General features: G+C 17.0%; 9 protein-coding genes and 2 non-coding genes across 11 annotated transcripts in view, besides 95 other annotated features; 4 read left to right on the top strand and 7 right to left on the bottom strand. All coding sequences in view use genetic code 6, as the record gives it.

Annotated features, from left to right (window-relative positions):
• Positions 1-991: 991 nt before the first annotated feature.
• Positions 992-1033: a microsatellite.
• Positions 1001-1036: a microsatellite.
• A 244-nt stretch (positions 1037-1280) lies between these two features.
• Positions 1281-1356: a microsatellite.
• A 1489-nt stretch (positions 1357-2845) lies between these two features.
• Positions 2846-3331: a microsatellite.
• Positions 2849-3327: a microsatellite.
• Positions 2855-4227, bottom strand: IMG5_159920 (hypothetical protein; the record flags this gene model as incomplete). The annotated part of the gene is made up of 3 exons (XM_004030452.1): positions 4166-4227; positions 3774-4061; positions 2855-3285 (listed from the first exon to the last, which is right to left on the bottom strand). Coding segments are annotated over exons 1-3 (774 nt in total), but the record flags the coding sequence as incomplete, so codon positions are not given.
• Positions 4070-4136: a microsatellite.
• Positions 4102-4143: a microsatellite.
• Positions 4228-5159: 932 nt separating the features above from the next.
• Positions 5160-5201: a microsatellite.
• Positions 5202-5780: 579 nt separating this feature from the next.
• Positions 5781-5850: a microsatellite.
• Positions 5819-5861: a microsatellite.
• Positions 5861-5894: a microsatellite.
• Positions 5867-5950: a microsatellite.
• Positions 5951-6532: 582 nt separating this feature from the next.
• Positions 6533-6584: a microsatellite.
• A 1349-nt stretch (positions 6585-7933) lies between these two features.
• Positions 7934-7991: a microsatellite.
• Positions 7934-7992: a microsatellite.
• Positions 7993-9242: 1250 nt separating this feature from the next.
• Positions 9243-9278: a microsatellite.
• A 33-nt stretch (positions 9279-9311) lies between these two features.
• Positions 9312-10499, bottom strand: IMG5_159910 (rhomboid family protein, putative; the record flags this gene model as incomplete). Its single annotated transcript, XM_004030451.1, has 4 exons — positions 9312-9797; positions 9848-10085; positions 10136-10326; positions 10373-10499. The coding sequence occupies 4 exons, from the start codon at positions 10497-10499 to the stop codon at positions 9436-9438; spliced, it is 918 nt and encodes a 305-aa protein (XP_004030499.1). The 3' UTR covers positions 9312-9435.
• Positions 10500-12588: 2089 nt separating this feature from the next.
• Positions 12589-12629: a microsatellite.
• Positions 12630-12860: 231 nt separating this feature from the next.
• Positions 12861-12936: a microsatellite.
• A 1329-nt stretch (positions 12937-14265) lies between these two features.
• Positions 14266-14310: a microsatellite.
• Positions 14267-14308: a microsatellite.
• Positions 14270-14310: a microsatellite.
• A 121-nt stretch (positions 14311-14431) lies between these two features.
• Positions 14432-14504: a microsatellite.
• Positions 14463-14504: a microsatellite.
• Positions 14505-14995: 491 nt separating this feature from the next.
• Positions 14996-15044: a microsatellite.
• A 278-nt stretch (positions 15045-15322) lies between these two features.
• Positions 15323-15354: a microsatellite.
• An 821-nt stretch (positions 15355-16175) lies between these two features.
• Positions 16176-16231: a microsatellite.
• A 5-nt stretch (positions 16232-16236) lies between these two features.
• Positions 16237-16269: a microsatellite.
• A 167-nt stretch (positions 16270-16436) lies between these two features.
• Positions 16437-16535: a microsatellite.
• Positions 16449-16638: a microsatellite.
• Positions 16455-16629: a microsatellite.
• Positions 16457-16591: a microsatellite.
• Positions 16457-16670: a microsatellite.
• Positions 16473-16587: a microsatellite.
• Positions 16578-16670: a microsatellite.
• Positions 16586-16683: a microsatellite.
• A 274-nt stretch (positions 16684-16957) lies between these two features.
• Positions 16958-17057: a microsatellite.
• A 1686-nt stretch (positions 17058-18743) lies between these two features.
• Positions 18744-18787: a microsatellite.
• Positions 18762-18826: a microsatellite.
• A 253-nt stretch (positions 18827-19079) lies between these two features.
• Positions 19080-19126: a microsatellite.
• Positions 19127-19887: 761 nt separating this feature from the next.
• Positions 19888-19979: a microsatellite.
• Positions 19898-19967: a microsatellite.
• Positions 19937-19989: a microsatellite.
• A 1471-nt stretch (positions 19990-21460) lies between these two features.
• IMG5_159900 (hypothetical protein) lies at positions 21461-24469 on the top strand (the record flags this gene model as incomplete). Its single annotated transcript, XM_004030450.1, has 8 exons — positions 21461-21564; positions 21620-21726; positions 21821-23343; positions 23382-23529; positions 23582-23680; positions 23776-23985; positions 24045-24152; positions 24203-24469. The coding sequence occupies exons 1-8, from the start codon at positions 21504-21506 to the stop codon at positions 24467-24469; spliced, it is 2523 nt and encodes an 840-aa protein (XP_004030498.1). The 5' UTR covers positions 21461-21503.
• Positions 21730-21812: a microsatellite.
• Positions 21730-21819: a microsatellite.
• Positions 21738-21785: a microsatellite.
• Positions 21761-21816: a microsatellite.
• Positions 23714-23773: a microsatellite.
• Positions 24200-24424: a microsatellite.
• A 2-nt stretch (positions 24470-24471) lies between the features above and the next one.
• Positions 24472-24619: a microsatellite.
• Positions 24498-24626: a microsatellite.
• Positions 24606-24635: a microsatellite.
• Positions 24636-24637: 2 nt separating this feature from the next.
• On the bottom strand, positions 24638-30324 carry IMG5_159890 (RNA polymerase domain 2 family protein; the record flags this gene model as incomplete). The annotated part of the gene is made up of 13 exons (XM_004030449.1): positions 24638-24773; positions 24928-25078; positions 25127-25240; positions 25283-26013; positions 26068-26158; positions 26315-26816; positions 27246-28173; positions 28229-29178; positions 29224-29426; positions 29478-29598; positions 29650-29859; positions 29919-30179; positions 30232-30324. 13 exons carry the CDS (start codon positions 30322-30324, stop codon positions 24638-24640), a joined length of 4491 nt encoding a protein of 1496 aa, XP_004030497.1.
• A 973-nt stretch (positions 30325-31297) lies between these two features.
• Positions 31298-31331: a microsatellite.
• Positions 31332-34739: 3408 nt separating this feature from the next.
• Positions 34740-34771: a microsatellite.
• Positions 34772-36844: 2073 nt separating this feature from the next.
• Positions 36845-36882: a microsatellite.
• A 245-nt stretch (positions 36883-37127) lies between these two features.
• Positions 37128-37166: a microsatellite.
• A 780-nt stretch (positions 37167-37946) lies between these two features.
• Positions 37947-38365: a microsatellite.
• On the bottom strand, positions 37969-38041 carry IMG5_159880. Its single transcript has one exon. It is a non-coding gene; the product is annotated as a tRNA-Thr (tRNA).
• Positions 38091-38142: a microsatellite.
• Positions 38105-38150: a microsatellite.
• On the bottom strand, positions 38189-38261 carry IMG5_159870. Its single transcript has one exon. It is a non-coding gene; the product is annotated as a tRNA-Thr (tRNA).
• Positions 38323-38373: a microsatellite.
• Positions 38343-38379: a microsatellite.
• IMG5_159860 (ubiquitin-conjugating enzyme e2-17 kda, putative) lies at positions 38373-38828 on the top strand (the record flags this gene model as incomplete). Its single annotated transcript, XM_004030448.1, has 1 exon — positions 38373-38828. The coding sequence occupies one exon, from the start codon at positions 38373-38375 to the stop codon at positions 38826-38828; it is 456 nt and encodes a 151-aa protein (XP_004030496.1).
• Positions 38829-38926: 98 nt separating this feature from the next.
• Positions 38927-38989: a microsatellite.
• Positions 38941-38993: a microsatellite.
• Positions 38955-38996: a microsatellite.
• Positions 38997-40772: 1776 nt separating this feature from the next.
• On the bottom strand, positions 40773-41313 carry IMG5_159850 (hypothetical protein; the record flags this gene model as incomplete). Its single annotated transcript, XM_004030447.1, has 1 exon — positions 40773-41313. A coding segment is annotated over one exon (541 nt), but the record flags the coding sequence as incomplete, so codon positions are not given.
• Positions 41314-42492: 1179 nt separating this feature from the next.
• Positions 42493-42537: a microsatellite.
• Positions 42538-42805: 268 nt separating this feature from the next.
• Positions 42806-42849: a microsatellite.
• A 520-nt stretch (positions 42850-43369) lies between these two features.
• Positions 43370-43414: a microsatellite.
• Positions 43372-43415: a microsatellite.
• A 3424-nt stretch (positions 43416-46839) lies between these two features.
• Positions 46840-46892: a microsatellite.
• Positions 46893-47804: 912 nt separating this feature from the next.
• Positions 47805-47856: a microsatellite.
• A 3663-nt stretch (positions 47857-51519) lies between these two features.
• Positions 51520-52632, bottom strand: IMG5_159840 (hypothetical protein). The gene has a single exon (XM_004030446.1). The coding sequence runs from the start codon at positions 52098-52100 to the stop codon at positions 51624-51626; it is 477 nt and encodes a 158-aa protein (XP_004030494.1). The 5' UTR covers positions 52101-52632; the 3' UTR covers positions 51520-51623.
• Positions 52633-57640: 5008 nt separating this feature from the next.
• Positions 57641-57677: a microsatellite.
• A 1245-nt stretch (positions 57678-58922) lies between these two features.
• Positions 58923-60036, top strand: IMG5_159830 (hypothetical protein; the record flags this gene model as incomplete). Its single annotated transcript, XM_004030445.1, has 2 exons — positions 58923-59508; positions 59552-60036. 2 exons carry the CDS (start codon positions 58923-58925, stop codon positions 60034-60036), a joined length of 1071 nt encoding a protein of 356 aa, XP_004030493.1.
• Positions 60037-63869: 3833 nt separating this feature from the next.
• Positions 63870-63930: a microsatellite.
• A 127-nt stretch (positions 63931-64057) lies between these two features.
• Positions 64058-64124: a microsatellite.
• A 102-nt stretch (positions 64125-64226) lies between these two features.
• Positions 64227-64304: a microsatellite.
• Positions 64229-64298: a microsatellite.
• Positions 64305-64649: 345 nt separating the features above from the next.
• Positions 64650-64694: a microsatellite.
• Positions 64650-64696: a microsatellite.
• A 46-nt stretch (positions 64697-64742) lies between these two features.
• Positions 64743-64816: a microsatellite.
• Positions 64757-64805: a microsatellite.
• Positions 64776-64834: a microsatellite.
• An 86-nt stretch (positions 64835-64920) lies between these two features.
• Positions 64921-64996: a microsatellite.
• Positions 64997-65312: 316 nt separating this feature from the next.
• Positions 65313-65372: a microsatellite.
• Positions 65319-65372: a microsatellite.
• A 2100-nt stretch (positions 65373-67472) lies between these two features.
• Positions 67473-67574: a microsatellite.
• Positions 67575-67726: 152 nt separating this feature from the next.
• Positions 67727-67796: a microsatellite.
• Positions 67782-67870: a microsatellite.
• Positions 67871-68147: 277 nt separating this feature from the next.
• Positions 68148-68210: a microsatellite.
• A 985-nt stretch (positions 68211-69195) lies between these two features.
• Positions 69196-69246: a microsatellite.
• A 256-nt stretch (positions 69247-69502) lies between these two features.
• Positions 69503-69576: a microsatellite.
• Positions 69547-69584: a microsatellite.
• A 133-nt stretch (positions 69585-69717) lies between these two features.
• Positions 69718-69758: a microsatellite.
• Positions 69759-69943: 185 nt separating this feature from the next.
• Positions 69944-69973: a microsatellite.
• Positions 69974-69976: 3 nt separating this feature from the next.
• Positions 69977-70045: a microsatellite.
• A 216-nt stretch (positions 70046-70261) lies between these two features.
• Positions 70262-70340: a microsatellite.
• Positions 70279-70313: a microsatellite.
• Positions 70341-70820: 480 nt separating the features above from the next.
• The window catches only part of IMG5_159820 (induced during granule regeneration 1 precursor, putative), a gene marked incomplete at both ends in the record, with an annotated part of 1987 nt that continues 718 nt past the window's right edge, over positions 70821-72089 (top strand). Inside the window, one exon of the mRNA XM_004030444.1 lies at positions 70821-72089. This exon is cut by the window's right edge and continues 718 nt beyond it. Coding sequence (XP_004030492.1) covers positions 70821-72089 — 1269 coding nt within the window.
• Positions 71595-72089: part of a microsatellite that runs on past the window's edge.

The raw sequence follows: 72089 nt of genomic DNA, 5'->3' as shown, positions 1-72089 counted from the left end.
AAAATAGAAACTTTTAATTCAATTGTATATTTTGTGAAATCAAAATTATAAGAAACTGATATAATTTCAAATAAACTCTCTTTAACTATTTTCTTGATTTTATAATAATTTCAAAAAATAATTAGAACAAAATAATATATTATACTCATTATATTAGTTATTAAATAAAAAAATTATTAATTATACTATATTTTAGAATTCAATTTTAAACCAATAGCTGTTGATAATATATATTTCTATGTAAATTTGTTGTTTAAATCCATTTGAAATTAAATAAACAATATAAATCAACATGTAAATGCTTTTAATTTTTTTTTTAAATCATTACTATCATAATTTTGGGATTAAATAAATATCATTATAAAAGGAGAAATAAATAAATCATAAATATATATTTATTGATATGTTTAAAATTTATTAAAATTTTATTTTATTTTTACTCTAATAATTATAAAATATGCAATTGCAGAATACGTGTAAAAACTATAAGCAATTTATTCATATAATTATTTATTTATTTTTAAATGCAAATAATTAGATTATTTTGTTGTATTTATATTTATAAAAATATGAATTAAAAATTTTTAAGCTATATAATCTATATGCAAATGGCAAATGACTAAAATTTATAAAAAGAAATAGAAATTGAGAAAAAGATATATTTTTTTAAAAATAAAATATTTTTAATTGAATATTAAAAATATAATTTTATAAAAATATTAAAAGTTAATTAATTTAAATATTAATAAAAAATATAAAAAAAAAAAATATGGAACAAGAAAAGCAAATTCCTATATATAGAATAGCAGTTTTGGGTTTATAAGAATCAGGAAAAACTTAAATAATTAATTAATTTGTAAATAATTGTTTCTCTACTATCTATGATCCGACTATAAATGATATAAGGCCTTATAGAAAGTTAATTAATTTAAGTTCTTCAGAAGATTGTCCATAATATTGTTACTTAATAATAGAAGATATGTAATTTATCTATATAAAAATATATATAAATATATATATATATATATATATATATTTTTATTTATAAAAAAAATTAATAATATAGTTTTCCAATAGATTATTATAAAATATATTAAATTACAGATTAAAATAAAGAAAATGAATGGAAAAAAATATACACAAGCATAATAGATAATTATGAATAAAAAACAAAAGAAATAAATTTACATAAAATTTATGTTTAAAAATAAATTTATGGATATATTTTTGTATTTGATGTAAATATTCGAACAATAGCAAGTTAATTAAGATAAGTAATTTATATATAAATATATATATATATATATATATATATATATATATATATAAATTTTTAAATATACATATTTATATATAATTCAATTTTTTTAAAGTTAGAAGAATTAATTAAATATATAAATGATTAAGAATCTAAAGGTATAAATGGAGATTTTTAGACAAAGAAAGTTTTAGTTTGTAATAAAATAGGTATGTCTTTTTTTAATTTAAAATAATAAATAATTAAGATCTTATAAACATTGATTAATTAAATGAAATAAATAGCCTTTAAATTGTTAAAAATAATAAGAATATGGCTTTTATGAAAACTTCAGCTAAAAATAATGAAAATATTAATAACTTATTTTTAGATATATGTAAAAAAATTAAAGATGATTAAAAAATAAATGTAGTAGAAGAAGATTGGACTAAGTAATTAGAAGAAGAAAACAAAAATAATGATGAAAAAGGAAAAGATAGCAAAGCTTCTAAAAAATAATTTGGATAAATAGTAGATTCTGATGAAGTATTTAAAATATTAAATATTAAATAATGTTATAATATTATTTATTTTAAAGGAAGATAATAAAGATTAAGTTTAAGTAGTAGATGAATATGTAAATGAATTACCTGAATATAAAGGACAAAGTAATGAAACAAATGAATGTAATATTTATTGATTTATAAACAGATAAAATAAAAATATGTAATATTAAATTTTATATATATTTATAAATATTTAATTTAAATTTTTTTGATTTAATAGACAAATTATATATATATTAAATAAATAAAGCGAAAAAAAATAATTATATATTATTATTTTTATATATTAACATAATATATATAATATATTATATTTTTTTGGAAAAAAAATTATATATATAGAATAAGTGTTAAGAGGATAATATATCTATTTAAAAATTAACTTTGAATATCAATAAGTTTAATCTTTGAAATTTAAATCTATTGTTTAAAATATTAATTAGAAAAACATATACTTTTTATTTTTTTACTATTCATTTCAGAACATATTTCTTTAAAAATATCATCTTCATTTTTAATATCATAAAGTGTTTATAATAATGTTTTTTTTAATTATCATTTAAAAAATTAAGTTAGTATATTTATTCATTATTAAAATTTTTAATATTATTATCATTATATCCATTTTAATATAAAATATTTAAAATTTCTAAATTTTATTTTTATAAAAATAAGTTATTCTAAACAAGTTAATAGTTTTATTAAAAAGAATTATCTAAAAGTTATTATTAATTATAGTTAAAATTAACAAAATTTTATTATAATTATATACAATTATTATTTAAATTAAAATTATTAAAATAAAAATTGAGATTATTTTTTTGTGAAAATTACTATTATTCCCTGATATATTTTTAACTATTTAGTTTATTTTGAAAAGAAGGATTGAAATTACTAACATTCAGATAATTATTAAGAGCTTTTATTAAAAAAAATTATAAAAAAAATAAAAATATTACATTAATCTTATTATATATAATTAGTCAACTATAAATTTTAAGGATTTAAATCGAATTAATTTTATTAATCATAAAGTAAAATATATTATTACTATTACTATTACTATTACTATTACTATTACAATTACTATTACTATTACTATTACTATTACTATTACTATTACTATTACTATTACTATTACTATTACTATTACTATTACTATTACTATTACTATTACTATTACTATTACTATTACTATTACTATTACTATTACTATTACTATTACTATTACTATTACTATTACTATTACTATTACTATTACTATTACTATTACTATTACTATTACTATTACTATTACTATTACTATTACTATTACTATTACTATTACTATTACTATTACTATTACTATTACTATTACTATTACTATTACTATTACTATTACTATTACTATTACTATTACTATTACTATTACTATTACTATTACTATTACTATTACTATTACTATTACTATTACTATTACTATTACTATTACTATTACTATTACTATTATTATTATTATTATTATTATTATTATTATTATTATTATTATATTTATTTCATATATTAATATTTTATTTAATAGATTGTCTTTTAATTTTCTATATATTATTCATTTTCATCATTTTATTTATAATTTTATATATATTATACATTTTTTAATTGTTCATTTTATGTTACTTCTATGTATTTAGGTTTTTTATCATATTTTATATTATTTATTATTTAAATTTCTTAATTTATTAAAGGATTTTTTTTTACTTTTAAATTCATCATTTTTATTTCTGTTTCATTAAAAAAAACATCAATAGGAGCACCTAGTTATTATTCGATGCTATATCTTTTTTTTTTATAAATTTATAATTTAAATTTTTTACTTTTTTAAATTATTCTATATCATTATAGTTATATTAAGTTCTTTCATTAAATTTTAAGCATTTATTATTCTTAATTAATTATTTAAAAACAAAAAAAAATTAAAATTTTATTAATACCTTTTATCTTTTACTGAATGATATAAATGACATTCTTTATTTTCTTTTTATACACAGCAACTAGAGATTTAACATTATTTAGTTTTATAAATTTAAGGATGATAATCATATTCCTTCCATCCATGGCAAAATCTGCAGTTTTATTAATTTTCGCACTATCCATCTATATACTAAGTAATATTTTCTTTAATCCAAGTTTTACATTATTCCGGTTCTAAATTTATTTTTTTAGGATCTCTTCTAAAATCTTATACATTATGCATATAAGGACAAGAACATCTTTCATGCCTTTTATTAAATAAAAAATATAAAAATATAATAAATAAAGAAAATAAAACAAAAAATTTAAAAATAATAAAAATAAATTTAACTATATAAAGAAAATAAAATACGATATAGTATTTGGACACCAAATAGTTTTATAAAAAAACATATAGAAAATATCATTTTTTTCCATATTTTCAAGTAAATGGATCACGATATCATCTTCTGAATGTGCAAATGAGCAAAAAGGACCATATCCACATTTTTAATTATTATTATAGTAACTTTTACAGAACTTAGTCTTATATCTGAGAGGATGATATAATTATTCAACTTTATTATGTGATTAAGGACAGTTATTTTTATACTAACATTTGTCTTTTTTTACACATTAATTGAAAGAATATTAATATTATTAAGGGCATCTTCTTTTATCACCTTCTGTGTGATAAAAAGGACATTTTTTTTATCGTGAGCCTCTTTTTTTGAACAGGCGTATATTTTAAAGTCAGAAATAAAAACTGTTTGGGGAGAATTCAAGTTGTTACATTATTCTCCAGGCTAGCAATTTTATTAATTGTAATAAACTTGAGAATTTTAATTCATATCTTGTAGGTATTTTTGCAGTATATGCATTTGTTGTTAGTAAAAATAAGTTTGAAAATTATTCTAAGGATTTTGTTTAGAAGGTATTTAGATAGGTTTTTAGAGTTTTATATCATATTCATCTTAATTTTAGTAGTTTTAATCAAATTGTTAATAGGAGGGAAAAAATTAAGATTTATGTAATAGAGATGCATAGTGTTGTTAAAATAATTAATTATTTAATTGCTGTTATTTATATTATTAAAGTTGTTGTTTTACTGTATTTATATTATTCATGATTTGTATTATTTTTATATATATTATTAGAAGTTATGAAAAATAAAAGCTTTCTAGATTTCTTATTGTTTCCTTTAAATTTTTATGAAAATATAACTTTTTTATATAAATATTTATCTTTTTTATTTAAATTTCCTTCTAGAGTTTAATGAATTTTTAGGACTTTTTTTTTTTTTTTTGAATATTATTTTTTCTAATTAATTAATATATAATCAAAGAAATATTTTTATTTTTAATGAAATTATATTTAATAATTTTATTTATATTTTATTATATTTTATTCATAAAAAAATTAATTACTTTTGGTTTTTTTTTTTTTTTTTTCCTTATATATTTGTTGAGTACATTTTGGAATTTTAAATTTTGAATTTTGTAGTTACATTTATTTATATTTGATAATAGATAATTTATTCTTTATTTAAACAAAAAAAAAAAGAAAAAAAGAAAAATAATATAAATAAAATTTATAATTTAAATTTCTGTTAAAAAAAAAAAAACTTGCTTGATTTAAAACAAAAATCTTATAAAATATGCGTTAAGATCATAATAATGTAAACAAAATATTCTTTAAAAAAATAAAATAAATAATAATATGAAATTTATTTATCTTAATTTTATTAAAAATCAATTGTTATATAAATATCAAACACTGTCTATAAAAATTTATGAATTTTTATTAATATAATTTATTATCGGTGTATATAAAATAAATAAATATTTTTTCATATAATAGTTTTATAAGCATTTAATAATTTAACTTAAATTATTTACTTCAAGAATATAAAAAATATTAAGATTAAATTTTATTATTATAAATTAAAATTAATTATAAAATACTCTAAAAAAATAATAAAGGAAAACATAAAAAACAAATATAAATAAATATATATAAAAATTATAAAATAAAATATTAAAATATAAATATAAAAATACAAATGTAAATATGTATATATATATATATATATATATATATATTTAAATTTTTATATTTTTAAATATTTGTATATTTAAATATGATATATTTAAAATTTCTTTTTTTTTTTAATAATTATTTCTAATTTGTATAATAATATTTTTTTAACAGAATTTAGAATATTTTTTATATAAATTAAATACATAGAAAATAATTAAACTGTACAATAATTCGATGTTTGCAATTAAATATTGTACAAAAATAAAAATTTTAATCATATTTATTTTATAAAATATTTAACTTTTTTAGATTTGATTATTTGTAATAATAATCAAATAATAAATTTTATAAATTTATAAAAAACATATAATTATTACTTTATATACAATTCCTTAAATTAACTTGACTTTAAACTTTATTTATTTATTTTATAAATTAAAAATAATATAATATAATTGTTTAATTAATAGCTTAAACAAATTAATTAATATATAAAATTTCTTTGTAAATTTACTAATTTCAGACTTTAAAATTTGAATTTATTTTTCTATACTAAAATCGTCTAAACAATTTTTTTTAAAAAATTAAATATATAAATAAATTTTTATATTAATTTTTTTTTATAAATTATAATAATTTTCAAAAATTATCGTTAAAATATTTTTACATATAACTTTAATATTATTAGAGTTTAAATTCAATTATTTTATTTTTCATTTGAATTATTTTATTTTTCATTTTATTAATTTATTAATTAACTTTATTTTTATTTTAAAAAACTAAATTCTTATTAAAATTATAAAATATGATTTTTCAAATTTTTTATTTATTCTTCAGTAATAGAATATTTGTTATTTATATTTTTATAATACATCTAAAGTTTTATATGAATATGTTATTTAATCATCTTTGTAACAAAAAAAAAAAGCATACGGATTTTTAGTGGCTAATAATTATAAAGAATAAACTATTTTAAGAAAAGGATAAAATTAATTAAAAATATTTTTTAGACAGAAATAATTAGTTTGCTATGAAAATCTGTTTTTGGACTAATGGATATTATTATAAAATGAAATAGTTGCAGGAAATGACTTTTTCAAATAGGATAAAATTCCAGTTTTGTAAAATAATTGAAGTAGTTGTTGATTGAAAACGAAAAAATTACTTCAAAATTATATTCTGGGATACATATTATTCTACAACTAAAAATGCATCTAAAAAACTTAAATTTAAATATTTTTAAGTAATTAAATATAATAAAACCTTCAATAGAATATTCATAAAAAATAAAAATAAAATTAAAACTATAATTATAATTATATAAATAAATAATAGTATGAATATTTTTTTATTTTAATTGTTGATGAATCCTTATTTGGCTAAATTGATTGATTTATTCTTTAAGTTGTTAAATTTAATTATTTTTATCCTAAATTTATTTTTAGAATTTTAGAAAATATTTTTTTTTTTCCTATTTAATTTCCTTAACTAAATTTTTAAAGAACTATTTTTTTAATTAATAATATCTTTTTTTTTGACTTTCAACTTTATTTATTTATTAAGTTTAAAATTAAAATTAAAATTAAAGTTAAATATAATTTTTAATTTGGAAAAAAGTTAATAATTCATTTTTTTTCTTGTATTTTTTTCAATATGTACTTATTCTTAATTTCAATGTTTTTTTTTTAATTAATCTATAGTCATATTTATTTATTTTTAACTCTTGCTTTAAATAAAAAGATTTTCTTATTAATTTATAAATTTTTCTTTAAATATTCATTTTAGAATTAAATTATGTTTTCTTTTTGACTTGATAATCCTTCTTTTATATTTATAATTATAAAATATAATAATAATATTTTTTATTCAAATAATAAATATTTAGTGCTTTGTCTATAATTCATTATATAGTTTATTATTTTTAAGCTTTATTTTATTTATTATGATATAGAAATCGAAGTCAAGAATTAAAATTTTACATTTTATATTATAATTTTTAAGTTTGTTATTTACTTATATATATATATATAAAAGATATTTAAATTCAAATAGTTATTAATAATAATTTATTTTAATTCGAGTTTTTTTATTTAGAATTTAATAAAAAAAAAATATAAATAATTAAATAAAAAAAATAAAGAAATAACATAAAATAAATATTATTTCTAAAATACTAATATAAAATAAATAGTATGCATATTAAAAATAAATAAAATAATATTTTAAAATAAATAAACTAAAAATTTACAATTTCCAAAATTATATAAATAAAAATATCATTTTTTTTCTGAATTAATTTCCTAATTTTCTATTAAATGCACACAAATCTTAGGTTTTCCAAAAGCGTGCATATATTCATATCCCATATGCCAATCATATCCAAGTGCATATGCCATAAATTATCCATTTTAATTAATTTAGCAAGCTGAAACAGGTTATTTATTATACAAAAAACCTTTTATTTTTTATTTAGTATGGCAATCCCAAAAATAAGTATTTCCATCAGACCCACTTGTAGTTAAAAAGTTTTCATTTCGAACATTAAAGCATACTTAGTTTACAGGATATAATACTTAGTTTATATTATTTCCTTATTTATCTTCTGTTTTATGGCATTTAAATGTCATAATACTTTCTACTTTTATACCTCCTCCAGTTCTTATTATTTTTCCTAAATGAACTCTTCCATCAATTGAACCTAAAGCATATTTAATATTATTAGGCTGTATTTTTATACAATTTAATTATGATCCAATTCCCAAAGGAGATTAAATATAAACTATTGAATTTTGAATGTTCTAATACTGATTTTATAAATTTAAAAAAGCTAAATCTTCACCATATAAACCTAATGCAAGGATAGGAAATTATAAAGAAGATACATAAATTTTAGCTTTAACTTAAATTTTATACACTTATTAATTAGGTTCTTACCAAAAAGCTACTGTAGAATCCAAAGAACATGTTATGATTTAATTATTTAAATTTGTTTCTTAATAAACACTTACAATTCCTTATTAATGCATTCCTTTTTTATTTGTATTATATTATATATATTTTTTTTTTTAAAAAATTACCTATTTATGTTTACTATCCATTTTATAAATTAAATGCTCGGACAGAAAAATCTCCACAAGCAGCATATATTACTGTGCTATCATTTTTCCAATAAATAAATGTTATTGGGTTATTATATTATAAACACATTATTTATGTAAAAAAACCGCGATTATTCTACATTTTTACTTAATATATATGGATCTTGCCATCCCATGTTGAGCAAGCGAAAATTTAAGGGTCTGAAGGAGAAAATTATATACAATTTACTGTATCTTATGGATAATTTTGTGGATTATCTATTTATATGTCATGTAAAGAAGAATCTTGGTTTTAATTTTATATATTTTACATTTTTTTTGTTAAGTTTTTTTTTTAGTTTTTTTTTTTTCTTAAAAGATAAATAATTAGAAATTAAATAAGTATATATTTATTTTTTTAAAAACTTAATATGTATATAATTTATTTATATGCTATTATTTGCAATAATATATTTATATTTTTAATAAATATATTCATTTTATTTAATTATTTTTTTGCTCTTTTTCATAATTTAACTACTGTATAAAAAAGAATTAACATTAACCCTAGAAAGAATGCAAGTAATCCTCCACTAATAAATTTAGCTTTCATTTCATAATCAGTTTATTAAAAAGGTTTAGGGATACAAATACCAGCTAATAATCCGGTAATGAATCCTCCCAAATGTCCAAAATTATCAACACCACTTTTAGTAGAAAACCCGGAAGATAATAGGAAAACCCAAATAATAATAATAGTAGTAATACAAACGAACATACATCTAAGTTAGCCTGTAAACTCAAGTGATTTCCAATTCAAAACCATATAAGAAACAAATAAGGCAAGCATTCCCATTAAAGAAGTAGATGCTCCTGCAGAAATAATAACTAATTTTTATTATATATTTTTAAAAAATAATTTATTTTTAGAATATTACTCACACTAGAGAACATATCAGTAAATAAATTTCCTCCTATACCGCTTAATATGTATATAATAATTACATATAATGTGCCATATGTATATTCCATAACAGAGACTAAAATAAAAGCAGAAACAGAATTAAAAAGGATATGAATGAAGTTTAAATGTAAAAACATTGCGGTAAAAAGTCTCCATAATTAATATTTTTATTGGATTTTTTAAGCATTATTTGCACCAAATTCATCAAGGACCTTTTAATATTTTGTTATTTTTATTAAAATATTATTTATTTTTGTTTTACATCTATCCTTATTTCTAATAATTATCCTTATTTATTTATACCTTAAGTACACATTGATACAAATATTAAAACATTTAATAAAATTATAAAAATTGTAAATGAAAATAATTTAAGTGAAGGACATAAATTTAACTTAAGCATTTAAGGAAATGTTTCTTTTCTAGGATCTCCTTGATATCTATTTCCGGAAGCTTTTTTAAAAAAAAAATAAAAAAAAAATTATAAATAAATATGCACTTATAAAGGGAACTCTCATTTATTATAAACGCCCCATGTTTAATTAAGATTCCTAATTTCCCATTTAGTAATAATTTCCTCCTTAACCATTATTTTAATAATCACCTATTCTATGTACATTAGCCATTTTTTATAATTTTATATATATATATATATATTTAAAAACTAATTATTAATTAAATGTATTATAAAAGAAAAATATATTATTATATAATTTTTTATTTTAATTTTTTCTTTTTCTTAAATTATATATTATAATAATAAAAATCAATATGTAAAATATATATGTTTTTTTATGCTTATAATTTTTCATTATCTATCTGTTCTTAATGTTATTGGTTAACTTATAGTATTTTAACTATTATTTTAAAAAAAGTCATTTTAAAAATATTTTTGAAAATCAATTCCAGGTTAAAAATTAGAAAAAGTGCTACTATTACTTTCTATAAAAAAAATAAAAAATAAAAATTTAAAATTAAATAAAAAAACATTGTATTGATTCTTAAAATCCATTTTTTTTATTTGATTCTGAATATGTATCGATATAATTTTATCTATTAATAAAAGTTTCATATTACTAAGATTATAATTAAAATTATTATTGATATTAAAATCCTGTATTATCAGCCAATTATCTTTATCCACAAGCCATTTTTTAAATTCTTTATGAAGAGTTGTTTTCAGGAGAAATAGTATTAAAATGTTTTTTTTTCTAACTATCCATTTTAAAAGGCGAAAATTCGCTCATTATAGACCTGCTAGTAGAATTCAAAGGATTAAGATGTGACTAAAATTAATTTTAACAATAAAAATTATCATAAATATTATAATTATTTTTATCTTAATTTGTTATTGAATGTGCTAATTATGAAGCATATTATTATTATATAGGTTTAAAATTTTAAAAGGAATCGCTATTATTATATATATTTTGGTTATCATTTTTGGAATAATTATTATATTTTTATTATGATGAATTATTTGAAAAATAATTGTTTTTTTCACCTGTATAATTAATTTATCTAGGGCGATCTTCAAATTAAGCCGAATCTTCATTTATATAAATTTAATTTGTTTTTTTTTTTAACATTTTTGCTTCTATTAATTAATCTTTAATTTTACTTTGGACATTTTTGAGATTCTATTATTCTTCAAATGTCGACTTTTTATCAAAAATATCACCTCTTTATAATTTTCGAGGGTCATAGTATTTCTTTTTTTGGTTTAGGGGAGTTTTTTATGTTCTTTTGGAACTTTCTTAAGTGATTATTTTTATATTTTCATTATTAAAATTGGGTTATCTATGTTTTTTTTCTGGATTATTTCTCTTTGAATTTAACTCTGTAGAGTTAAATTTAGGCGATATTTGTCCACTTAATACTTATTAACTATTGCTTTTGTTAAATGCTTATTAATTATGTTTTTTTAATTTATTTTATTTTAGTTGTTAAGATTATTATTCTTATTATTGATGATATTACTCGTCTTATTCTTATTCTTAGATTAAGTTTTAGTATATTTTCTATTATTAATTTGGACATTAGTAACTACTTTATTGATAATAAGAACTATTATTATTGATATTTTAATAAGAATTGTTTGCTTATTAGTATTAATTTGTATATGTTTAAATGTGTTATTAATTTTATTATATTTATTATGAGTTTTAATTTGACAGAATGCTTTAAGGATTTTGTTAAATTTGGTGAATAGCTTTTTATTAGAATTATTGATTTGTTGTTTGAATATTTTAATAATTTTTATTATTCTCATTTGTGTCTTATTTCATTAAGTTTTTTCTATTTTATTTTTTAATTTTTATTTTACTTTTCTTTTTTTTTACACTTATTGTCCGTCCAAATGATGAATTTTAGGTTTGAATTTAATTGGTTAATGTACATTATTTGGAGGCTGTTGTTATGTTATTTTTAACGTTAATTAATTTCTTCTATTGTTTTCGAGATTATTTAATGAACAACTTCTTATTGTTCTACTTGCTTTAGTTTTATTTTAATTTAATATAATTTAATTTTTTTACATTTAGGTTATTATAAATATTTTAAAGGCTATTATTGTAAATCTTTTGGAGATAATTAAATATTCTTTTCAAGTTTTTCATTTAATTTATTTATTTATTTTTTTAAACTAAATATTTAATCTTTTAATTATTATTAATCATCATTTAAATAATATGTTTCTATTTTATCTTTTTTTTATTATTATTATTAATTATTTTTATTTTATTAATTTATTTTTACTTGATTGTGTTTTTATGTCTTGTAATATATTTGATGATGTCTTATATTTATTTTAAACATAATCAGCTCCTATTATTAGAACTTATTAAATTAGTTAATCAGATATATTTTCTTAATTTAAAACATATGTAAAGAAATTATATAAATATTTATTTAAAATTATTTATTGCATTTTTATTTAAATATTTTTTTTTTTTTAAATATATTAAATAATGTTTTTTTTTTTTTAAATATATATATATATATATATATATATATATATATATATATATATATATATATATACATATAAATATATATATATATTAATTTTATTTCTTTTGGAAATTAAATTTATAATTTTTTATTATAGTATTTATCAAATTAATAAATAATAAAATATATTAAGAAATATATAATTTGATAAAATTTAGTAAATTTATATTTATCAATAATTTTAAATAAAATTATTATTAAAATAAGTAATATATATAAATATTTTTATATTAATACTAAAAATATAAATTATAAAATCAAAATAATTTTATTTATTATTCATTTATAAATTAATTATTATTTTAATTTTTCTTTATATTTTTTATTTTATTTAATAATTGATCAATATTATATGTTTCTTATTTATATCTTTATTTATTAGATCCCAATGTTTAATTTGATTATGAACTGTTATTTAATCTTACAGAATTTAAAACTAAATTAAATTTGTATTTTTAATTACTATTATTAAGTTTAGAAAAATTATTATTATTATTTATTTAATTGTTTTTTTTAATTAAGTATTTTTTTCTTATTATTTATTTTTCAAATTACGAAGCTCTTAAAAATATTAAAAAAAAATTAATAAATAAAATTGTAATAACTAAAATATATAATCATATTAAAAAAATAAAACCTAATGAAGTAAACAGTGCTTTAGAATTAATTTCAAAAGCAAAAAGTTATTTTTTACAATTTTATTTTTTTTACTAAAATTAAAGTTGATCAAATAAATATTATTTTTTTTATGGAGAAGTACTTTCTCTATTATTTTATACACTTTTTTTTATAGGAGAAATAAATTTTTAGTCTTCTAAAAACAGAGATTTTATCGAATATTTATTGCCCTTTTCTTTTTGTGAATATTTATTATAATATCTAACAAATTCTTTAAAGTTTTTCTGTTTACGAAGTTATTTAATAAGTCCAGCATATTTACTTGCTTCCCTAAAGTGTTGTTGTTTGTTACATTCATTGATATCGATTTATTTATTTTATTAAAGTATATCAAGCAATTATTAGCATTCATATTCATCTCTAAAAGGCAAATATTTGCCAACCCTGAATTATTTTGGTTAAATTTATTGCTCTTTATCTTCCAAAACATCATCAAAAACTTCCTTAAACTCCTCAAAAGTGACGTTTTTTTTCTCAGAACTAAATTTTTTGAATATTTCGGACAAATAGTTTTCATCGTCTATGTCAAAATTAGTTTTTAATTCATTTATTAAATCAGATTCGATTATATATCCTTTATTAGTCTTGTCCATTTGTTTAAAAGTTGCCTCTACTGTGTTATAATGGTTCATTATTTCACGAATTAATTAAGAAAACATTACTTTTTCTTCTTCTTCTTCTTATTATTATTATTAAGTATTCATTTTTTATTTTATTTTTTTAATTTTTTTATTTATTTTATTTATTAATGGATAATAAATTTATTAGTTTATTTTAATTTTAATTAACATTTATTATTTATGTATATTTCTAAAATATTCTTAATAAATTATATTTAATTTTTTAAAAGACAATTTTATTTTAAATGGAAAAATAATAAAAAAAAGAAAAATAAAGAGAATAAAAAGAAGAACTATAATAAAAAGAAGAACAATATAAAATAAATAAAAGAATATTTGAAAAAGACGAAGATTTAGACAATTAATTAAAAGAATATTTTTTAAAAGAAGAATAAAGAGTTCTAAGAGACCAACTAATCGAAGAAGAAGAACAATATTTATATCATTTAGAAAAAAAATTAAAATAAGCCGAAATATAAATAAAAGAAACATCTGAAATAATATAAAAGCAATAAAAAGAAAATGAAAGGGAACTTTAATAAATAACTGAACTAAATATTAGAATAGAATAAATAATTCAACAAAAAAGAAATTAATAAGATGTTTAAAATACATTTAGTTAAGACAAAAAAGAAGTTCTATTTTAATTAATAGAAGAAAATTAAATATTAAAATAAGAAAAAGATGAGTTTTAATTACTTTATTTATTAAGAAATAAACAAATTTAATTATTGTTGAGAGAAATAAAAAAATTCAAAAAATAAGAAATCGAATAACATAAATAAATAAAAAAAATGGAAAAAATGCTGGAAAAAAATAAAGAAAATTTATAAAAAAAAGAGAAATTAGAAAAAAAAGAAATTTTTTTTTAACATATTTAATAAGGAAAAATTGTTTCTTTGCCAAAAATTGATAATAAAATTTAAAAAGATCCTTTTAATTTTTGGAAATAAAATGACGATTAGGTTATTTAAGAAAAAAGTGATTAGAAAAAACTTTTAGATTTAATTCCTCTTTAATAGCTGTGGGTTTTTGAATAGGAAAAAGGAGAATAGATTATTTGAATTTTTTTTAAAATAAAAGTTATTTAAAATTTTCTAATTAATTATTTTAATTAGAAAATAAATGAAAATAATTAAATATATATATATATATATATATATATATATATTTTATTTTTTGTTTATTTTATTCGAATATAGATTAATTTTAGTTAATTAAATAGTAAAAAATTAAAAAAAAATTATATATATATATATATAATACAAGGGGACTTTATTTTTGTTTATCATTGAATAAAATATTGAATGGCATGCTTTTTTTAAATCTTAATTAATATTTTTGTTATTTTATTTTTTTCTATTCTTGTTTGAATCCTTTATTTAAATAAAAAATAAATCCAACTAACTAATTATTCTAAAATTTAATATAACATTAATAAGAATCTGTTTTTAATAACACGAAAAATATTTTTTTATAATAAAGCAAGGTTTAAAGAAGATTAATGCTTTTATATTAAGAAATACTTAAAAATTATTATTTCAAATTTATTTTTATTTTTAGAGATTTTTTGGAAATATTGAGTATATAATTGAATAGTTTAAAAGACAAAACAGTTTGAAATAATTTTTTTTTGAATTTATTGAAGTATATTCTTAATAAAAAATATAATTTTGAAATCTTTTTTTATTATTTTATGGATATTTAGTTTTTTTATAGTTTAAATTTAAAAAAATTAATGAAATTTAATAAATAGAAATAATTTAAAAAAATATTAAAATAATACAAATTTTAAGATGAATATATATATATTTTTTATTGAAGAGGAAGAAATAAAATAAAATTTGTAATTTACTATAATTAAAAATAATTAATTTATATTTATATAAATTTTATTGTAAATAAAATTAATATAAAAAATAGAGAAAGCAAGGACAAAAAATAATAAAAATAAATTAGGAAATTTCTTTTATAGAAAAATTTGGGATTTATTATTAAAAAAAGAAATATATAAATTAATATATTAAAAAAAAATTAAATTAAGTTAAAAATATAAATAAAAAAGATTTTTAAATAAAAAATATTTATATCATAAAATAAATACAAAAATCTAACACAAAAAAATAAATAAAAAATTTAAGATATATTAAAAATAAATTTATAAAACAAATTAATTAAAATTTAAAAATTATGTTTAAAATTAAATTAAAACAAGTCAATTAAAAAAATAAATTCAATTAACTAGTATAATATATTATATCTTTTAAAATTAAAATAATAATATAAATAAAAATAAAAAAATTATATAATATCAAAATAAAAATAAATACAAAATAAAAATAATAAAAATTAAAATAAAACAAAATATAATATAAATAATATTAAAATAATAAAAATAATAATAATAATACTAATAATAGTAAAAATAATAATAATAATAATAATAGTAATAATAGTAATATTAGTAATATTAGTAATAATAGTAATTATGGCAATAATACTTTTAATTTATGATAAAATTAATTAAATTTAATTTTTTAATCTTTATTTTTATATAAAATATATTTTTTTAAATTTTATCTAAATAAATATAATAATAGTCATTTTAAAAATATATGTTTTTATAATTAAAAATAATTTGTTTATTTATAAATTTAATTAAAATATTTGTAAATAATTTATTAATAAATAAATTTAAAAAAATAATAAGATAATTAAATTAAAGTTAATATAAATATTTATTAGATATTACTTTATGTTTTCAATAATTATATTATATTTTATAAAAGCTTATATATTTGATTTTATTATAAATTGATTATCTATTTTAAAACTTAATATATTTTTTTTTATTAAATATTTATATATTATTTTTTTATTTAATTTTTTTTTAATCTTAATATTATAATAAGTTTTTATTATTATTAAATTATTTTTTTTATAAAAATTATACAAAAATATTATTAATTATATAAACTTATGAATGGTATGTTTATAAATATTTGTTTTATACAATAATTTTTCTTATTCTTAATTTTTTTTTAAAGCACATGATTAATAAAGTTAATTTGGAAGAACAGCTTCGAATATTTTGAATTTAAGCAATGTAAATATTTAATTATAAAAAATAATATATATAAAAATTATAAAAGTAATAATAAGGAAATATTAATAGTCATAAATTATGTAATTATATATTAGTAGAATTATTATTTTATTTATAATAAAAGCTCCATTTTTAGGATATTAAAATAATAATTATAATAAAGAACAATAAATAAACAGTTTTCGGTAACATATAGATTAACTAGATAGTAATTATAAAAATAAATTATTAATGAATAATTTTTTATATTCTAAAAAAATAAAATATTTGAATACATGATATAGATTTTTAATTAGAAAACAATTAATATAAATATTCCCGAAAAAATTCAAATATTCAAGTTGAAAACATCACTAGAAGTTAAAAAAACTATAAAATATTTGATGATTCTTCATAATTTACAAAAAAAAAATAAGAAGAGAAAACAAACACTGAAGCAATGTTTGAATATTTAACTTACAAAGAAAAATAATTAATATTATAAATGGGATATTTAGATCCGAATTCATATGTATTTAAATAATAACACGATTAATTTAAATATACTAGAGATTTAAAAGATAAATTAGAAAGGTAACTATTATTCTAAAAAAATAGAAAATATTATGAAAAATTTTCTCAAGAAAATGATATTAACATATTTTAAAATAATTAATCCCTTATTTATGAAAAAAATACTTATAATTCTTATGAAGGATTTGTTTTAAGATTCGACTTTTTAACTGATATTCCTCCTTTTTTTGATGATATAATGATTTGTTTTGGGATATTTGACAAAGGTTAATAATTAGAAACTTACTTAAAAACAGATATATATAAAGCAATAGAATAATCTAGCTTTTATTCGCATTGCATATTTGTTGAAAGAAGATTAGTTCAAGATATTTAAGCATGTTAAGATACTATTATTTACTTTGAGATTTTTTCTAATGAAAAGTTTCCTAATAGAAGAGAATTAAATAATAAAGTTTTTTTAAATAAATAAATAAATATATATAAATTTATAAAAGGCTTGGACAATACATAAAATATTTAATAATAATTTGAAATTAAATTCTGGAAAATTTAAACTTCCTTTATATAATTAAGCTATAAAACCTAGTTTACCTTTATAAAATCAAATAAAACCTATTCATAATTCCTATCTTTTTATAAGAATTGCAACCCCTAATGATCTTAATTTTGATAATAATATTTATACTTTTTTTGAAGCTGATTATTAGATTCCTCCTTTTCATTAGAATTATGATAGTGAAAATATTAATTAATATGAAAATTATGAAAATAATCCCAATAGATTTCCCTAAATATAAATTATAAGGGAAAATAGAGGTTTTATTTATTATTTTTAATTAAAAAATATATATTAATTTAAAATATGAAGCAGCTGATTTATAACCCAAAATCTCCTATACAAAAAATAATTAATATTAAAATGAAAATCACTTTTAAAGAATGTAAAATCCTTAAATGTAAATGTAAAGTCCTTAAATTTAAAGTCCGTAAATATAAAGTCCGTAAATTTAAAATCCGTAAAATTATTTCTAAGGAGGATGGGATTAGGAGTTTTAAGAAAACAGCGAATATTTAAACATAAGAAACAATTTTATTCCATAATATGGAAATAATCCAAATAACATAAAAATAAATAAAAGCCCTAATTTGAAAAATCACGATATATAATATAGTAATCCTAGTATGTATGGTGGTGATCCTAATTTGTAAGGAGGAAGTTATACAAACATTTCAGAAATACAAAACAAAAAATAAAATAGTCAAAGCCTAAATGGAAATAATCCTAATTTATATATGAATAATCTAAATATAAATATAAATAGCCCAAATATAAAAAAATAAAATTAAGAAATCAAAGAAAAGAATTCAGTGACAAGCAAATATGATAAAAGTATGAAATAATATACAGAAATTTAATAATAAGGAGAAGATAAATTATAAAATAAATATAAAATATAAGAAAGGGCATAAACTAAAATTCAAAATTATGAAAACACAAACACTTTAGAAAGTCAAGAATATAAAAGTTCATTTGATAAAAATAACACTAAAAGTAATTTTGAAGGAGGTTTAATAGTTAGGATTGAAAAATTAGAAAAAATGATAGGATTTAATAAATAATAAGTTTAAGTGAATATTATTTTATATGAAAGAAATAATATTATTAAAGATTTTTAAGGAAATTAATGCAAAACATTTTTCTTAATTAACTTAACATCAGAAAATGATACTTTCGATTACTCTAAAAATTTTTAAATTGATTTAAATTAAAAAATTGAAAATTATAGTAATGATTAATTATAAAATATGTATCTTTTTATTGAACTTACAATTGATAATACACCTATTGGTTGGATTTTACAAAATCTTTTTAAAGTAATATTTTTTTATTTAAAATATAAAAAATAATTATAAAAGAATAATAAATTAAATAATGGCAAATTTATAAATTATTTATTATCACCACCTGCTAGAAAACCTCCTTTTAAAAAAGATTATAAGAATACTCAAATGATAATTTAATATGTAATAAAAGATTATTAATTTAAAAAATTATTGCCAGTATTTATAAATATAGATGAGTATTATAATAATATATATATAATCATATATATAAATATATATATATATATATATATATATATATTATTATAAATATATATTTTTATAATATAATATGTTTATTTATACATTCTCAAAAATAAAATAAACATTTATAAAAATAGTAATTAAGATTCCTAATATTATGAATTTACTTAATAACAATCAGATTAAAATACAATCACAAAAAAATAATAATAAGAAGATGATTTATTATTTATGTTAAATACATAATAAAGAAAAAAGAAAAATAAAAAGAATAATAAACATCGTTTTAGTTATAATTCAGATTAGATTAAAGATTAATCCAAGATTTTTCTACCTGAAAATATGATTATTATTGATTTATAAAAAATGGAAAAATATGACGATACTATCGGAATATCATTTGATTTTATAATAATGAATCCAAATTAAATTCTTTTAGATGCCTTTTAGAACCCTGTTTTATATGATTTCGATGAAGTAGTACATAAAAACGAAAAAAATGAAGTTGAATTAGGAGCTTATATACGAATTTCAGCAGATCCTTAAGAAATCATAAAAGAAAAAGAATTCGAATAATACATCATAGTATTTTAATTTGTATAAATAACCTAAAATGATGAAGAATAACAATTAGGATGGTATGCACAGCCATTATTTAAAAATAATAAAATAAACGAAGGTTCATTTTCTGAATTTTTATTTGAAGATCCTTTATAACTAACTTATCCTTTTTAAAAGATTAAATAAAAAAAAAGAAATGAGAAAATACACTTTAATATTTAAGTGAAAAAATATATCCCTGTATAAGAAGATTAATAAATTTTAAATAGCATTAATAATTATTCGAATAGTATGTAAATTGAAAAAAGTGAAAAAAATTCAATATAAGTTGAAAATAAATTCATTATAGGCGTCGAAGAGGTAAAAAAATTGCGTAAAGATAATGATTTGTAGATTAAACTTGGACTTTTAAATGGAAATGAAATTTTAGAAGATGATCTGGGAGAAGAGTGTGCTTATGCAACTGAATTTAAATAAAGTGTGAAAAAAAATATTGTTTTTAAAGATGAATTTCTTATTGATATTGATATTCCAGCTTTATAAAATAAAATGGGAGTTCTTTTAGATAATGTTTTTGCGGTTTTGTATCTTATCAATTAGTAAAAAGAGTAGGTTTTGTGGTTTTATTTTAAATTATTTAAAAATAAGTAATTATAAGTAGGGAATTTTAATAGTAATATGTATAATCCACCGTTTTAGTAACCACTTGCAATTAATAGTAAAAATCTCAAAAGCAGTAGTTGTGAAATAAAATATTTTGTAAAACTCGATTGATGATTATTATTTTTTATGTTAATTATTTAATAAAATTAATTGTTTATAAAGAATAATATAGTATTTTATTACACAAATATTATATTTTTTACTTAATAATGGATATAACAATTAATTTATGTTTAATATAGTATTAAAATTTTATTATTTAAAATGAATTTTTTTAAAAAAGTAAAATAAAAAAAAATTACTAAAATTATTGCTATTTATTTTAATTAAAATAATAAATAGAAAAATAATAATATTAAAATTAAAAAGAATTGACATAAAATATAATGTCGAATGATAGAAAGAAGTCAATTACAAATAATTTATAAATACAAATTAATTAAATAAGTAAAAAATAAAATATTGTTTAAATATTAATACCTAAAAAAATAAAAATAAAAAGTTCCATTACCTCAAATACCAAAAATCAAATAGAATATAATAGAGGCTAGACAAAAATATAATCCTGGAGCAATACCTCCAAATTTTGAAATAGCAAAAAAGCATGAAGTAAAAAATAAATAAAAATTATTTAAATAAATAAATATTTATATAAAAATATATATATATTATATATATATATATATATATATATATATAAAAGCTTTCGTCAATTGTAGGAAAAAATGACGAAACTGCAAAAAGAGAAACATGCATTTGTTGTAATTAAAGCATTAACAAGATTTAACTCCCATTATTTTCAAGTATGAATAATCTTGCTTATTTAGGTCCTGGATATCCTTTATATTTTAGTTTTTTAATATTTTGCATTATAACCTGTTTAATAATAATTCTAATATCTGGAGGGTATAATATATACACAAACTATGTAAATGGATCATTTTGTAAAAGTACTTAAGGTGTATTTTGTAATGAAGATTGGATTACTATATTTTCTGTTGGAAATAAAAAAGGTTTAAATTATTAAATAAAAATTCAAAATTATTTAAATTTGGGTACCGTAGTAGCTTTGGTTATAATTTTTTAATTTTTTAGACGAAAAATTCGAGTTTCTGAAAATGTTTGTGATTAACTGGATTTTTCTGCTTCTGATTATACTATTCTATTAAAAAATATCAAAATAACTCAGAATTTCAACAAAGAAGAATTTATAGAATTTCTCAGTACCAATTTATTAAGTGGTTAAAAGGTTGAAATAATTAAAACAAATTTTACATTTAATCTTAGTGAGGCATTAGAATAATAAAAATAAAAAGATTTTTTCATTAAAAAATAATAAAAAGCGATTATTTAAAGATATACAACAGGATTTTACCAAGAAAATGTCAATATCATTCAATTAAATGAATAAATAGCCAATATTTAGGCAAAAGTAGATTTTATTTTGAATAAATTTTAAGATGCAAATTCTTCCGAGTTTCTTTCTTAGTATTTTACTGGGTGGATTTTTATTACATTGAACGATTCTAAAAATAAATATGATATAATAAGAGCTTATGCGAAATTAGGTGGGTTTTTCGAGATTAAACCGAAACTTAATTTTAAAGGAGATAAAATCGAAATAGAAAATCCACCAGCTCCAACGGATGTATATTGGATGAATTTACATAAGAAAGGGTAAATTTGGAAAGAATTATGTGGGTATTTACTTATTTGTGCACAAAATGCTGCATTTTTTTTCTTCTTAAAATATTTGTTGGAATCTTAATAAGAAATAAAAAAAAAAAAAAATTAGTATATTATAGATTTCGAGATTATAATGTGGTTGTATTCATTTACTATATCTATTGTAATTACTTTTATTTCGATTTTTTTTTAAATTTAAGGTATTTATTTGACTCAATGGGAGGGTTAAAAAACTAAAGGATATTATAATTCTAGTGCCATAAAAAAAATTGCTTTTGCATAAATTTGCTTGAATATTTTTTTACTTTTTTTTAATTAGTTGTTTATGGTTAATCCTGATGATGATAAATTTGTGAAAGTTTTTGGTTAGGGTGGACTTGTGTATAATATTTAATTTGTTTTTATTATGAATGCCGTCATTCCATTTATTTTAGAAGTTATTAATATTAAAGGTATTATTTAAATTGTTAGAAAATGGATGATTATTAGAAAATATTAAAAAACCTCCTTATGTTTTTTAACATAAGAATAATTAAATAAGTAATTATTTTATCTTTTTTTTTTATAAAAAAAAAAAGTGCATTTTGTAAACCAGAATTCATGTATATTAATAGATATACTACTATTCTTAAAAGTATGTATATGATGGCGTTTTATTCATCTATTTTACCTATGTGTATATTATGGACATTAGCTACTTTATTTTTGGCTTATTTAATTGATAAAGTATTTATTTTCGTTTATTTTATTTTTGATAATTAAATTTTATAAATTAAAGTATAATATTTTAAGAAGAAGAATTATCAAATATAATATGGGCACCGAACTACCTACAGAAATGACAGAAATGTTAGAATATGTATTAGTTATTTATTGTGTAATTAAACATATTTTAATTAAATTTTAATATATATTTGTTTTAATTAAATTCATTTCTATTAAATATTTATTTTATTTAATATTTTTTTTAAGGGGGGAAATATACTTTTTTCTGATTATGTTTTTGAAAAACCTAATATATAAATTAGTAATTTTGATTCTTATGTTTCTTATTTAGCCATGGGAATTGCATTTTTAAATGCTATTTTACCTATGAATTTTATTAATAAGAAAATATTTAAAGTAAAGCCTGTTTCTCCTAATTTTGAATCTTTTCAATAAATATAAAAAAAACTTTTTATTGTAAAATATAATATAAGCTTTTGTTAAAAAAATATTAAAAAATCATATCACATAAATAGGATTATGATAGAGAAAATCCAGCAACTTAAACTTATGCAACTTAAGCATTTTAAAAAATAATTGAGGAAACTTATGAAAAATCAAATTAAATTGCAAAAGTTGATAAAGTAAAATAAATAATATAATTTTTTATTTAATTAAAAGTGAAATAAAAAAGGACGTTAAGGACGATAAGGATATTAAGGACGATAAGGATATTAAGGATATTAAGGATATTAAGGATGTTAAGGATATTAAGGATGTTAAGGACGTTAAGGACGTTAAGGACGTTAAGGACGTTAAGGACGTTAAGGACGTTAAGGACGTTAAGGACGTTAAGGACGTTAAGGACGTTAAGGACGTTAAGGACGTTAAGGACGTTAAGGACGTTAAGGACGTTGAAAATTAAGAATTAAAATCCTTAAATTAAATTAATATCGAATGAATTTTTTTATTTAAGTAAAATATAAATATTTTTATAATATATAAATATATTTTTTTAAAAATATAAATATATATTTTTTTATAATTTATTAATGTATTTTAATTTAATATATAAATACATTTTTAATTATATATAAATATATTTTTTATTATATATATTTTTATTAATTCAATTTTCGTCACTATCGCTTTCAAATTCACTATCATCATCTTCTTCTTAGATTTAGGTTATTTCTTACTTTATGTAAGTATTTGTTTTAAGTTAGAAGTTAATATCATATTATGGAGATATTTTTTATAGATAACTATTTTATTAAGAAATATAAGATGAATTACCATTTTCGATATTTTTTTATTAACTTTCTATTTTATATCTAAACTATTACATTGGGGATAGATATATTTATTATTTACTTTTTTATAAAAATAAAATATTTAAAAATATATGAAGTAGAATACCTTATATCTTGTTAGGATTAATATGTTGGTGAATTGAATATTGAAGGAGTTCTTTTATAACCATCTTAAAGTTCATAAGGACTATATCCAATACTTCTGGAAGAATTTAAAGCAAAAGAATTGTTTGGGCTTATAATAGATTTACTATAATCTTTAATATTAATTTAAAAATAATAAAAAAAATCATTTATAATATTACTTGGAGAAATAATAGGAGATAAATTTTTTTCTTCAGTACTATAAAAACTAGAATTTGCATAAAGGGGTTAATTGTTAGATTTTATTGCATTTGGATACATAGGAGTATTTGAATCTAATTTATTTATTTTTATAAAAAAAGAAAAAATAAATTTACTTATAAATGGTGAATATCCAATGTTTTAATGAGGGGACGAAGGTGTAAAAGAACCCATATTTTAATGTACACTAAAAGCATAACCTGGAGTAAGAACAGCATTTCCAGGTGTAAAAGGATAAACTGGCGTGTTTAAATACTAAATTGGCGTTTTAGCATTAGGAGAATGATTCTCATCTTCATAAAAGGGGAAATAATTAATATCTCTTTTGGTTTTAAAATCGACTACTTTTTGTTAATCTATTAACAAATCAAAACACCCAGTTCCTAGATCGCAATATTATCCAAAAATAATATTTTCTGTAATTCCTGCGAGTTTATCTTTTTGGCAAAAAATTGCCGCGTTATTCAATATATCTACAGTTTCTTCAAAAGAAGCTTTCCTTAGACATGATAGATTTACTATTTTATTTATACCCATTCTATTTATTGGAGTTATCCTCCCTCTTAAAGTCATCCAATCTGCCAAAATAGACAAATGTCTGTAGTTTATATATAAATCGTAAGGCTCAATGACTTCTCTAAGTTCGTTTATGATTGATCTTCTGGCTGCTTCTATACCTAAAGATTCTGAAATTTCTTAAAGGTTATTAGTGTAAGTTAAGAAAGGATTGATTCCAGGAATTTTAAGAATTTATTTTAAATTAGAACCACTAGTGATGAATATAATTTCTTTATCTTTTATTTATTTTCCATTTTTAGAATCAAAATTATGTTAATTTTCTTTTTCTCTTTAAATAAAAAATAAATGAATTCATAATAAATATAAAATATATAAAATTTACGTAGGATAAACTTTGTCAATTTTCTTAATACCAGAAATATATAGATTTGTTAAACTTTTTTCCACTTCTAGCAAGGAAATATAAGGATTTCCTAGAAATGATTTAAAATTTGGCTATTTTTTGAACTAAATACATATTTCGCATTCATCAAAAGGACTTTTTCCAACAATAAAAAGCTGATGATTTATTTAAACTTATAAAGAAATTTTATCATAAATTTAATCATAAAAATCTGACGTAAGTTTACTCTTATCTAATTTAAAAATTAACTTCCAAGACTCTAATTTTTTATATTCTTTTTGATTTATTTAATTTTCATCATCTTCTTCCTCTTCTTCTTCATCTTCATCAAATATATTATCTTCGTCTTATTTGTAGTATAATATGGTGGTTTAAAGGATGTATTTTTGGACTTCTTGGTATTCTATTTGTTATCTCATTATTTATTTAGCCTCTATACTTTGTAAATTTTCCTCAAAATAAATACGGCATTCAGGGGTCTTCATTTTTTTGCTCGCGTCAAGAATTTCTTATAATCTTGGAACTCCTAAAGTAACATTTCTATCTGAAACTCCTGCAAAATGGAATGTGTTTAGGGTCATTTATGTTGTTGGTTCTCCTATAGATTGAGCTGCAATCGCTCCTATTGCTTCCCCTGGATGAGAAATAGCTTGCTTATATTTAAATTCAACTTCTTGGAGAATTTATTCGAATTTTTCAGGCGAAATTTTATGCCTAACGACTATTTTCTTAGATGATAAATGCAAAATTATATGGGCTACAATGAGGTTTAAATTTTAAACATTTATATTTTTTTAAGTTTTGTTATTTAATATTTTTTAAATGAGCTTTTAGACTTCCTCATAAACAAAAATTGGACTTAAAAATTAATTATTACTATTTTTTTAATTTTTTGAAAAAATATCAATTCTGGCCGAATGAATAATCCTACCTATATTTACAGGAAGATTAAATTCTGAAACCCTATGATTTTAGGTGTAGAAAAAAAAGGCTTTCCTAAATAAATCTCTTGCTTCTAATAAATCTTTATATTCTTTTTCTAAACAAAAAGCATTATTATTACTTCTCGATATTCTTATTTTTTCATCCATTTCATTTATTATTTCCTATGATAATATTTTCCCGTATTCCTTTTCTAAAAATTATTTCGGATATACTTAGTTATCTAAATCTTTTAAAAACCTAAATTCTTTTTCAAAAACTTCATTAGATAATTCCACTTCTGTGATTCTTTGACTTTCTATAAATTCTCCTGCCAGACCATCTTCTCCATAAGAAGTTTAAATAATAGTACCATTACTATCCCTTACAGTACCATCATATTTGACAATAACATCTTCTAATGCTTTAATTAATTTCCTTTAAATATATCCTGTTCTTGAGGTTTTAACTGCTGTATCGGATAACCCTTCTCTTCCTCCCATCATATGAAAGAAAAATTCAAAAGGCCTCAAACCTTAAAAAAAATTAGAAGTAATAAATCCTCTTGCAAGTATTCCATTGTCATCTTTAGTAAAGTGAGGTAGTGTTCTTCTAATAAACCCGTTCCCAATTCTCGCCCCTTCGATATTTTACTAACCTACAAAGCCCATTACTTATGCCAAATTAGTTGGTTTTCCTTTCGAACCTGCCCAAACCATTTTATTAAATTAATTAAGTCTGAAATTGGTTGTTTCTCTGCATTTTTTTTCAGCTATACCTCTTAGTTTATTTAAAATGGAATTTATATATACCTCAAATGAATCAAATATTCTTTTCCCGCTTTTATGTAAACCCATATCTTCGATTTTTTTTGCATCTTAAAAATCATTTAAAGCATTTTCAAACGCTATAAAAGCTTGACCTTTTATTTTTTCCATTTCTTTTTGGCAAATTTCACTAGGAACTATATCTTAGCAGCTTATTGTATGCCCTTACATTATTAGCCAGTTATTGATAATCCTCTAAGAACGTGTAATGAAATCACATGTAGCTTAAGTGCCTATATCTAACCAAATTAAATGAACTAATCCTCCGGGTGAATCTCCTACAATAGCTTTTGTCATATATCCTTATAACAATTCTCCTTTATAGATATAAATAGAACTTATTTTTATTAATAAAAATAAATTTGAATTATAATTTATGTATAAATTAATACTCATCTTTAATAGAAAACCATCTTTCATCATCACTATTTTTTCCTCCTATTTTCATCATAGAAATTCTATTAGGAATAAGCATAGAAATAACTTATTTTCCCGACCACAATTTTTCTGGCTTTAAAATAGCTGGCATCGGGATTTCTCCTTCCCAGTTATCTATCCACATAATTAAGTTAAACAAATTTTTCCTTTTAACAAAACAATCTCTTAAAGTAAACAAAGAAATTCCCAAAAGGGAATCTTATACAAGTCCCATTACTGGCTTATTAGACTTAGGAGTAATTATCTGTCTAGGGACGTGACAAACATGCTTTATTTCAGCCCTAGTCTCATAGCTTTAAGGAACATGCAAATTCATTTCATCTCCATCAAAATCAGCATTATAAGGCGTGCAAACAGATAAATTCAATCTGAAAGTACTCCATGGTAATATCTTTACTTTGTGGCCCATCATAGACATTTTATGAAGGGTAGGTTATCGATTAAAAAGGACAAAATCGCCGTCTTAGAGGGTCCTTTCAATTATTACACCATCATTTATGTGTTCCTCAATTATGTTTCGGGCTGAATTTGATATTATAGCATCAAATCCTTCATATATTTATTTTATTTTATTTGGCTTCATTACATATTTTATCTTTCCGTCATTCCATAGTTGTTTTATCATGTTTATATTCTGTTAGTTTACTATTTCTGGAACTGTAAGAGTATCTGCTATACTACGAGGAACTCCTAACTCATCCAAAGCTAAATTTGCATCAGGAGAAATAACTGTTCTCGCTGAAAAATCTACTCTTTTTCCCATTAGGTTTTATCGAAATCTTCCTTCTTTGCCAGAAAGTCTTTAAGAAAAAGATTTGATAGTTTTTGTTTTTATTTTTAAACTGGGCAGTTTCGGTTTTTAGTTATCAATCATTCTTGCGACTATGTTTTATATGAGTTCAACCTTTATTTTTTAATTATTTTTTACTTATTTTGATATTATTTTTACATGTTCTTTTTCGTTAACATTTCCTTATTTAATTTCTTGATTTAATTTTACTATTTTCTAATAACATTTAGTCATTTCATCTTAGCAAACGAATGTACTTTATAATTCGATAAAAGGGCGAACTTATGGAGGAGGGACGAAAATTCGGCTTAATATTAAGTCTTTTGGATGTAAAAAATATTCGCTTTTAAATTTTTTGTTTTCTTTTTTTTTTAATAAATAATAATTATTTTATATTTAATAAATATATATACCTTTATTATGTAAAAGATCTATAGCTGTTTATTTAGGTATTTTTTTAAGTATATTGTATGTCTCTTCTGCAGACCATTATGTCTTTTAAGATTCTATACTTGATTTAGATTAATCAGATTTCTAATAATTTTTATTTATGTTTAAAAAAATATATTTATTTTTTAGTTTAACTTTCCATAACCATAATTCTAGATACTTTTCAATAGTAATTTTAGTATATAATTTCTCTAAGCATCCAATAGATGAACATTAATTAACTTTTCCTAACATTTTATAAAGTTCGCTAAGTCTTTTTTTTGAATTAGGAATTTGAAGAATTTGTTAATATTTAACTTTCTTTGATACTTCACCATCATTTCTAGGGTTTCCATTCTCATCTTCCTTTTTTTTACATTAATTTTTTAATTATAAAAAGCAAAAAAATATTAAAAAAGTTTAACCTTTATTGATGGTTTTCTCAAAGTTCCACATTTATGACATATGCAAAGTAATATTTATTTAATTGTAGTAATAAAGTTTATATGATATATTTTTCTTTCTAATTTTATACGACCAAAATGGCCTGGACATTCATTATTTTGCGAACAGGTTTTACATTTTTCCTTAAATAATTAAACACCCATTCTTGGATCATTTATTCCACTCTCTTATTCTCGTTAAAAAGATTCGTATTTATATATTTCAGCATTTGTCCAAGCATCCTTTATTTTTATTAATATTTTATTGTTTATAAGTATATATATTTATTTTTACTATCTCTTCTTCAGGCATTATGGTAAAATCTACACCAATTACTTTAGCTGTTTCTGCTTTAGAATGTAAGAATTAAAATCCAGAAATTTTCATTTTATTTTCAAATATTTTATATTTTCAATTTACTAGAATTATGGATATTGATTTGTTTATATTTTTTATGAAATTATTTTACAATTTTACAAAATTTCTTTGCTAATTAAAAGAAAATTTTTAGATTTAGCACAATTTTAGTGAGAAAATAAGTGATAATATATGTTATTATATAAATGATAAAAATTTAAATTTATTAATTAAGCAAAATAAAATAATAAAATTTATATAATTAGTAATTATTATTTTGCAGTTTAAATAAATACAGTTTTTATAAATATGATAATATAATAGTATAATAGTAAGATAAAAGTATAATTATGATTAAAAAAAATAAGTAAATATTTTAATTTGAACAAAAAAAATATTTATAAAATCTTATTAAATATCACTTAAATTATATAAAAATTTAAAATATAATATTTTAAAAAGTTAATTAGTACTAATTTAGTTTAAAATAAAATTAATATTTACTTAACTTAAAAATTTGTATAATATATATTTATTATTAATGGATTTTGTAAAATTAAGTATATATTTTAAATTATTTTTTTAAATATTAACATTGTTTTATTTTTATTATTAAAATATTAATAAATAGCCTTATTTTTTACTATTACAAGAAAGTTAAAGCTATAATTTAATTTGAATAAAGAAAGTTATTTTATGTATTTATATATAAAATAATTATAATTTAATAATCATATAAAATAATAAATAGCTAATTAAATTAAAATGTAAAATTAAAGATGTAGCAATAATCTTCTCCAAATAAAGATAAGCCGAATTCGTAAAAAATAAATAAAAAATACATTTTAAAAAAAACTTTTTATTATTAATTTTAATAAAAAATCGAAGTTCCAATAATTACTGGTAATTCTTAAAATATTTTATATAAAAATGTTGAAAATGACTAAAAATATGATCCAGATTAAATTCCTTCAGATATTTCCATAGCAAATTAACATTAAGTATATAAATAATATTAAAATATAAAAATAATAAAAAAAAGAAAGCATCCTAAATAGGTAAATAAATGTAAAATAATACTGAAAAATGCGTATGTTGTAATAAAATAATAAATAAAATTCCTTTTTCATTATTTTGTTCTCTATAAGAATTTAATTATTTAGGATTTGGCTATTCCTTATATTTTTAAGATGTCAAAAATATAATTTTCATATGTATAGCATTCTTTTTGATAACTGGTGCTTATAACTTATTTTCAAACATTTATTATGGAAAGGCTTGCTAAGATCTTAATATATGTATAGAAGATTGGATAATATAATAATCTATCGGAAATATACTAAATGATTAATATGTATTATCAACTTAAAAAAAACTGAATTTGTCATTAGTATGTTTTTTAGTTTTATTTTTTCATTTTTTATGGCGAAAGTTAAATTTATAATGTCGTTTATATGAAAGTTAATAATTTACTATTTTAATAAAAGATATTCCTAAAGAATATGATGCAATAAATAAGGATTTTGAAGAGGATTTGAAAGTTTTTTTGTAAAATGCTTTATTGGAAAACAAAAAAGCAAAAGTAGAAATTAAAAAGGTTGAATTCACTTATAATTTACAAGAATTGAAAACTTGGGAAGAAGAAAGGAAAAAAATAATTTATTAAAAGAAATAGAATGCCATTATTAATAAATATAGAACTGACTTTTTTTAACCTGATTTAAATAGTATATATATAAATGATCTTTTAAATAATTTAGAAGAAAAAATCAAGCCACTTTTAGATTAATTTAATGGGAAAAAAAGTAAAGAATTCATGAAAAAATATTTTACAGGATGGGCTTTTATCACTTTATCAGATTCTATTAGTAGATGGGAAGTTTTAGAAAACTTTAGGGGTTTGTTTATGAATAAAAAATTAGTTTACAAAGAAAAAAAAATCAGAATTTGCGAGGCACCATTGCCAAGTGAAGTTTTTTGGTGGAATTTGTATAAAGAAAATTAAGTTTTAAAATTTTTTATTGGATTTTGTTTAGTTTAGGCATTTGTTTTTGGATTTTTTTTTGTTTTTTGGTAAATTTATGTTTATTAAAATTAAGTTTGGATTAAATAAAGCTATTTTCTTTTTAATACGGAGACTTCTTTACAAATATTATTTGCTTTAATAGCTTTGTCTATTATTTTTATTGGGAAAATTATATATATTATTTCTTTCTATCTTACTAAGTAATATTTAAATTTATACACATTTACTAATTTATTTTTATTTTTTAGATGGGAAAAATAAAAATGTGAAATAGATTTTAATAAAAGCTTACTTTTGAAAAATAGTTTTGGATAATTTGGTATTTTTGGATTAGTTTTATTAATAAATTAGACTTTTATGATTAAAAATGATGATAATAAAGGCTTTTTTTAAAAGCCTAGAATTATTTATAATTTAAATTATATTTTTATATATAAAATAATTTTTTTTCTTCTATTTTAAATAATTGATTTCTAAGAGCTTATTAAATATATTAAAAGATATTAAATCTAAAAATATTAATCAGAAAAAGGTCAATGTTTTTTAACTTAGTAAGAATTAAATGAGTAAAATGTTATTTTATAAACAATTATTGAATTTTTTTTTAAAAAAAGATTATTTGAGAACACTTAATTTAATTATATTGAAAGATATTCTAACTTAATTTAAATCGTTTATTTTATGGCTTTTTATGCACCGATATTCCCTACAGGAATCATTTATACAACTATTTATGTTATTGTTAGTTATTGGATAGATAAAGTATAATATTTTTTTTAGTTTAAAAATATTTATACACGAAAATTTATTTTTTTACAAGTACAATTTTATACGAAGAAAAAGTGCTAAAAATTAATTTGGTAAAGAATTATCTATTTTTATAATGAAAATGCTTGAAAATTCTATTATGTTTTTTTGTGTAAAAAAAAATGTTTAGATATTTTTAATTAATTTTCATAAAACATAAAAGGCAGGAAATATGATTTTATGTTCTTATATTTTGGAGACTCAATAATTTAATTTTAATAATTTTGATTCTTATGTTTAATATTTGACTCTCTTTATTGGCTGTTTAAATAATTTTTTACCCAATTAATATATAAATAAAAAAATATTCTTAAAGAAAAAATATGAACCTGTAAATTATAAATATTCTGATATTCAACATTTATTAGAAAAAGTAAATAATTTTTTATATATTTCTTATTTTTATACAAAAGGATTATGATAGAGAAAATCCAGCAACTAAGTAAAATGCATAAATTGAATATGAAAATATTGTTAAAATTGCATAAAGTTAGTTGAAATCTGAATAAAAAACTCTAAATGTAAAAAGAAAATTATTTATTTTATTTTTCTCAATATATAAAAAAATATTAAAAGTTAATAAATTTAGAAAATTTTGGTTTAATAAATAAATGAGATAATTATTTTATTTTTCGTTAAAATTAAATATTTGGGATTAATTGAAAATAAAAAAAAAAAATTATTTAAATAAAATTCGAAAAATTATTCTCTAATATAAAAAAATTAATGATATTAAATATTCTATTTTAAAAAAATCATTTAAATTAATATTATTAAAATCTATTTTGATAATTAAAAGAATTATCAGAATTCTATTCTTCTTCATCTATTTCAAATAAAGAAGGCTTTTTCCTTTTTATTTAATTATCAATAATATCTTGGATTTTATTATAATAATGATTGTCTTTTTTTTTCTTATTAATGGATTCTAATTTCTATTTTACTTATTATTTACTATTATTTCTAAATTAAATGAGCTTATCTACTTCTTGAGATAAATCATCAACATCCTAAAAGCTCATACTATATTTATTATTATTAAATTAATCAAATTAACGCTTCTAATCATTATTTTAATAGTCTTACCCTTTTTATATATTTTATTTATTAATTTCTTCCATAAACTAAACTATAAGTTAATCTGTTTTACTTTATTAATATTTTTATATATAATTTTAATTTTCAAAACCTTTTTTATATTATAAATCATAATATTTTTATTAAATTTTTTAATTTAGTTATTCAAAACTACTATTACTACTTTCACTTTCATAATAATTAAATTCTTAAGGTTTATTTTACTTTATTTTTATATTGATTTTATTTTCTTACTATAAACTTTTTTGAATTATTTATTATTATATATTCAGTTGTTCTAACTCATTTAATTTGTCTTAAAAATTTTCTTACAAATTATTTATATTGTTTTCACATAAATTTATGGATAATTTTTAATCTTATTATTGCATTTAATTTTTTTAATTTTTTTCTAATCTTTAATTTTGTGCATTTAAGAGATTTGCTTTAAATTCTAAATGTAATATTTCTTGCTTTAATTAATCTTTTTCTGACATTAAAATATTTGATTTATTTTTTAAATTATTCAATTCTTATTCACTTTAAATTAATTCACTTTAAATAATTTACTAATCATTATTTTTTTAAAAAGTTTTTTCGATTTTTTTAGGAGGCGACAAATAATTTCTTTTATAAATATATCTGTCTGTAAATGAATTAAATTATTTTTTCTAGAAAGTCTAATTTTATGGAAAAATTGATTTGTTTGAATTATTTTTTAAATTTTGCATTGCATTTTTAATTATAATTTCACCAGGATTTATTTTCTGATTATTTATTTAAAAAATTTCTTAATTTTTTAAATTAGGTGGCTCACATCTGCTTGAAAAAAGAAGCCTTTTGTATTTTTCATAATCATTCAATGATATAGATTTTTATATTTTAATAATATTATGATTCAACTTTATTTTGTTTTTTTTAGAGAAAAAATTCTATAATATTTAAAGGTTATAAAACATAAAATAATTTACTTCTTATAATTATTGTAATTTATTCTTTGCATAATTGATATTAATATTCATTTTTTATTTTATAAAATAGAAATTAATTATTAACAAAATAATTGAATTAAAAATTAATATTTTATATATAATTTGTTACAAATTTTATTAAAATTATTTTTAAAAAAAGAATAATTTATTAAGAATTTTTTTTTATTCTTCAATATAATTCTTTAATTAATTCTGCAGGACTATTAAAATATCTATATTTAGACAATTTAAAGTAATTTTTAACTTCCAAAACAATATCTTCACAATCTTTAATTTATTATAAATAATTAGCCAACTCCAACAATTCAATATCCTCTTTATTATTAGTAAACGAAATAATAGGAATCCCATTAGAAAGATTATGCCAGAATGAATTTTCACAATTATCAACAATAAGTATATTTTTAATATTTCTATTCTTGAAAATCCTCAGATCCTTAATATATTTTTTATTTTAAAAAATACAACTTTCTCTATACAATCTATGTGTAATATATTTATTCTAAGGATCAAAAAAATCAAGAATAGTATCTGCATATTCTTTTTTGCTAGCTGTAAAAATTACTATTTCATAAAATTCACTCATCGTCTATAAAAAATAAGTAGCATAAGGTCTAAAATTAACCCCAGCTTTGATAATTTATTTACCTTCATTTAGCTTTATTTCAATTATTTTGTCACAATGAACATCTAAATTATCAATACAATGCATTAAAGTTTCATCCATATCAAGTACAAGAGTTTTTTTTTCTGAAGCAGGTTACAAAATGACTTCTCTTTTCTAAATCTCCTCATCTAGAGCTTATTCATTTTTTGTTAATAATTTCAAGGAGTTAAACATCTGTAAAAAATGGTCCCTAAAGGTTGCACTATAGTCATTTCTTCTTTCCGGATTTATTATTGATCTTACTAAAGAGTTTATATAATAAGTATTTTTCGTTTATTTTTTCACTTTTTCCTTTTTTATCTTCAAATTATTTACTATTGTACCTTCACCTTTTCCCGAATTTGCTATTTTTTTTACAGGAGAGAGATCTGAGCAAGAATCTGGATTCCTATTTTCTACAAATTCTCGTATAAATTGTTTACTTTGTTATTTTTAACGTGTTGTAAAAACAGTTTTTTTTCTTTTTTATGAATCTTCTATTTAAATATTTTTCATTATAATGCTCTTTATACTTGGAGAAGGTTTATCGGGCCTCATATTATTATTTAAAACCATATTTAAGGGTAAATTTTATTCGACATACATGTTTGTATGTTATTTTTTTTATTCAGAATATAAAATATTGTAGTTTTTTTATTCTAATGCTTATTAACTTTTTTTAGAAGAAAACTGAATTTGGTTATAATTTTAGGTCTTTTTTATAAATTATTTTTTTAGAATAATTAAAATAAATAATTGAGAAAGAAAAAGCTTACACAATTTTATGGTAATTATTTAGAATTCGCGTCTATAATAGTTGAAACCATACAAGTTTCGATATTCTATTATATATTAATAACTTATACTGATGCTTTATAATTATTCATTGTAATTAATTTTAATTTTATATTTATTTAAATTAGAATTTATAATTTAATATTAATTTGTTTTCTTTTTATAATTTTTTACATAATAAAATGAATATAAATAAAATAATTAATATATTTATTTATTTATTTAACTATTTTTTTATTTTTTAAATAATATAATTTATTTTTAATAAATGAAAACTAATTCGAACATTTATGAATTAAAGGATATAAAATTATATATATATATATAATTAATTTATATTAAAAATTAAAAATATAATGAATTTTGTTTTAATAATATAAATTAAAAATATTGTAAATAATATATATTTGTTTTAATATATTAATAATAATAAAAAAACTAAATAAAATATTTAATTAATTAAAATATATATATTTAAATTTTAAAAAAATATTTTATCCAAAATATATTATTTTATAAATATATATTAATCATTATTATATTTATTATTGCAATAATTATAAACATTATTAATTGTTATAATATTTATCCACATATTTTTAAAATTCTTATTCTTTTTCTTATATCTATATTTTTAATTAATTTTATAACTAAAAATATATAAATACCATTGATAGAAGTAATTAATTTTTAATTTCGACAATCATGTATTTTTTTTTTATATCTGAATAATGCTTTTCAAGTTCTCTAAATTCTCTTGCAGACTAATTTTATTAATTATTTAATCTATAACATTCTAATTTTAATTTTTCTATTTTAGCCGATTCTTAATTTTAACTGTTCAAATTTTAATTTAATTTTATTTATTCTTCAGTTTGTTCTGCTTTCATTGTATTATTAGTAGCATCTCCTTATTATTCAAGTACTTTTTTAAATAAAATATTTATTCTATTTACTATTATTATTATTTTACATTTATTTTCCCATTACATTTTTTATACATTAAAATTTATATTTATGCATTTGAAAGCTGGTTTTAAAGTATTATCATTTGGTATTCTTTGAACTCTATTTAATAAATCTAAATGAACTGTACTTAAAGGTGTTTCGCCTTTTTAGAAAATAATAATTAAAAAAGAAAAGTTTATGAATAGTTTTTTTTACATATTATTACTTAAATATTAATCAAATTATTTTTTTCCCATTTATTAACTTTAAAAAATAATAAAAATTTAAATATAAACTAAATATAATATGTTTTAAATAAAAAATATAATATTATTTATGTTTTTAAAAAGAAAAAAAAAACTAAAAATATTAATAAAAAAAAAAGCCACTTGACGGGATTGATCCGTCGGCCTTTCGCTTACTAGGCGAATGCTCTAACCACTGAGCTAAAGCGGCGTTTTATATTAATCTATAAATCTGGTTCAAAAATAAGCATTAAAAAGATAAAATTATAATAATAAAAACAATTTTATAAAAAACAAAAAAATTATAAAAAAAACTAAAAGTCTAAAAATAATAAATTAAAAATATTAATAAAAAAAAAGCCACTTGACGGGATTGATCCGTCGGCCTTTCGCTTACTAGGCGAATGCTCTAACCACTGAGCTAAAGCGGCATTTTATTAATATATAAATCTTGTACAAAAATAAGCATTTAAAAGAGGAAATTATAATAATAAAAATAATTATTAACAAAGAAAAAAAAAAAATTACTAAAAAAGAAAAAAATGACTACTATGTCTAAAAGACGGCTTTTAAAAGATTTTAAAAAACTCCAAGATGATCCGCCACAAGAATTCACAGCAATGCCAATGGAAGATAATATCTTAATATGGGATGCATTATTATATGGTCCATAAGACACAATTTGGGATGGGGCTATATTTAGGCTTTCATTAGAATTCACAGAGGATTATCCAAACAAACCTCCTATAGTAAAATTTAAAACAAATATATTTCATCCTAATATATACAATGATGGATAAATTTGTTTAGATATTTTATAAAATTAATGGAGTACTATCTATGATGTTTGGGCTATTTTAACATCTATAAGATCTCTATTAACTGATCCAAATCCTAATTCCCCTGCAAATAGTGAAGCTGCGAAGCTTTTTTAAGAAGACAAAAAAGAATATATAAAAAGAGTAAAAGAAATTGTAGAACAAAGTTGGATTATATGAATATATATAAAAAAATATGACTACTATCTAATATATAAATATATTTAAATTTTAAATATAAAAAAATTCATTAATTTATTAAAAAAATATTAATAAACATTTAAAAAATAAAAATATATTTATAATAAATATAATATAATATATTTAAAATATATTATATATAATTTATATATTATTATTTTTACTTTTTATATTAAACAATATTTATAGAAATTGAAATATTTTTCATATTAAATATTTCTGTACTTTCAGCTATTATTTAATATTTTTAATTTAAATTTTATACACTTATTATTTTTAAATTCATTTTTTATCTTAAAAATTAAAGGGTGTTTATAAAGATCAAATATAGTCGTATGAAACTATAAATATTATTTTGTGACAAAAAATTTATTATTTTTGAAAAAAGCCATATTTATTCCACACAATTTATAGTATTATGTTATTTTTATATTTGCTATTGGATAAATACTATTATTTAATTTCTTTAGATTAAATAATTTAAATTTCAATAACGACGACCTTTGATATATATTTTTTTAAGAATTCTAATAAAATTGATTTTTGAGGAATTATTTTGGATGGAAAATACTAAATTCCTCTAAAATTTAACTAGTTTTAATTAATAATGCATAACTAATTATATAATAGATTCTTTTATATTTTAAATTTATTCAAATCTATTTTTATTTAGTTTTTAGTCAAATCTCCTATTATCGTAATTCTTCAATAAAATTTGTTGCATTATATACTTAAATCTAATTTATTTTATTAATAATATAATAATTAAATAATATCAAAATACATAATATATGTTTTACTTACAAATATTTTCTTCAAAATCTTTGAAAAAGTAAAGTAAGTAAATAATTGATTGAAGCAGCTCCTAAAAGTTAAAATAAAATAATAAAAATAAAATTAAGGCTTATAAAAATATTAGTTTGGCTATTAAATAAAAATTATATATTTTTATTAAATATAAAATAATTGCTTTATTTAAAAACAAAACAAAATTTAAAAGTTTTATTAATAAATTTGAATAAAAAAACTATCTATAATATCCCAAAATGGTATGAATTTCTTTATAAAACCTCAAGGTTTTCAATAATCCTTCTTAATGTAAATTTAAATATTATAAATTGTTTTTAACACATATTGAGTACTTAGTATTAGGAAATATTTGTTATATTATTATAATAGATTATATACTATTATTTTTACGGTTACCATTAAATTTTTAAATTAATTTTTTTTATATAATTTATATAATAACATTATTATTTTAGTTTATTTATATTTTATGATTATAAACAAATTATTTAATTAAGTAATTTATAATTATATATAATTTTAATTATAATGAATATTTTAATTATTTTATAGATATTTTATTATTTATTTATCTAAATAATTATTCATTTATTTAATAAATATTAATATTATTTTTATTTTATATAAAATATTCAATCTAAATTATATTTTAATTTTTTATATATTATAATTTTTAAATTCATGGAAATTCGATTTTAAGTCTTTAACAAAATTCTAATTGATAATTGTAAAAAAAATATTTTATCCAAAATATTATTTTTTATATTTATATGAAATTATTTTTTCACTTCGATTTTTATTCTTAAAGAAAAAAATTAATTAAAAGTAAAAAAGTATACAAACTTAAATATTTTTACTAAATTGTAAATAAAATAATTAATTGTAAAATATAATTATTTAAAAAAGAAAATTATAAAATTATATAAATATTTTTATAAGAATAATGAAAATAAAATCAAATAAAATATATGTTTTTTCAACAAGAGCAACTTTTTTTTTATTAAAACGGATTTTATTAGTTTTCAATTTCATTATCCTCATTCTCATTATATAATTTAAAAGTTAAAGATTTATTATTAGTTTCAAGTTTCACAGTTTATTATTATAATTTACTTTAGATGTTACTATTATTATTATTATTTTATTAATTTTCATCTAAAAATTTATCTTTAATTTATCTTCCGACTTACATAAATAATTCTTAAATATTAATATTATCTTAAGCAGAAGTCTCTAAAAAGGGTATACCGAAAGTATCTGCCAAAGCCTATCCTTCACTTTTTTCGACTTTCCTTTAAGTTTCGCTTTCATCGCATTTGTTTCCAACCAAAACCTTAACAACATTGCTATCGTTTACATGATCGTTAATTTATTAAAGCCAACTTCTTACGTTTGTAAATGAAATTCTATCTGTTATACTATAAACTATAACTACTGCGGACGCTCCATTATAATATGTTTATGTAATAGTTTTGAATTTTTCTTATCCTGCTGTATCCCATATTTATAATTTAATAGTTGTTTAATTTACTTTTATTGTTTTTATTTTAAAATCTACCCCTATTGTTGCCTTGTAATTTGGCTAATATTAATCGCCTGCAAATCGAAGAAGGATGTTTGTCTTACCAACTGAACTATCACCTACTAATAACATTTTTATCATGTAATCGTAATTTTCTTATGACAAATTTTGTTTGGGTTTATTCATATTTTTTTTGTTATTTTATTTTAAATATTTTTTAAGATTCTTTTTTTTTATATTATTTTATTTTTTTAAAATAAATTTTCTTATATTTGTAAATAAAATAATATTTGTTATTCCGATATTTCATTTATTTATTTAACTCTATATTTTATTATTTTATTTTTTTAGTTAATAAAAATGAAATTTAAAAAATAATTAAATTTTACCTAATAATCTTTCCAAGCTTAATTTATTTCATCAGTTATCTATTCAGAAATGAATCTTTTATCTTAGTCATCTCTATTTTTATCCGGATGAAACCTTGCTCTTACGACATTTAAATTTTTCTATTTTTTTATAAAAAAATAAATTAAAAAAGCCCAGTTAAAAACCTTTAATTAAGCATCAGTTTATAAATCGTAAAAGGAAACCGGTTACCAATTAGCTCCTTCCCAAAGAATATTTTATAAAGTAGAAATTAAAGTCCTAATATCCCTTCTTACTCCATTATATTCTGCCCATTCCTTATTTATTTTTATTTTTTTGATAAAAATATATTTATATTTACTTTTATTTTTAATTCATATTGCTTTCTTGCATTTTATCTAAATTCTTTATAGCTTTCTTCTTTTTTTCTACCTAATTCAATTTCTTATTACTTTAAATAATAAATTGTTATTATCTGTAAAAAAATAAAAAATACTTTTTCATTAATTAAATCTTATTATATTTTTTCTTTTATTTATTTAAGTTTAGGGCCATCTATATCCCCGTTACTCAAATAAGGAATACCAATTTATTAAAGTCTTTTATCAAACTCACTTGAAGCTTTTTCAGGAGAATGCAATAAATCACCAATATTATTTGCATTTTTTTAAGGAATGTTAATAACTTTTTAAGGAGTATTGGCATGCTTTTGATCAGGAAAATCAAACAAATCTGCGTCTTCTTATTGTTCTTGTTATTCATTTTATTATTATTAATAATTATTATTTGATTCTATAAAATCATCACCTAATAAATTTTCATTTAAATTCTTATGAATAAAATCTGGTTAAGATAATGAATGACTCATTCCATGGTTCGAAACTTAATTATGGTCATTTTTTATTCCTTAATCTTAAATGTTTTAGGATTATTCTTAAGAAGTAATATTATGTTGTTATTTTTAATTTATGTTGTTATTTTCTAATAGATTGAGTTTTTATTTATTAAAAAGTAATGATTATCTATCTTTTTCCAATTTTAATATTTTCACATATATAACACCATTTATTATTGGTGCTCTTGCATTTAAATTTTAAGGATCTATCCATGCATATCTATTATTTATTATTTTTTTAATTTTTTTGTATATTTTTTTTACATTTTAGGTTCTACTTCTGTACACTATATTTTAAAACGAATGTGATAATTTTATTCTAATAAACTGAAAGGAAAATTATTTATTACATTTTTTAGTTATATCTATTTTTTATATATATATATATATTTTTTAATTTTATAAATAAATAACTTCTCCTCCTTATTCTTTTTTTATAGTAAATACATTATAAGATTAATCTTTATCTTTCTATTATATAATATAATTAGAAAAGTTTTTAATACTTTTTATAGTTACCTAAAACTAATAAAATACTTAAATTTATTAAGAAGACATTCAATTAAAATTTTTTAAATTATATTTTTTTTTTATTTCTTATTTGTATAACAATATATTTCTATTTTTATCAATAAATAAAAAAAAATGCATTATTCAAAAAATTATCATAAATAATATATATAAGGTTATTAAAATATTTTAAAAATGTTATTTCTAAAGATATATTAAATAATTAAAACTAAAAAAATATATTAATTAAATATTAAAAAAATAATTTAAATTTATTAATTTTTTTTTTTAAGAAATCTTTTTTTAACATTTATTCTATCTTATAAAATAGATATAATTATAGAATTATTATTATTTAAACTTTAATTAATTTAGTAATTGTTAATTTTTCTAATCATTTAATAATGAAAATGTTATTTTTCTTATTCTTTATGATTTTTATCTATACTTTATATTTTTTATTTCCTTTATAATATTTAATCTTTTATTTATATAGATTAAAATTAAATTTATTTATAATTTGAAATCGAAATAATTTCATCTAAATCAGGTCTTTCTGTGTATAAACTTACTAGCTTATCTACTAAGAGAATAAAAAGCAGTTCACATATATTATTTCTATTTTTTAGTATAATTAATAGTTGCTATTCCGAATTGTAATAAAAATAATATTTATCAAAAATTGATTGTAATTTTGTAAAATAAATTAGTCTGAAAATTGTAGTAAGTAATATTATTCAAAAATATATTAACTTTTTATTTTTTATATTCGATAAAAAAAAAATCGGGAATAATATAATTAATATATTATTAATTCTCGTGCATTATTTTCTTTCAAAATCTATTAATTTTCAAAAAATGAACAATTAAATAATTTCAATTTATATTTTTCAGTTAAAATAATAGTATAAGGGCGTATATTAGGATGAATTTCATTATTTTATTATAAATATAAGCACATATCATGTATAGATTTCAAAATTTATAATAAATAATTCATCTATATTATAATATTTCTTTGAATTATAATTATTAAATAAAATATTAATTTATTAAACAATTTTTTTGGATTGGTTTTGTTTTATGATAATAAGAAATTGGACGATTCGGATGATATTTATATTAAAAGAGATATATTTTAACGATATAATAATTTTGATATAACAATTGATTATTTTAAATATTTTTTTAAAAATTTCATAATTAATATATATTTTTTGTATATTATTTCATTATTTGATTATGTATTTATATTGTTCTGCATTAGCAATATATTTAAATGACTTGTTTGTTTTCTGAAATTTTTAAATAAATTTGCCAGTAACAGATTCTTATAATTTATAGTCTGAATTTTATATAATTTTTGATTTTTTCGTAATTTATTTTATCAATAATTTAAAAATAAAAAAATTAATTATAATAAATAATGTAAGTTATATCAAATAGAAAAGCTAATAATAACTATATTTTTTATAATTTACTTTTTATAAATATACTAATAAATTTACATAATTTTAAAAAACTGAGTTTAATAAATAACAATAGTTTAATAATATGTTTTGATTTGAATATTTAAATTAAAATTAAGATAATATTTTATAAAAAAAAATATATATTATTTACTATGTTTTTTATATTATATTTAAATAAAAAAACTTATATATAATAATTTCTAATAAAATCTTTTAAATATATAAAAATGTATTTTTCTAAAATCCTTCCTAAAATATATTACCCTATGGTAATTTTATCATGCTCAATAACAATGAACAATAGAAAAATATATGCTTTTTAAGTAATTTGAATAAAGAAATTAACATATATAAATATATATATATATATACATATATAGATGCCATCATAATAATAATTAATAAGAGGAGAATATGAAAATAAAGTATTTTTATAATATGTATCTAATTATTAAAAATTTTATAATTTTAGATAAGAAGAGACAGCAAACCAGAAAAAATATTTTAAACTTTTGCTACTATAATTGAAGGTGAATATGTTTTTATGAGCCATTATGATTTATTTAAATCAATATGCCCGTATTCTTATTCCACTAAATAAACTATAACAGTATTATTTTTTTATTTTTAATTATTTTATTTTTCATAGGAAGAGGAAAAAGAAAAATTCGTAAGCCGTGCGTTAGTTGAATTTACCGATATTGACAAAGATGGAAAAATAAGCATTTACGAATATTTACTAATAATATGGTTTTTATAGAGTAAAAAAAATATATTTAAAGCAATATAAATATATATATCTCAAAAGCAAACAAATAAAATTGTGAAAAATATTTTAGTGATTAAAAAATTTAGACAATAAATCAGTAAGCCTTAGAAAATTGTAAAAAAAAAAAAAAAAAAAATAATAATAATATAATGAAATAGTCTTTTTACATTTAAAGCAAATTGCTTAAACAAAATTTACCTAAACAAACTTACCAGACGCAAGAAAGGTTTAAGCTCATTAGAAAAACCTAGAAGTTATAATAAAATAATTGGTCAAGAATTTACTTTAAAATAAACCACAAGAAAAAATGTATGTTTAAGATTTGATTTAAATAAGAGAAAATATTGTTAAAGATATGCATAGATTTGAGGTTTTGATATTTTATTTTTTTGTTAAATAAAAATAAAAAAGTTTGACTAATTTTAATAAGACAGTCATGGATATATTTCAGGCGAAGATTTTGCAAAAAGTCTTTTATCATATTTAAAACCAAAATCAGTTAAATAACATTTTAAGCAATTGTAAAATACAAAATTTAAAGGAAAAGTAAATTTCGAATAATATTATTTATTTTAAAAATTCCTTGATTAAAATATGCAATAATTATAAATAATTATTGAAGAAAAAGGATATATAACACCTAAAAAATTACACAAGTTTTTGAGTGAATTTTAAGCAAAATATAATTTAAAATACAACAAAGATTAAATTGAAATTTTTATTAATGTATTAGATGTTAATTGTATTTTTTTTTATTTTTATCTTTCAATAATTATTTTATTATTATTTTTAGAAAACAATATGATTGAAATAAATGAATTACGAAATTTGGTTGGAACAAGAAACTTTTATGGAGTCGGTAATAACTAATCTTTTGATTCCATAATGTAAGATTTAAAACAATAAGCTCTTATGTGGGCAAATAAATTAGAAAGGATATGGGATATTATTTTAGAATGAATTATTAAAATTATTAAATTTTATATTAAAAAATGATATTATTAACTTTTTATAAAAATATTGAAACACTATAATGAATTAATATTATTTATATAATAATATTATACAATATTTTTTTTTTAAATATAATTTGTAATTATTTATTTAGTTAATAAAATAATTATTATAAAACTTTTTTTTTTTTTAATAAATTAGATTATAAAATAAAGCATAAATTTTATTAGTTTTTCTTTTTATGTATTTTATATAATATTTTTATATTTATAATTCGAAAAATGGGAAGTATATGTGGAAAATATAAATAAGAATAAAAGAAAGCAAATAAATTTCAACAAGAATAAAATAAAAAAAGATATTTATTATAAAAATAAAACTTTATAATAATAGTAAATAAAATTAAATTAAAAAACTCATTTTATGAAGTAACAATATTATGTTATTTCAAATAAAATTTTCTTTCTTAAATATACTTTAAAGAAAATATTATCTAATAAAATTAATTTTTTTTAAAAAAACAGGAGATTAAAGAATAATAAATATATGTAGAATTTAGTATTTAAAAGCTTAATTTAATTTTTTAAACAAAACCTTTAAAAGGAAAAATTTTTAAAGTTAAATAACTATAATAATATTATATATTAAGGTATATATTAAATAAATTAAATAACAAATCAAATATATATATATATATATATATAATATTTTAATTAATATTTATTATATAATTTTATAATTATTATCTCAATATTAGATATATTTTATTTTTAAGTGGTAAGATTAATTTTAAAGTGTATTCTTTTCTAATGAGTAGGAAATGAGTTAAACTAACATTAAAGTGCAAATAAAGAATTTATAAAACTAAAAAATCTATAATAAATTAGTACTCAATATGCTTTATTTGGCCAAAAGTCCTTATCGTAATTATTATCCTGTAAATCTATACAAGGTCAATAATATTTAAAATTATATATTATAATTATTTTTTAATTTAGAATTAAAAACTAAATGCTAATATTAGCTTTGATTTTAAAATTATTTAATTATAAAAACTTAATATTTAAATAAAATAAGTTAAATTTATTTTAAATGAAACTTTAATTGAAAACACTTTTAAATATAACTATAATTTTGTGGTTATTTATTTTTATTTAAATAAATTAATAAATTAAATATTTTTTTTTTTTTTTCATAAAAAAAACAAGACTTAAAATAATATCTATAAATCTGATTTAAGCAAGCCTTATTAGATTTATTAATTTTAAAATAATTAAAAAACCTTTAATCGATAAAGTTTAAACAAAAATAATTAGATTAATGAAGATTTTGATCCTAAATAAATAAATGAATTTCAAGTAAAAAAAATCTAAAGTTTTATACATATAATATTATCTATAATAAAGAATGCTTAAAACGATAATTAGAATGAAAATTAAAATAAAATTAATTATCATAAACGTTAAGTAATAATTATTTACTTGCGATTAATTTATTTTATTTTAAATAAAGTAAAAAATCTATAGATTCTAAACAAAATAAAACAATTTAAACTTTCTAAACAAAATAAAATAATAACAATATCATGAATTAAAAATAATAGAATAATAAATAAAAAGCATACAATAATCTTCAATCACTAGTTTGTCTAGTAATTACTCTTCAGAAAATAACATAATATTACCTTCTAAAAAGTAAATAATATTTAAAGACCTTTTGAGTATGAATATACAGTTATAATCAACTAATATTGAAAATAGTTGCTTAAAATTTAATCTATGGGTAACATAAAATCTTTATTAAATAGGTTTAGCTCAAAATCTACAAGAGAATACACAAGAAAATCTTTAAGGAAGTGTTGATAGTGTACAATTTGTATAAGAAGCTATAATTGCAGAGAGTAACTTACCTTATTTTAGAATAATATAAGTTGAACCAATAATTGTATTTTATTCTTTTTGTATTTTCTTTAATATTATTTAAAAAGAAGTTAATTGATGGTTTTTAAATAGAAGAAAGATATATATGTGCAAAAGAAAAGCTTAGAAATAATGGTTGGATAGTAGGAGAATTAGAAGCTTGCATTATTTTCACTTAGTTATAATGTTTTAAATAAATTAAAAAATATAAAATAAGTAAAAATTATAAATATTTAGCTAACGTTATTTAAGAAGAAAAATATAACTAAAATGTAATAAACAATAAAAAAAAATACTTTACTATTTGTTTTAATTAAAAAAATAAAAAAGCTTAGAAATTTATTATAAATAAAGAAATAATTGATTATTAGTGTCTGTAAAGTTTAAGAATAATAAAATAAATAAATAAAAGGATATTAAAGACTTAAATAAAAAGAAGAATTAGAAAACAACTTTAATTTGTTAATGGAATAACTTACAGGAAAAAATTATTTATTAAATACAATATTATATTAGAACTAAAATGAACTTTTTAAATAATAATTAGTCCTTATTGAAATTTATAATGATTTATTAAAATATTTTGATGAAGCAGATGATAGTTTTCGAGATAAATATTATAAGTGTATGTTGGTAATTTTGAAAAAACCATAACTAAGTCTAAAGTATTTAGGATTTAAAAAAATATTTATTAAATAGTAAATAAATATATATTTTAAAAAATATTTAAAAATCATTAGTTTCTAGTAAAATGCTTAAAGTTTTTTATTTAATCCTTAAAATAAAATCGAAACAAATAATTTAAAAAATAAAATTAATCTCGGGCTTAAATTTTATATTATTATATACAGATTAATAAAAAAAATCATGAATAGAATAAACGAAAAAATATTCAATTAAAATGAATAAATTTTTTTAATTGAATTTTCGTCTATTATATATTTTATTATACCTACTTTTAGAACTTAATTATTGAATTATTTTTAAGATTTTAAAAACACAAATATATAAAATGAAGATTTCTAAATAAAAGAATATATTTTTGAATTTTTAAATTAAAATAACTATATTAATTATAATAAAAGAAATAAGAAAATATACATAAAACATTTTGATTGGGAAGTAAAGTTTTTTAAGTTTATTTAAAGTGATGATTTTTTTATTAAAAAATCAAATAAATTAAATGAATTAATTAAAATTTAAAAATTGGAAAACCTTATTAATAAAAATTTTTTTTACAAGTTTTTATCTTGTTTATCTAATTATGTTTATGATGTAAATATATATATTTTTTAAAAAAATAAACAATAATAAAGAATATTAGTGATAAAGAAAGCTTTACTTGGGAATTAATTCCTGGTTATAATAATTTAATTAATATATTTTTGGAATAACTTCAAAAATTAAAAGTTTAAAATTGTTCTGAATGTATTTTAAATGCAGCAAATAATTTACTATATAATTAATATTTACTAAATTCTTACATTAAAATTTTATTTTTAAAAACAAAGTAAATTTGAATTTATTATCTATTTTATTTATACTTATAAAAAAAAGTGTTTATAATAGTTAATAAATAATTTAGGTTTTAGAAATAATTAATAATTTTTTTCAGTTTTTAAAGTTCAAGAAAAAGTTTGTTCCTAATAATTTTGATATTTAGTTTTTTATAAAAGGAATTAATTTAATACTTTAGGGTGATCATGTTATGTGTATTATCAAATCTCTTCAAATTTTATATAATTTTTTTCCTTTTTTCTCATGTAAAATAATTTTTGTATATTTTTATTTTACAATATAGAAAAAAAAAAAAATATTTAAGACTAAATGTAATATTAAATTTGCTAATATATTTTAGGTAATATTTTCTTTAAGTTTTTCATGCATTGGTCTTTTAATATAAGACAAATTTTCCATCATCTACTAATTTATAGAATATAATATATATTCTAAGAAAATAAATCGTTTAAAAACTAGTTTTTTATGTAAGACTAAAATGATTGTAATTAGAATCAAAATATTAATTGTGTAAAATATTTTAATATATGTTTATATTATTTAATTCCTAGAATACAGAAATATAAAATTAATACTAATAAAATATTAGTGTTTTAAGAAAATCACTTGTATATATTTAAGATTAAGAGAAAAAAATCATAAAATAAAATTAATTTTAAATACTAAAATAAAAAATTAAAGAAAAAAAGAATATATCTATCAAAAGATAAGTTTCTAAAAATAATTCTGAAATAGAAATATAGGAAAACAAATTAAAAATTAAAAATAATGATTCACACATCGAACCTTAATAAAATAAAGATTAATAAGAATTTTTAAACTTAGATTTTAACCCTTAAAATACTTTTGCAATAATCGAATAATAAATAATTTAAGAAAATTTATAAAAGAAATAAAGTTAATAAAATGATTTTATCTATAAATCATAATCTAACATAATATTTAACTAATTAAATGATAACAAATTTAAATTTTAAAATAATATCTAAAACAAAGGAAGTATAAATGAAGATATAACTTAAAGTGTATCAATTTTTATTTAATAAAATATTAAAGAAAAAGATTAATAAGAAAATATCAATTTTGTAAATATAAATGAATTTAATATAGAATTTATTTATATTTTTTAAAAAAGAGTCCTTTATTAAGACACAAAAGTTCTTCTGAATAAAAAAAATCCTAAATTAATAAAAACATAAAAAAATTCAAGCTCAACTCTCCTGATAAAAACTAATTGGCTTTCGTTTTTGGAGAGACTTTATTATATATAGAAACTTAAGGTTTTATTAAATAAATATAATATTGAATTTATTTATTTTCATACATTTAAAGATGATAATGGGAATAATTTAAAAGAAATAGAATAATAATACATAAAATATTTACCTGAATCATTTAAAGAATACGAAAAGGTCATATAATAAAAAGAAGAGTATTTGAAGCTTAAAGTTAAATTTTAATGTCAAAAAACTAGTAATACTGGATTTTAAATTAAATAATAAGAAATCGATGTTCCTTAAGTATTAATAAAATAAATAATTGATAAATTTGAAGGAAAAATAGGACCATATTTATATTATTAATTTTGAAAGGAAAATAAATATAAATTTTTACATATATAATTAATATTTATACTTTATTTTATAAAATATTTACTTTAAATATATAATTTTTTATGCATTATAAAAGTATTAAATTAAGTTATTTATATAAAACACTATAAAAAACATTTAATATATATTTCTTAATCTTCGCTTAATTGCATTTATATATTTTTTTAAAAAAAATATAAATACAAAAAAAGGAAGAAAGAGGTAATACGAAATTTTATTAAGAAAATTACAATATATTATTTATTTTCATTAATTTAAAAATAATAAAAGAAAGAGAAAAAAATAATATTAATAAAAAAAAAAATCATTTATTTGAAAAAAGTGATTTCTTTTTAATTTTTTTCTTTACTAATTTTTAATCTTTATATTCATAATACTTATACATCATTTCTTTATTTTCTTCTAAAACTTTTTCGTAAATCTTCAAATCAAATTTGCATAAAACAAGCTATTAAATACTCTCTTATTGGTTTCTTCTATGTCCATACCATTATTTAAGTAATTATGTTGATTTTTAAACTAATTAATTCCTTCCCTTTACCCAATTAGCTTACCAAATCTTTTATTTAAGCATTAATTATGAAATGTCATGATTATAACTCCCTAATTCAGGAATATTGGCTTAGTATTAAGATCCTACTTTGGTAGCAAAATTTTAATTTCGTATATATAAATGAGGAACACTTTCTTATTAAAGTGACAACTCATTATTATTATTATTTATTTCAAACTATGATCTCTAGTTTTATTAATTGGTTGGAGATGTATATATGAGTTTATGATAGTTGTCTTCTTCTAAATGTTTTTTTTCTATTTCAATTTTCTTCTCAGGACTTCCTATTTGATGTGTTGAACTTTCACTATTTTCTATGTTTTATGTATTTTTTGAATTTTCTTCATTTCTCTTCATTCTCTTCTCTATTCGAGCACTTTTCTTCCTTTAAAAAAGTTCGCTTTTTTCCTTTTCTTCAATAAGCATTTCTTCATTTTTTCGATCATCCTTTTCAAACTCAGTTTTCTTTTCGATAAGCTTACTTTCATTATTGCTGTTTTCATTTGATTTCTAGCTCTCTTAGTTGCTTCTTTTTGATATATTTCTTATATTTTAGAACTTTTCAGAATCCTTTACTATCCCAAAACTCCTTTCTATTTAAAGTTATTACCCTTTCTTTTTCTCAGATTAACGCTCTTCAATATCTTCTTTTAACTCTTTTTAAGCAGTTTATTACTTTGTTAAAGGTTTTGTAACTTTAGAAGGGTCGAATATATAAGAGTTTTAGTCTTTAACAGGTTTTTATATTTTCTTGGTCTTAGTGATCAAGTTCTTACATGTCTCAATAGTTCTTTGTAATTTTGGAGGAGTAGAATAGTCTTTTATACTTAATTGAGGACTATCATGAGGTTTTTAATCAAAAATCGAATTTCTTAATGTTCGTTTGATTAATATTTAATATTTTTAAGACATTTTTATGTTTTTCTTTTTTTTATTTTTAATTTGTTTGTTTTTAATTAAATTTATGAATGATTATTTTATTATTTTTTTGATTTTGTTTTACTTTTTTTTATATAGACTTTTAATATTTATATTAATATATATAAATTAAATTGATTTTTTTCAAATTTTTACACATATTGACATGATTTTACTTGAATTAGACCTATATGTTCTCAATTTTTCGACGAATTTTCGATAATTTTGTAGACATATTGTTCAAATACTTATTACGATAATAAATATATATATTATAATCTAATTATCATATTTTATTAAAAAACTTCATTATTATAATATTGTTTTATTTAAGTTTTATTCTATAAATTTAGTTTGATTATAACCAACATTAAAATTCAATTCTAAACAAATACAATATTTTAATATATTAATAAAATTAATTTTTTAAAAAAAGAAAAGAAAAAATATATAATAGAAAATATTTTTATATGTAGTAATATAATATTTACTTAAAATTTTTTTAAATTTATATTTTATTAATTTTATAAAATATATCATTTATAATTATTCTTATAAAATAAGCAATGAAGTTTATAATTAAATTTTACATATTTATACTTTATAATATTCTTTTTATAAACAGAGTCAATTATGTAATATATTATTATTATATTAATTTCTTAAGAGGATTTTTATACTCTATAGATTATAATCTATTGATAGTTATTTAGGCTATTATTATTATATCAAAATATATTTACTAATATATTTTAAATAAAATAATTCATATTTTAAAAATTTAATTATCAACTATGGGAATTTTTGCTTATTTTAATTTTACTTGATTCTTTAAATATTTTAATTGAAATTTACTATATTTTATGAAGTTTATTTTAAATAAAAAAAAATCTAAATAAATAATTTTTTTTTATATAAAATTTAAATACATAATTAATTTGTTTAAATATTTCTTATATTTTTTTAAAAATATTTAATTTATAATTACAAATTTCTTTTCGAAAAATTAAAAATCAATATAATAATAATAATAATTAGAATTAGAAAAATAAAATTTAATTATTTAATTTAATATTCTAAAAGTTATTATGATTTTTAAATAATTTATTTTAATATAAAAATAATATAAAGTTCAATATTTTTTTAAACATTTTTTTTAATATTTTAAATTTATTTTAGATATAAATTCGAAAACATAAAATATTAAAAATACTATTAATATTAATTTTTTAATTATTATATTAATTGCATTTTCAATTATAAATATTTATCAATTTTATTATTCTATTTATTAATCAATTTTATCTTTTTCTTAAATAAAAATAAATAATTTTATATTAAATTAATATAAAAATAATATTACCAATTTATTTTTATTTATGTATTTCCTATATATTTTCATTTTATTATTTTTGATTATTCTTTTAATTTTAAATAGTTTAATCATATCCATTTACAAAATTTTAACTATCTGTTTTAATTATAGTACCTGGTTATTATTCTTTATAATTTAAGTCATTATTTTATAAATGAGAAGTATTATATTACTATTAACAATTGAGATTATCAGAATTTTATGAATTATTTTTTACATTAAATTAATTGTTCAATTACATTATTTATTAATTTGCATTTTCTAAATTTACTTTAAGTTTTTCATTTTCTAATTAAAATATATTCAATTATTTTTATGTTGTTTCTATCTATTCTAAACTTGATTTTATAAGAGTGAAAAATTCCTTGTTTTATTTATTTCTTTATAATTCATTATTTAATGCTTAGTTAAGATTTTGAACTTCATAATTACTTTATTATAAATTTTATTAATGATTATTTATCTATAAATTAATTTCATTTATTATTGAACTGAACTTTCGAATATTAGTCTCATTAATTTCTTATTTATTTGTAAATACATTTTCTATGTTTATACAATTATTACTAATGTTTACTGATTAAGTTTTTTTATATTTTATTTAAGAAATTTCCTTTTATAATTAATTATATATAATATATAAAAATCTAAAATTTACTTAGTATTTTTTCTAAATATCATTTTCTTTTAAATAATAATTCAAAATTAAGTTATTTTAGTTTTCTAATTCTCTTTAAAGTTCATTTAGATTCATATCTTTATACAATATTTCTTTATTTTTATCAAACAAAAGTTGTAACTCTTTACTCTAATCTTTTTGTAAATTATATAAATTATTAATTTCTTATTTATAATTTTCTATAGTATTTATTTTGTCTTTATGAAGTATTTTTATTTATTGTTTAAGTTAATTAATTTCTTTCTAAAATTAATTTTAATTAGAATTATTTTCCTAATTGCTTACTTGAAGTAAATATTAATTTTGATCATTAAAATTAATATTTTGGTATTTAGAAATATAAACATTAAGTTCATTTTATATTTAAGAAATTTGTTCATTCTAAGTTTTAATAATTAATTATAACTCTGCTTTTTCAATTTAACATCTTACTAATTCTTATTGAAGATTTTCAATTTACTTATTTAAAACATTTAATTCTTTATTAATATTATTTTCTTATTGAATATTAGAAATATCTTAATTTTATATATTTTTTTAATCATTTAATTTTATTTTTTCTAAATTATATTCCTTTTTTTATTAAAAATTATATAAATATATTTTTATTTTACATTTATAATTGACAAATTTTGAAATGTAATATCTTAAATTTTTTAATTTAATTAATCAACCAAATTTTTCAATTAATAAACTTGAAAATTATTTTACTCTTTTTTCAAAACTACATTTGCACTTTCTTTAATAACTTCTTTATAAATTTTTTCAAAAGTATTAACTTATTATACTTTTTCAACAACAATAGGCTTTTATTCAATAAAAAAGTTAATTGTAGATTAAAACTTATTTGTTATTTCTTGAATACTTATTATTAATGATTTTAAAATTTTCTTTTTGTTTTCGTTATCCTTCAAAAATGATTATTTAATTAAAATATGCTAGTTTTCAATGCTTTCTTCTTAATCTTAAATAACTCTTTGTAAATGTTCTATTTTTAATTCTTATTTACATATTGTTTCTTTTAATTAATGTATTTTTTTATTATTTTCGCTTTGTAAAGTACTTCTTAGCCTTTCAACTGCTTCAAAATGTTCTTATTCTAATTCTTCTATTTTTCTTAGTAATTATGATTATTCATTTTTTGATATAGCTTATGTTATGTCCATAGAAATAAATTATTTCAAAATTTTCTTATTTCAAATAAAAAAAGTTATAATTTTTTTAACATTTAAATAACTAAAATGTTTTAAATAATATAATTTATTTTGTTTAAAAAAAAAATTATTTATTTTGATATTAATTTTTATATTTTATATAAAAAACTGATAATAAAAATAATATTTAAATATAAATTATATTTCTTCTTAAATAAATTATAAATATATATATAAAGGTATATATAATAATATTATATCCTTAATCTATATTTGAATAATATATGTTTTCTTTTAATTTTTTTTTTTTAATAAATACGAATATAATTTTATCGAAGGTATCAATAATTTTTTCAAATGCATTATTGAGGAATATTAAAAGCAAACTTTTTAATCAAAATTTAACATTTTTTGTTTTAATTACAATTATTTTCATTCGGATTTCCGTATATTTAATTAAAATTGTAATCTTAAGAATGTATTTTTTTTCTATTATTAATCATATTGCTAGTTTTTGATTTCAAAAACAATTAATAACTATTACATCTTATATTATGTCGTATTTATTATTCTTATTGATTTTCTTTTTCTTAATATTTTTAAAAAAAATATTCTGTTTAAGAATTTTTATTTTAATTTTTTCTCTAATAATCTTATAAATATTACTTATTAGTATTATTATTTAATGTAGATACATTTGATATTGTACTATTATAATTTATATAATTCTGCATAAAAAAAAAAAATTCTTTTTTCTTTTGAGGGTTATTTTATAAATGAGTAAATTTAAGTTATTCTTGATCTACACTTGGCTTTCTGTAAAGAGTTTTTGGTTAATTTTAAATTTTAGTTTTTGCAGTTTATAAAGAATTTTAATACAAAGGAATTTCAGGTTGAATTAAATTTTAACTTTTTATTATTCTTTTAGGGGAGCTTATTCGAAAACTCGTTTATGTTTAATTTATTTGCTAAGGTTTTATTTTTAAATTGTTTTTATATGTGAACTTTTGTGGCAAACAAAACTAATATGGAAATTCTTCGTCGTCTTCAGTTTACGAAGGATAATCCATCCTAATATATTTATAGAAAATAATATTTTTTAATAATTTTATAGTATTATTATTGTAATATATTTTATTTTTATCCTATATTTTTCTTAAATATTAAATGGTTATAGTTTGATAATTTGTAATTTTATTTGAATAATAAATATATTTAAAATAAAAAATTAAATTTAATTAACAATATATAATTTTAAATATTATTAAATTAATTTTTTATATATATTTTACATTAAAAATTTAAAAATTTATATGTTATTTATAAAACTTTTAAAGAGATTTAATTAATTTGTAAATTTTGTCACTAGTAAAATTGTTAATATATTCATTTATGAAATCTATATAAATATGTTTTTAATATATGTTATTATTTAAAAAAAAAAAATTCTGCAAAAAGTTATATTAAAAAAATTATCCTAAAGTACTTTAAGGTAAATGATCTTTGAAATTTTTAGTATTATGTTTTGAATCTTGATGACCTATTAATAGAAAAATAATTTTTCTTCTCTTTTCTAGTAATTATTTCTCAAGATTAATTGAAAAAGATTATTATAGTAAGTTAATTGATATAATTTTCTTCGATTTTATTTTTATGTTATTCTTTAATATTTTAATAAATTTTATAATCTATAATAACTGCACTAAAATTTTATCTCTTTTTAATTTTTTTATAAATTAATTATTTAAAAAACAAATTCAATATTATATTATAAAAAATTATTATTTTATTAAAAATTTAAATTAAACTAAATTCAAGTTTATATAAATGTTTTTTAAAAATATGTATTATAAAATTATTTTTAAATAAAAACATGAAATAGTAATTTCATTATTTAATTTTTTTCGTGTCTATTTTTAAAATTTATTTACTTAAATCTCTGGAATAATTATTAAAGTAAATATATAAAAATATAATTTTTTTTATAAAAATATATAATTTATAAATTAATATATGGCTTTTAATTATTTAATTTTTATATAAATAATGAAATTAAAATACATATTTTTTTAATGAAAAAAATTTAAATAATTAATTAATATTTTTTTTTATTATTAGCGGGTTAATAATTTGATATCAAAAAAAAAAATTCTTAAAAAAGTAATAAGAAATATAAATTAACATTTAAAATAATTTATAAAATTTAAAAAAAATGAATTGCACTTATTTTGATTTATTAGAAAAAAAGAAAAAAAATGATTAATTAAATAAACTAATTGATTAAAACAATAATTTTTTTGATTAATTTGCCAAAGAGTTAAGTGAAATTTCATAATAATAGGTATTAAAGGACTCATAATACAAATTTAAAGCTAAGATAGATTAAGATGTAAGTTAAATAAATTATTCTAAGCACTTTGAAAGTCCAAACGCAATACATTAAAATCCAAAAGTGGTATCTCAAAATTCTTTTATTTAACCAAAGCCACTAATTCAACCACCAAAAGAACCAACATTTCTTTAGAAACTAAAATCCTTATAAACTAATACACAAGAATAAAATAATTAAAAATAAAGTATCTAGTAAAAAATAAATACTCCTTTTTAAATCCCAAAGAATATATAAAATCCTATAGGAAATCATATGTAAAATACTTAAAAAAATTATATATAAAACCCTAAAAAAAACCACATATAAAATCCAGAAATAAAAAATTCTTAAAATTTAGAAATAAAAACTTAATAAAATGTAAACTTATTTCAATAACATCCAATATTTTAACAAAATGGATAAAATAAAAATACATTAAAAAACATTACAGAACCAGAAATTCAAGAAAGCAATCCCAACGAAGTTCCAGACTAAAACATTCCAAAATCAAATCAATTTTATAAAGTAGAGGACATAAAAAAATATATAAAACCACATAAATGGGATGTATAAATGTACGAAATTTTAAGAAAAAAATATGGTTATTAGTAATTTAGAAATAATTAAAAAGCCATAATAAACTGTGTTTTGGAAGACAAAAATGTATTCGCAATGATGCCCACTGGAGGTGGAAAATCTTTAACTTTTTAAATTCCAGCACTTATATAAGACGGAATATATGTAGTGGTAATGCCTTTGATTTCTTTAATTTATGACTAACTTTCGGGCATGAAAAAATTAGGAATATATGCTATTAAAGTTTAGGGAGAAAGGAAAATTTATGAAAATGATTTAAGGAAAATTTTAGAATAAGATTCAGATTATCCTAAAATACTTTTAGTTACTCCAGAAAAAATAATGCAAGATAATAATTTTAATAGCTTTCTCATTAAATGCAATAATATCGGAAAACTTAAAAGATTTGTAGTTGATGAAGCCCATTGTGTTTCGCATTGGGGGCATGATTTTAGAAAAGATTATTGTTAATTGGGAAATCTTAAGTAATAATTTCCTAATGTACCAGTATTGGCTTTGACTGCTACTGCAACTGAAAAGTGTAAAATTGATATTATTAAATAAATGAAAATTAAAGGAGCGTCGTATTTTTAGTGTTCATTTAATAGACCAAATTTATATTATGATGTTATTTAAGTACCTAATAACTAAGTTATTTAACATATGGTCACTTTTATTAAAGGTAAATATTTATTAAATTTATATAATTTTATTTTATTTAAAAGAAAAGTTTAATAGATAAAGTGGAATAATATATTGTTGTACTAAAAAAGATACTCGATCGCTTTCTGAAGAATTAACTAAAAAACATGGAATCAATTCATGCTATTATAATAGTAAACTTAGTGATTCTGAGAAAGATAAAGTTCAAAATTTATGGATGTAAAACGACATTTAAATTATTTGTGCTACAATTGCTTTTGGGATGGGTATAGATAAACCTGATGTTAGATTTGTAATTCATTATTCGTTTTCTAAATCTTTAGAGGGTTATTATTAAGAAGCTGGAAGAGCAGGAAGAGATGGAAAAATATCTCATTGCAGAATTTATTATAGTCCCTCAGATAAATCTTCTTTAAGTTTTTTAATTAATAAAGGTACAGGATCTGAAAAGCTTAAAGCATAATAATATACATAACTATAAAAAATGATTAGGTAAAATTTTTAATTTTTTTTGTTATACTTAAAAATACAAAAAAAGTTATTGTGAAAATAAAGAATAATGCAGAAGGTAAATATAATTAGCATATTTAGGAGAAATTTTCGATGAAAAACATTGCAATAAAATGTGTGATAATTGTGTAAGCAGGTCAAACCCTTAAAATAATGAAAATATATAGCTTTTAGACTTAACTAATGTTTGTAAATAGTTTATGGAACAATATGCTGATTTTTAAGAATAAGGTGTAAATTTGACTTAAAGATAGTTTATGGAATGCTTAAGAGGTACAAAAATAAGTACTAAATTTAAAAGATATACAAATATGTTAGAAAATAGTTCTATTTACGGTATTATGAAAAGCTATAATTAAGGTGAAACCGAATAGACAATAAAATAATTAATTAATTAAGAGTTTTTGTAAGAAAAACCTATAAAAAAGGGTAATTTTATGTTTATGTAGTTGATTGTAAATAAAAGTAAACTCAAGCAACTTTTGAATGATAAATAAACAATTATTTAAATAAAAGGAGAAAAGAAAAAAGTTAATATGAAGAAAACTTTTGATAATCTTTTTTAAGAATATGATGACATTGCTGAAGAAAATTTAGATTATAGTAAATAAATCTAAGAAGAAAACGAAGTTTTTGATCAAAATAAAAATCTCATTTATTAAGGTCAAAAAGCAGAATCTGAATCAGACGATTAGGATATTGATGATCTTATTGCTTTTGCAAATAAATATAATAATACTAAACAAGAAAATATTAAAGATGATATCAATGAATTCGATAATTTTCCGAATGTATTTTCAGATTAAAAAGATTTTATCCCTAAAACAAATAACTTAGAGAATCTCAATAATAAATAAAAAATTTCAGGTGTTATATAAAAAAAAAATATAGATGATTATTTTGAAAAATTTAGGCTACGTAAATCTGATATTTGATATTTTTTTTATGTTTCATTTATGTTTATTTGATTTTGTTTGTTTGTTTTAATAATAAAAAGTTATTAAGTCTAAAAAATCAAAATTTATTATTTTTTTTTAGTAAAGAATAATAAGTTAAAAAAAAAGTTAGCGAAATAAAAATTATTTTAATATAAAAACACTATAAAAAATTATAGATATATTATAAATTAAAAAAATGATAAATTATATTAACTAAAGAAAATAAAAACTTAAATAATAGTATTAAATATAAATTCGTTCTAAAAAAATAAATCAAAAAATAAACTTATATCGTCTATAAAGCCTAAATTATTCATTAAAACAAGAAATTTTCATTAATAAGAATTTTAATAATTTTATCCAAACAAACCAAAATATTTCAAAGAATAATTATAATAAACTTAAAACTTATAAAGATAATATTCATAATATAATTAATATTTGTTTGTAAGAAAATATTTCTCATTTGTATTTTGTTAATGCTTGTTTCAAACTTTCTATTTATTTAGAAGAAATAGGTAAAAAAAAAAAATTTAATATATTTTAAAAAATAAATTAAAATAAAGATAATACATTTGAAATAATCGAAAAAATATTAAAAAATGAAATTTTTATTTAAAAGCTACTTTTGGAATTAAAGATTGAAACTGAACAGGAAAAAGTAAGTATTTTTTTGAGATTTTTAGGAAATTTAGTTCGCGGGAATAATATATAATGCACTTTTTTGGAAAAGTATTCATTTTTGGAACTTACAGAAAGCTTCTTTAACCAAAATATGGGAAACTTATCTATCATTTAATATTCAATATTTATTATAGGTAATTTTATTGCTGTAGAGGATAGGTTTTTGAATTATTTTGTATGTTTTAGTAAAAAAAATGACGGTTTTTTACATAAAGTATTTTTTTTATTAAATTATATTCCTTTAAATTAATAAAATGGACCTATCTTTGAAAAAATAATTTGGGTTTTAGATCTTATAATGAATAGTTTAGCTAAAAAAGTATAAAAAAAAACATATTTTATAGAACTTTTAATATAAAATATATAATAAATTTACAAAATTTTTCTGTTTTTTGAAAATTATAATTTAAGAATTAACTTAACCTATGTTTTATGTCAAATATTAAAAAAAAAAGAATTAAAATTCCAAAAAAACAGTCCTTTTTTTGAACTACTTATATCTATATTATAATAAAATAATCCTTATATGCGCCTTCCTATTTATAAAATAATTTTAAAATGCTTGGAAGGTTAAAATAAAGATTTAAAATATTCAATATGTAATCTATTGGGTGACACATTGATCAATTTCGCATTAAAAAACGATATTTTTAACAATAATTCAGCAATAGTGAAGGAAAAAGCTTTTTCTATCATTTTGTGTTTCATCGAATGCGAGTATTTTGTTTTTAAATAATAGATTATTTTTGAAATTATTCCCCATTTTTTAAATTAGGGTTGCTTTTAAAGAGAAAATTAACTTGTAAAGGAAACTTTTTGGAAAATTTTATGGAGTGTATTTTAATTAAATTAGGGGTTTGGATGTGTTTTTATTTTTTAAAATCAAAAATGGGATTTTTTTAAAAATATCAAAGACGATTTAGAGAATTTTTATTTTGGAAAAAATGAAATATTTGAAATTTTATTGAAAATAATTAATTTTATATTGGATTTTTCTGAAAATCAACACGAAATTATAAGGAAAATTACAGATAATTAAATTTTGTAAATAATAGATGGAATAAATGAACAAATTAAAGAAAATAAAGAATTTTAAGATAATTCTTTGATTTTTTATACAAATTTAATTTTAGATAAAGCATTTAATTTTTAAATAAATAATTTATTATATACATGAAATAAAAAATATTGTAAGAATTTAACTTTATTTATAATATAATTAAAATGTATTAAAAAGTATTATTATTTTTATTCGATTTATAAGAAAATAATATGTACAATAATATTTCTTTATATATTTATATTATTAATTGAATAAAAAAAAGATTTTTTATAAATTTGGAGAAAAAAAAGTTAATTATGATAATTTTTTATTTATTATTGCCATTAACTTTATTTTCTTTACCTTGCGAGAAAAATATAAAAGGAAGCTAATATAATTGGTGTAATTTAGTCAAAAACGATTCACCTTGGATTATTGCCGAATCGCATTCTGATTCTGGATTATTTACTAGTGTCTATGTGTTCAATTTTGCAGATTAGGGTTAGAATATAATTTGCGATAATACTAATAATGTTATTTATGAAACTTTATCAATTAATGGAGATGTTATAAAAGATTAATGTGATATTTTGGCTAAAATGGATACTTAATTGATACTTCCAATTAAAAATGGAATTCAAATTATTTATAAAAATGGTAGAATATGTAGACAAAGTTAAAATCAATCAGACGTAGGATTCAGAAAATAAATTATTTTCGAAATTATTTGTTCTAAAACAGATAATTATGAGTGGATTATTTAAAAATATGACTCTTTTCAAGTTACTTAATGTAAAAGAAAACTAGTTATTCATAATAAGGCAGGATGTCCTGTTAATTAAGATAATTTCAAATATATTTAATTTATTTTTTATTTAGCTTTTTTAGTTTTTCTTTTTTATTATTTAAAGTTTTTAAGGAAAAATTGATTATTTTTGTAATATAATCAATTCATATTTATTTTAATTTTATTTAATTAATTTATGTTTATTTGAATTATTTTTAAATTCTATTCAAAAAGATAATTTCATTTTCTAACATTAATACATCTAAATATATTAAAATTTTTTATAATTTAAAATATCAATAATTTATAAATTTTTAATAAAATTATATAAAGGATTATAATTTAAAACTATTAACTCTAAATATTTAAAAAATATTTGTAATTTTAAAAAATTTATTATAGTTATTAAGAATATAATTAAAATATAATAAAAAATTATAATAAATATTATTAAGAAAACATATTATAATAAAAAATTATTAAATTAAATGAAATAATTTTATTAAATTAAAAATATAAAAAATATATAAAGATATTTTTTTATTTATATTTAATATATATATATTAAATAAAGTAAAAATGAATAAATAAAAAAAATCTTTCAGGTTATTTTAAAAATATAAATAATGTATAAAATTTATATTTTAAAATTATATAATATAAGTAAAAAATTTTATAAAAATAATTATAAATTAATTATTTAATATTTTCATTAAAAAAAAGAAAAAAATAATGTAAATAAAAATAAAATCATAACATTAGCATAATAATAATAATAATATATAAATATAAATATAAATATATATATATATATAAACATATTTATATATATTTAATATATAAATATAATTTAAAAAACATTTTTAATAATTTAATGTTAATTTCTATATTACATATTTATCAATAATTTGTTTTTGAGTATAAAATAAATTTTTAAAATTAATATTTAAATCCAAACTTCTTTTTTTAATTATCTTTTATAATTTACATCATAGTTTTATACTTTTTTTATTAAAATAAATTTAATTTTATCTCATTGTTATTTATTGCTAATTTTTTTTTTGTAATTATGAATTCATTAAATTTACTGCTTCATTCATAAGATTATAAGTTATAGTATTTCCATAAGATAAAATTTTTTTTAAGCATAATTATAAAAACCATTTATAAAAACATAATAATTTTGATAATATAAAACTATATAATATATATATTAAATATAATTTTTATATAAATAAAATTTTATGTATTTATATTTTTTTAATATATTACATATGTCAAATTTTATTTAATTATATATAATTTTTTATATTATATTAAATTACATATTATATTATTTTATATTATATTATATTTTTATATATTAAAAAATATTTTTATATATATTTTATAAAGATATATATAAAGTTATTATGTATAAAAATATTATATTTATGTTTTATAAAATATAAATTTAATTTCAAATAAAAAAAATTAAAAATAAAATATATTTACATTTAAATAATTTACAAATTCAAAAAAAAAGATATTTCAAATTTATTAATTTTCTATAAAATATTAAATATTGCATATTTTATGTTAGTAATAAGAAAAAAAAATAGTTAATAAAATATAATATACATTTTTATATTATAATCATTTATAGAAATATAAAAATATATTCATAATTTAATAAATTAAATAAAATATTTATTTATTTTATTATTTAAGATTTATTTTTATTTTTTATATTTTATATTTATAACTAATAAATATAATTAATTATTTTTAGTTTATTCAAATTTAATAGATATATATTATTACTATTTTTATATTTCATATTATAATATTAATATATTATAAAAATATAAAATTTATTTTTTTAATTAAATAAATAATTAAATAATAATATTATAAAATAAATAATAATAAATAAATATAAAATATCAAAATTAAAAATTATTATAAAATATTTTAAAATTAAAAATAATATTATATAATGGATTAAGTTAAAAATTATTGAAATATAATAATCTCATGAAAACATTCATTGAAAACAAAATTATGAAATTAATATAATTGAAAGGTTTCATTTAAAAAAATAAAAAAATCGAAAAACAATTTGATATTAGTGATAAAAAAAAACATTAAAAATATATGAATTTTGTTTAATGTTATATAATTTAAAATTTGATAAAAGTGATTCACAAAATGACGATTAAATCTCTTTAGCTTGAATAGATTTTTTAAAGAAGTTAATATAGATGGTATATATTTTTATAATTATAAAATATGTTTTATTTTATTTTTTTATTTCAAATAAAAAATTTATAAATAAAAAGTTACTATGATATGTAAATATTTTGATCATATATTATACTTAAATATTTTAAGAAATAATAGAAGTTTTAAAAATTCAATAAAGAAGATAATTATAAGCATGATACTCCTATTGAAAAAATAGTTTATTTTGAAAGAATTAGATTTCTGATTGTTTTATAATAGGATTCAACCCTTTTAAATTATATAATGCAAATAATGTGGATTTTTTTTATGAGCAAATACACATAAATGTGATGTTTTGTATGGCAAATATTTTTATGAGCAATTAATTGAAATTATTTAACAATACGTATATTTTTTCTGTATGATTTTTTTTTCTTAAATAAAAAATAAAATAATATATTAACATTAATAAAAGTTCCTGAAATTTAATTATATATGAAACTATAAATGTATCTACTGAAGAACTAATTAGTTTCGTAATAAATTCACATTAGAAAAATAAATATTTTCGGATCTTGATATTTAAATTATTATGAATACAATGAGCCTAAAGATTAAATATTAACAGACGAAAAATTGTTTGGGGTTACTTTGTAACAATTTATTACTATGTTTAATTGCTTTACATCCTGGTTATATATATTTATGATATATAAGGACTTGTAAATTATAAAATGATCATGCACAAGTGAATTGACCTTATATTTTTTATTTTTTAAATACTAATAACAGGAAGTTGCTTGTAGGAGACACTGAGTTTAATTTATTTACTGTTATAATTAAGAACAAAGAGCGAAGATGAAGAAGTTCAAAAAATATAACAGAATGATTACGGATATTATAAATTGAATTTCTAAGAAACCTAATGATGATGAAATTAATTTAAATCAAGAATAAAATAATGATAGTTGAAGGCTCATAAGTAGTGGGAGAAAAGAAATCTATTTTAATTCATCATGAAGAAAGTTAAAATTAATCGAATAATTGTAAATATAAATAAAAATAACATAAAAATTGTGTAAATGCACAGGCTTTGAAGCAAGATTAAGAACTTTTTACTAGTGCAGCAAATTATTTTAATTTATATTTCTAATTAGAATAATTATACGTAAGAAACTTTATCAACGGCTAATTTTCATTACGAGTTAAAAAAGTTATTTTCTTAAACACTTATTCTGCTTTGGTTTCTTCAGATTCTGTTCATTTTTTTTATTTTAATAGTAAAGAACTAGGCATACTAGGCTTCTTTTACTAAAAATATGAGATATATTTTGTTATAAATAAAAATCTAGACAAATTTTTAGTTATAGATTAAGTCTTCAAGTGCGATAGTTTAATTTTGCTTTTATCAGATAAATCGAATATTAATTTATGGAGTTTGATAGAGTTTCAAATAATTTAAAGCATATTTAAAGGTATATAATTAATGTTCAAAAAAGAATTTGAAGAATAAAAATAATAATATATATGTAAATATTTTTTTTTTTAAATAATAATTTAGAACATATGAGATTGAACTAATTAAAATAAATTCGAGAATATAAAATGTTTGTTTTAATTATGTTGTAATTAATAGCCTTTTAAAAAATTAAAAACATTAAACAAATTCAATTATAATAGAATACATTGTTAAAAATAATAATTGATAATTAAAAATAATATTAAGTTGTAAATTTATGTAAAATAAAAAAAATATAAAAATAAGTAAAAAGAAATTTTATAATTATATAACATAATTAATTTGATATTAAGTATTTAAAAATAAAAAAATTAAAAAATAAATAATGATATTTTAGAAAAAAAAAAGGTAAAAAGTTAAAAAATTAAATATATATTGAAAAAAAAAAAAATAGAAAATTGTATAATTAATTTAAAATGAATTCATATATTAGAAAAAATTATTCTTTTTATTTAAAAATAAAAAGAATATCTAATAAAAAAATCAAGCAAAATATAATGTTTTTAATAATACAATATATCTAAAAATGTCATTATAAAAAAAAAAAAATTAATATAATATATATATGTATAAATAAATATATATATATATATATATATATATATATATATATATATTTATAAAAATATTAAATAATCTATTTAATTTATTTTATTAAAATAATTATAAAATTAATTAATATATATTTTTTAAAATTTTTTTTTATTATTATTAATATTATTAAAGATAAATATTATATTTATAAAAAAATAATGCATATAATATAATATAAAAAAAATTATTATATTTATAATTGTTTTATTTCTTTAAATATAATAACATTTAATTTATTATATATTTAAATATATTTTTTATATAAATATTTATTAATTATAAAATTAATTATATTAAATATTTTATTTTACTTTTATTTATTTAAATGCATTTTTTTTCTATTATAAAATATATTTTATATTATTAAATAAAATATATTTATTTTTTTGTTATATATTTATATTTTTATTTTTATTAATTTATGATTTTTTTTTATTTATTTTCTATTTATATAATCTATTGCAAATTAAAAAGTAAAATATTTTTTATTTTGTGTTTTACAAAGTTAAACAAATTAATAAAATTATTATATATTAAATAAAAAAATAATAATAATTTATTCAATTTATATAATTTTTTTATTTTTAAATTAATACCTTTTCACAAATTAATTTATCAATAAATTTTGTTTTAAACAAAACTGTAATATAAGTCTCAATTTTATTATAATTAATTATGAAGTATTTCAATATAGTATTTTAAATTTTCAATATTAACCATTTCTTTTTATTAAGGTTAATATTTTTTAAATATTTATTTATTATGTTTATAAATTGACATAATTTAATTTTTTTAATTCCTTTGTATTAAATGTTTTCAATATCCTATATTTTGTTTTAATTTTATCCTCCTATTGTTGAAAATATATCTATTTTTACAAGCTGATTTTCATTAAAAAAATTCCTATAAATACAGGTTTTATCATCTTCTTTTTATATAGTTATATCTGTTTCATTTTGAGATATTTCTGTTCTTTATTTTTTTCTATAATGGTTTAATATCATTTTAGCTGATGAATAATTAATATTAACTTCTTCAGCAGATTTTTTGATAGATTTATTTTCGAAAAATATTTTGAAAAGAAATTATTTTTTGACTTATTCGGTAATTTTAGAGTATTGTTTTTTTATTTTAATATTTTAAATTTAATTCATTTTTATTTTTCTATTTATTTTAGTTTCTTACTTTTAAATGTTTTTTCTTTATATTTTTTTTTCTTAAAGAGTTTTTATATTTTTTTATTTAATTACATATTTTTTATAAATCTTTTTGTTAAAAATTTATTAATTTCTCTATTATATATTTTTCTTATTTTACATAACTTAAAAATATTGAAAAAAATATATAAATAAATAAATATATATAATTTCATTTTAAATTATATAAATTTTTAAAATTGTATTAAAAAAGTAGATACTCAAATACAATTTTTTAAAAATATAATAATTTATTTTTTTAAATAATAAAAATTATATTTTATATAATTATATAATAAATATTTTATTTTTTATATTTTTTAATGCTAAAATTATATTGTATATTATTTACAAATTTTAATTTATTATATATTAAATAAAATTTTGTATTTTTTTAAATTAAATTATTTTAAATCAATCTATTGATGATTGATTTTATCATAGTTAGATAATTTTATTAAATAATTTAATTATAAATTTTAGGAAATAAAAAAATTAATCAATTTAATATTATTAAAAAGAAAAAAAATTGATAAATAAATATAAAATATAAAATATTAAATAAAAAAATATATTATTGTAAAATAATAAAATTAAAAATAAATTATAAAAGTAAAAATTTATTAAATAAATTAATATATATATAATTCATGTTAAAAAAATATTATTTAAAAAAACATGTATAATATATACTTAATTTTGTTTATAAGATTTTATTAAAAGATCAAAAAAAAAAAATTAATATTGAAAAAATATAAAATGTTATTATTTCTATAATAATTTTATTTATTTCTTTTAGATATATAAAAAATAAAAGTATATTAAAAATATTATTATTTGTATGTATGTTTAAATTTTATTTATAGTATCATAAAAAAATGAAAATTATATATAGATTATAACATATAATAAATAAAAATATTAATGATAGTAGTATTTATATAAATAAATATAAATAACAGTTATAAATAAATATAAAATTATATATATTTTACATTATATAATTTTATAAATATATATATATATAAAAACTGTTGATATTGATATATATTTAATATGTCATATATATAATATATAAAAAATAGAAGAAATCTATTAGAAGAAAAATAAAGAATAATAATGATTATTATTATTATGACAATAATAAATTATTTTAAAAATAAATAGTTTTTTATTATATTAAACAAATATGCATAATAAATTTTATATATTTAATCTATAATATAATTATGTAATCCATAATTTTACATAAATCTTCTATATTTCATATATTGATAGAATTTAAATAAAAATAAATATTTATTTATTTCTAAAATATTAAAAAATTTATTATTAAAAAATATTATATTTTTAATTATTTAAAAATATATAAAAAAAATATCAATTTAAAAATATTTTAATAAAAAAAATATTATAAATTTTAATTTTGTCTGAAATATAATTTTATTATAATTATAAAGATTATTAAATATATCGTTAGATGATTTTTTTTTTAATCTTATTTAAAAATAATTTTTTTAAATATAAATAATTATAAAATATTAAAACGAAGCGTTTTTAAAAATAATCAAATTATTAAATAATTTTAATATCGTTTTATGAAATTTATGTCTAAAACAGAAAAAAAAATTATTATTGTTTAAATTTAAATATAACTAATACAATTAAAATCTTATTTGAAAATCATGCCTAATCAATTAAATCAAATATTTTTTAAAAAAAGCTTGCTTTATAAATTTTTCATTATAAAGCTTTATTATTATTTCTTTTATAAATATAATAATTAAATAAAAAATTACAAAAAAACAATAAAGGAAGGCAATTAAAAAAACTATTTTCTTTAAAACCAAAAATAAATGAAAAATATACTAATTTTTATAATATTAGCAACCATATTGCTACAAGGATTAGCACAGGGCCAAACTATATCTGGATATAAAAGTAACTAGCTGCTTACCATAAAAAATTTAAAGCAAGATTTCGATTAAGAAGGTGATGATGTAGAAATAGAAGCAAAAGAATAGATAACGTTTTAGAAAACGCACCAATAATATACTCTTTTCAAAGAAAAAAATTTCCTAGAAGAAAATCAGATTGAACAAGTCTACGAAGATAAATTCAAAGGAATTTAAGAATTTTCCTTATAAGGTTGGTTTAGAGTATCCAGATCAGCAAATCGTTAAAATAATGCTGCTGTTTATTAACTCAATTAGAATTTAGTTCCTGAAGATAAAGCTAAAGTAGGTGATAGAGTACTCGCTTTACATATGCAATAGAACGTTTATAGTTTCACTACATATGACTTGGCTACTAATAACCCTGCTGTACTAAGTACAATTACGATTATGGAAGAAAATCTTTCTAAATGGCAACTTATTTATCATGCTTATAGTGATATTAAATAAAAGGCCTATATCTTTGCACAATTCCCAAATTAAGATCCCAGTATTATCCACTTAAATCAAATACAGCACTAAGAATCTACGAAATATATTTTATGGGTTGGATAAACTTTCACATATTCAAAGTTTCCTGGAAAAATAAATTCCCTTGTATTATGTGGAGGCGTTAATTGTTATAAAGAAAAAACTTGGTAATAAAGTAAACCGATTACTGTTGTCATTCCTAACCCTGTAAATCCTTTGCCTTAACCTGTAGATCCTTAGTCTGTAAATCCTTTACCTTAACCTGTAGATCATTTACCTTAACCTGTAAATCCTTTACCTTAACCTGTAAATCCTTTACCTTAACCTGTAGATCCTTTACCTTAACCTTAACCTATATATCCTTTATCTTAACCTGTAGATTCTTTACCTTAAACTGTAGATTCTTTACCTTAACCTTAACCTGTAGATCCTTTACCTTAACCTGTAAATCCTTTACCTTAACCTGTAGATCCTTAACCTTAACCTGTAGATCCTTTACCTTAACCTGTAAATCCTTTACCTTAACCTGTAGATCCTTTACCTTAGCCTATAGATCCATTACCTTAACCTTAACCTGTAGATCATTTACCTTAACCTTTAGATCCTTTACCTTAACCTGTAGATCCTTTACCTTAACCTGTAAATCCTTTACCTTAACCTTAACCTGTAGATCCTTTACCTTAACCTTAACCTGTAGAT

The sequence above is a fragment of the Ichthyophthirius multifiliis genome, assembly GCF_000220395.1.
Source record: "Ichthyophthirius multifiliis unplaced genomic scaffold scaff_1120509251208, whole genome shotgun sequence".
Classification (NCBI taxonomy): Eukaryota; Ciliophora; class Oligohymenophorea; order Hymenostomatida; genus Ichthyophthirius; species Ichthyophthirius multifiliis.
The sequence above is the reverse complement of the archived record's forward strand: the minus strand, read 5'-3'. Positions and strand labels throughout refer to the sequence as shown.